Here is a 72,089-nt window from a genome sequence, read left to right as displayed (position 1 = left end):
TGATAAAAGCAAAAAATGGGTATACATAATACATTTCCTCAATGATTACCCTTCATTTTCCAATATTACAAGCAAATCTTTCAAACTTAGCTGCATTAATCCCAATACTGCAACTGCCGTTATTCTTTATAATTTTTGTTTCCTTATCTGAACTACTTTCTGAAATATCCACATCCACAAGGAACTCCTTCCGTTACTCAGAACAATTCCCATTACCTTAATAACTCTTGTACAAATAATCACAAAGTGCACATTAAAACATTGAGTGGCCAATGACTAACACATAGGGTAGACAAACGACAAAAACAGTTCATAGAGTGCAAAACTCAGAATGGAAGACCCATTTACTTCCACGGCGCAAAAAGGCACAAGTTGGAAGCTTTCAACCCAAAACGCAAAGTCATAGACACCCAATTGAACATTACCTTTAACCGCTCAATTTCGAGGTCTTTATTGGAAGGGGAATAGGGGGTTTCAGCGGTGGATCTCTGAGAGAGTTCTCGCGGAGGAGAGAAGGAAGAAGCGTGGAAGAAAGGAACGGAGACGGACGTAGGAGGATGCGATTGTTGAGGGAAGAAGGAAGAAAAAGAAGAGTTGGAGGGTGGTTTTGTGATTGATGAAAGGGTAGTCTCTTCGACTTTAAACACCTCGTCGAGCATGGCGTCATCCCATTCATCGTAGAAAATGTCTTCCTTGTTGTTCATCGTCTTCAGCCTTCGGTTATTCTCATGAGAATGGGTAACATGAATGGGCAATCAAAATGGGCAATGTATGTCAACTCCCCACTAAACTGGAAAAAGATCCCCCCTGTTACACGAGGGTTCGTGTTTTTGTATTTTCGCTTTCGCTTAAGGGAAAATATGCAAAATCATGGTAACATGAGGGGATCCCGGTTCCACTAAACTAAGCTTATTATTAGGGTTTTTTCCTCTCCTACCACGGAAACAGAGAGGCGGCTGATTGAGCCTACGGTCTTGCCTAGTTTAGGTCTAGTTTAAATTTTTTTAAAAATAAATAAGTTAAGTTTGAAGTATTTATAAAATTTATTAAATTTGACAGATTAATTTATATATATATATATATATATAATTTAAAAATAGAATGATTAAATATATTTAAATAATAAATTTATTTAATAATATATTTTTATATTTTTAATTATATTATCATTAAATTAATATATTATGTTATAATTTTTTTATAATAAATAAAAATTATATTTTATTTAAAATTAAAAATAGTTATACATAATTATACTTTTTAAATAATAAATTTATTTAATAATAAATTATCATATTTATTATACTTAAACAAGTTAAAAAATAATTAAATCTTTAAACAAAAATAAAACACAATCAATGAATTAAAATTTATAAATAAAATAATAATATTATATTAATATGCTTTTTATATTTTTAATTTTATTATTATTAATATTTAATTATTATATTAATATATTATGTTTAATTTTTTTATTTATAATAAATATAAATTGTTTAAATATGAAATATATTTTATTTAAAATTAAAATTTTATAAAAAATAATAATAAAATAAAATAAAAAATTTAATATAAAACATAGTAAATAATATAAATAATATAATTTTAAATAAATTATATATAATAATATATACTTTTTATAACTTATTACGTGTTTTATTTTTATTGATACAAATTTTTTGAGTAAAGTACTTATAAATAAATTTTAGGATATCAAATTTATAACATACAATTACACATTTCAATATAAATACATATAAATTTAAATTATTATTTTTAATGAAATGACATAAATATAGATATATTTTTCTTAAAACATATAGTTATTAATATATATTTAAAATTTAATAATTAATAAATATTTACATAAATAAAAAATTATAAATAAAAATTAAATTATTAATTAATTTATCAATTTATATATAATATATAAGTATATGTAATGTATTGTATATTATATTAATGTTATAGTATAGTGAATTTTACGAATATTTGTTAATTTTAAATAATAAATAAATAAAATTAAAAATTTTGTAATTATTTTTTAATTTAATAAGTATTATTATTATCATATTATATATATATATATATATATATATATATAAAATGCATTGAGTTTAAATTTTTATATTAAGTTTTATTATATATTTTTTATTAAGATAAAAATTTAAAAATATAAGTTATTTTAATTTAAATATAAATTCTATTAATTTTTATTATACTCATATGTTATTTTTCTACATGTATGAATTTTATAATTTAAAATAATTTAACAATAATGATATTTATATATTTTTTAAATATAATAATTTTCTTTTAACTGATTTAATAAATTTTATGAGTATTATTTTTTGTGATCAAGTTTATGTGTTTATTGTAATTTTATTTATTGAATATAAGATATTTTTAAACAACTAAATTATAATTCTTATAAAATCTTTAATACTTTAATAATTTTTTAAAATAAATAAAAAATAAAAATATAAAAATTTTATAATATGAAATATTTATAATTAATGTTCAAAAAACATTTTAAAAATTATTTATAAATTATATAAAAAGTATTACAAGTATTTAATAATTATCAATAATATAGATGAAAACTAAAAAAATATTTAAACTAATTTGATAATAAAATATTTATATTTTTATTAATATTAAAATATATTTTTTATAGCGTGCTTTGTTAACAAGCTTCAAGATAAGTCAGGCCATTTAAATAAGTAAAGTAAAGTTGAAAATAAAGACTTTAATAAGTAATAGGCCTAACTTAAGCTCAAAAATTATGTTACAAGTCAGCTTTGTTTAGAGTAAAATCTGGCTTGACCTGATTTATTTTTATGCTTTCGGCTTTCTCCCTTACTCTCTCTCAGCTTTTTTGTTTTTACTTTTTTAACTTATTTTTAGGGAATACTTTTGCTTTCTACTGATATAATAATAATAATTACATTATTTAATAAGTAAATTTAAACATATTTGTGCATCATTTTAATTACTCATGGCTTGTTCGGATAAAATGAATCAAATATACAAAAATGGAACGGAGATAAAATATAAATAAAATAATGCAGTATTTGAATTGGTAGAAATAATAAATAAAATGGATTAAAATCGAAAATATGTGAAGATTATTTTATTTTTACGTTAATTATTAGCTTTTTTTAATAAAGATAAAAGTGGTTGTAAAATTTTTGGTAAAATTGGTGTTTTTTATTTTTTATAAATTTATTAATTGTTCTTTTACCTTCTCTATATTTTCCTAATTTTTAAAACACTTTAAATGTATTATTCATGATTCTTTACATTATTTGTTTTCTTCTTCAAATTTACACTTCAACCTTTTTTTTCTTCCTCTTTTTTCTTTCTTTAAATAGTTTTTCTTCTCTTTCCTTTTTTCTTTTCTTATTTCTTTTCAAAGTTCAAATTAAGTCATTTATTTTAATTTTTATTTAATAACTAATAAATATATAATATTTTATTAATTTTAAAAAAATAAAAATACAAAATAAAATTATAAAGTATAATAAACATTTTAATTTAAAGATAAATGATTTAATTTGATTATTTTAAAAAATAAAAATAAACATGAGCAATTAAAATTTAAAAAAAAAATCAAAGTTACGCTTATATTAAAGTATGAAAACTAAAAATGTAATTAAGATTAAAATATATTATTTTTGTTCCTGCAAATGATATACTAATTCACTATAATTTTTGTCTTCGCATACTGATGTGACGTTCTCGTAAAATATTTCAAATTCTCTTTGTTTGTAAGGAAAGAGTACTTGCAATGACACTCCAATGATCAAGTAAGTATTTGGTATAAAGTAATAAATGCTATTAAATATTATTCAGTCTCTCATTACATGTCCTTCTTACTTTCCTTTTATAAACATAATATTGGATTAATGGGTTTGATGAGTCGACCCTAAAGTATCTTCTGAAGGGGTGTTAGGCATCTTTCCTCATAGGATGAGGCCGAATGGGTGTTAAACACCTTTCATTTAAGGATGAGACTAGAAAGGTGTTAGGCACCCTCCGAAAGGGTGTTAGGCGTCATTCATCCAATGATAAGGCCGAATGGATGTTAGGGGTCATTCATCAAAGGATGAGGCCGAAGAGATGTTAGGAGCTAAAATGTTCCTGTAAAAGATACATTAGTTCACTGTAACTCCTGTCATTGCGTACTGTTGTGACATTTTTGTAGAATATTCCAGAATCTCTTTGTCTGTAGGGGAGAGGGTACATACAATGACACTACGATAGTCAAGGAAGTATTCGGTATAGAACAATAAATGTTATTAAATATTCTTCAATCTTCCCTTACCTGTCTTTCTTACTTTCATTTTATAGGCATAATATTAAGCTAATGGGCTTGAAGAGTCAACCCTAAACAACCTTCTGATTAGTTGGATGATTAACATTCTTTATTTGATTAATTATCTTAACTAGCCTGTTAATCTATTTTGATGTGACTGAAGGAAGTGTGAGTACCATTCGGCTCAAGGTAAGACCAAATAGGTTAAGTACTTTTCGGCCAAAGATGAGACCATAAGGGTATTCAGTTTTCTGTTTAAGTAAAAATGACCGAATCGCGTCTTATCTAATATAATTTTTAATGTTATTTAAATAAATTAGCCTTTAGTTTTTTTTAAAAAAAAAACAGTCTCAAACTTAATTATTTTAACTAAATATACATTTTTTAAATTAACTTTATATTTTAATAAACAAACTTTACCTGAACTAACCAAGGCTATAAACTCTAGTTATTTATATATATGCTTGTGAACCAACACAATCATGAGAATTACAAGGTTTTACTCACATACATTATATAGTCAAAATTAGGTTTTGAATTGAAGTTTGTTTTGATGTCTATACCCATGTACTCATCCATTGTATCTATATATTTTATTATCTATTCAACTATCCATCTTTTTACGTATATTATTTGTTTTTTTCACAACTTTTAAGATATTATATTTAAAAATGTTAGATATGTTGACGGGTGAGGTGATTTCTTATTTCAACAAAGTCAACAACTAAAAAATGTATTAGATAAATTCTCTAGTGTCCTAAAATTTGAAGGGTAGAAGCAATCATTTCATTTCTATAGAATGATCCAACTAAGAAAGGTATTAGATACCCTTTTAAAGCATTCATAAAAAATATATTATTTTTGTGGTTTATGAACAACTTGATTTTAATAAAAAAAAAGGTGAGGGACACATAAACGAAACCCACAATGCAAGTTGTGATTATCGAGTCAAGAAAGCTGGCTTCAAAAAATAATCACATAATTTTATGGATTATGAATAAATAAAGAAATGAAAGATACGAAAATACTCAAAATAGTTTACGTGACCACACACGGCAAAGTAAGGCGCGTAAAGCATTGTAAATGGGCGGTGGATGGAGCGGAGTCATCAATCGTCAGTGGACTAAGACACCCCTCGCTCTCACCTCCTCATCTGTTTCACTCTTTTATTTTCTTAATTGAATAATGTATTTTAGAATAAAATTTAATATAAGTATAATATTAGCCTAAATTTTTTTAGATTGTTAACTATTAATGTGTATTAAAAATATATTATAATTTTTTTACATTTAATATTTTTATTTGAAAATATAAATTTTAAGAGATTAATAATATTAGATTCTATCATTTTAGTAAAAATTTAATATTTTTATTATTATTGACTATATGTTAAAACATTTCAAATTTAGTCTTATCCAAATAGAAACTAAATGTTATCAATTAAAATAGCAATAATAATAATAAATATTTTTTCTTTCTTTACGTCTCTCCTTAAAATAAAATAATTTATATAATTATTTAGTTTTATTAATATCAATCTTAAAATTACTGTTAAATAATTAAAATTAATTCTACAATATAATGAATATTTTTTCATGTATTAACTATTACTAACAAATTATTTAAGAAGCCGGTTTCTTTCTTTTATTATTTCTTTTAGTCTTTTTTATAAAAAAATAAATTTTTTATTATAAAAAATAAATAATAAATTTAAGATATATTAATTATTAAATTTTTTAATATTTTTTTATTAATATTATCAAATATATAAATTAATAATTATATTATTTAATATTATAAATATTTTTAAAATAAAATTTATATTTATAAAAAATATAACAAAATTAATTATTTTTCTTAATTTGATAATCTATTTTTTTTGTTTCTTAAAAAAGGGAATATCATTTACACTTTTATTTCTACTGCAAGTTCAGCTAATTCCAAATTCCAAAGCATTATTTATTATATAACTTCCCCTAACAAGATTACAAGAATCCCACACATAACACAACACAACAAACCAAACACCATCATCCTTCACGCCAAGTAAACGATTCCTCTCCCCTCAAACCTCATTCTCTCTCTCTCTCTCTCTCTCTCTCTCTCTCTCTCTCTCTCTGGCTTCATAATACCAACACCACCTGCTTCCGGGTCGAACTTGCCCCGGATCAGGACCCGACTCATGCGACCACTGATTTAAATGTTTGCTTTTGGCTTGTCTAAACAACAAGCATAGAGAGGTAAATCCACCCTTTGACTAAAAAACCACACCAACATCAAAAGGATCGTTTTTTTCTTCGTGGGTATTGGCTTTTGAGTTGGGGAAGAAGAAAAAACATGGTGGGTATATTTTCGAGATTCTCTGTTGGAAGGAACGTCCACCGACGGACTCAAAGCGCACTGGTACGAGTATTCTCTCCTCCTGATTTTTCTGGCAATCCAAATCCAAGGGTGTGTTGTTGTTTTTTGGACTTGGATTGACCAATGAATGCGGTTATATGATTCGTGGAAGCAAGTGTTTGTAAATATTCTGACTTCGGTTTTGCATTTTCAATTTTTTTTTGTGCTATTGAATCATCTTTGGCTAAAATAATTTGCTATTTTTATTTTATTTTTTACTTTGACCCATTCGTTTTGTATTGGGATAGGGCTCCAATATTTTTTAAGCTATAAAAAAAATCTCATGAAATTGAATGATTATGAACCTTATGTTGCCCCGCGAGTTCAATATAACTGTTCATGTGATTTGCTGTTGGATTGGAAAAATAGAGGCATTATGCTATTGGGTCTAGAAAATTATTCGTTTGGTTGGTTAGTTATGCATAGAGTTTTAATTGGTGACGTGATCTCATTGTTGTTTTATGCGTTGACTTCACATATTGCAGGATGAGAGGGAAGTAATGCCCCCAAACTCAGAGGTTGCTGCAGCAGTAGCAAGTGCTACCACTGCCACTTCTCATGGAATTGAAGTAGCAGTGGAGTTTAAGCCAGTTGAACACCCCATTGAACCCCTTGACAATGATAGGCCAATTCAGTGCCCATTGCCAGAACCATCTATTCTTAATGTAAGACCAATATTTAATTTTTCTTATGGTATATAGCAAAATTGTTTTGAATTCAGAAGTGTTAATTTTAAGTAGTTTGGACAGTAATAAATTGCATATCACCATCATCATCATTGCCATTATTATTCAGTTGACACAGAGTATGAGTTGTTTTATTCAGCATGGAATCTGATTTGTGTTGGGTTACTAAGAATGTTAGGTTTAGCTTATTAAAAAAATAGCAGCTTTTGAGAGAATTTTTGAAGAAGAAAAAACAATTCTCTTGGATTAAAGTAACACAAACATGCCATAATTTTATAAATCATATTTCAAAACCATTAGAAACTTCTTTTGTAACATCTGCATATTATTATGGTAAACTTGTTTTGCTTTAAATGCATGAGTTCCGACGGTGAGAAGCCTTATAGAATTGTGCATTTTGAATATGTTGTCAGTTTAAACATATAGAGTATGATATCTTGGTAATGCTGTGATATTCAACTCAAGTAACTTCTAGAAGGATTTCATTTCAACTGTTCGTGTAAGACTATAAGCAAATATTTAGGTAGCTTAAACATAATTGCATAAATAATTGACTCCGATATTATTGGTTGCAGTGGTTGGAATTCTTTGGTTTGTTTTCTAAAAAGCTCTTTTTTAAAGCAAATATTTAGGAAGCTCAAACATAATTGCACAAATAACTGACTTTGATATTATTGGTTGCAGTGTTGGGAATTCTTTGGTTTGTTTTCTAAAAAGCTCTTTTTAATTGTTGATATGCATCCATGTGAACTATCAGTGTCACCACAGCCAACAAGCATGACTAATTTAGTGCTACTTATGCACATTAGTATGAAAGATAATAGAGGGGATGATTGGGTTTCCACTAACATCTTGGCAAGATGAAATTGCTACTCAAGTTATCTTTCCTTTGTTTTCCGTTGGAATAGGGCATGTATGGGCAAACCCAAAAAGACTTCCTTTCACCTTTTTCTTCCTCTTAATGTGCTTGAGGCTTTCCAATGGATAACCAAACACACCCGTAGTTGTTGGAGAGCAGCCATATTTTGTAAAAAAAGGGGTGGTGTAACTAGTCACTGTATTTGCATCAAAGTTAAGTTGTTCCTCTTTCTAACTTCAAAAGCTAAAGCCTTTATTATTAAAATTCATCTCGAGTAGATGCTTGCATCAGTATTTTTTGCCTTCTTGTTCTTTACTTTCAGCTTCTCATCCCAACCTTTAGTTTGGCAGAATTGCAGTCAAGCATCTAGCATACATGTAAATCATTTAACATGAATTATTTTGTTAGCAAGATACAACCAGCAGCTTATTTTTGTGCTTCATTCAGTTGATTGCACTAATAGATGGCTGTGATAACTATTGCCCCGTGTATGACCATATACGATTAATTTGAATATGGTCAATTATGACGCAACTATTATTAGTTGCTTTGGTAAGAGGAAACCCAAATTAAAGTTAGAAACAAAAAAATTAAGAAACTACACTACGGATCCACAGAGATACATGTGATCGCCTTTCTTTCCTGTTTGTTGAATCCCCCTTGGGCGGTTGAGTTTCCTTAATTTATAATAGCTATTAGGTTTTAGGATTCTGAAATCTTGTTCCTCAATCATTAGGATGGAAGAATATGGAAAGAACGAGTATCCGCTACTGTGCGAAGAAGAGGTGACCTGCCAGTGATGAAGGAAGGGGGGGCCCTTGACTCTGAAGGTGCTGGGACAAAGCCAAGAACATCTCAGTCTAATCGAATGATTCTACCTTCTCTTAGTGCTCCAGAGCATAATCTTTTAAAACTTCTTGAAGAGTGTAATGCTTCAGGCATCTAATGTGGTATTTTGCTGCATAAAATTCCATCAACTCAAGTGTGATACCCCTTCATGTCTTTTTGTCATCCTTTACTATTTCTCTATGTTGTGCCGCTTATATATGTGTATGTATATTCAAATTATAATCATGAAAGTCAAATCTGTTACATTTTTATTAGCCACTTTATATTAAGACTAGAGTAGAATTTCTACTCTTGGTCCATTGCTATTGAGCTTATTTCTTTCTGCATTCCTTTTGTGGTGTGTACTTTTGATGAAAGTTACGATTTCCAAACAAAGGAAAACAGAATGAAGAGTGAAAATTATCACTCCGTTACTGTGTCTATGCGATGTGCCTTTATTCTAGACGTTGGAAATACGCCCTGTGCCTTGTGCTTTGTCTTGCCTTGCACGGCTAATATTCCTAAGGTTGTTTTAAAGCACCCGAAATGATTGGCCAGAAGATTAAGGCTGTGTTTGCATAGCCCAAACCTTAGTATGGAAACTGCAAGCTGAGTTTCATCCATCACTATGTTTGGCAAAATAAAAATTAAGTTGTGTCAACGCAAATTTGTCTTAAATCACGGTTTGAATAAAAAAGTTAAAAAAAAAGAAGAAGAAAAGCTTTTTACATGATTTTCAACTATAATCCAAACGTGTTTTATGGTAAAATCACAGCCTGTTAACCTTTAAAGAGAAAGAAAGAAAGAAAGAAATTGTTTCCAAAATAAATTTAGCTATTAATAGTACAAGGATGGTTGATTAATTATGGGGTCTATGTAAGTACTCGCAGAGAGGAAATCAACTTCGTTCCATGAAGGCATATTTTTGGTTGTTAGGACCGATGAATCGAATTAAGAAGAAGAAAAACAAAGAACTTCCAGACACATTAGTTGCAACGACTCTTTAATCTGATTATTGAGAAGCATTGACTTCGAACTAACTTTTCTACCGAGTGGATAACAAGCAACCCATTAAATGCAGCACATCAATTCCAGATCATAGATAATCTGATGTGTTTTGTTTCTGTTACTGTTGACTGATTCTGTTTCCACCAAATCAGTGGTTTGCCCCTAAGTCAGACATGATTTTGTATAACACCATAGCAAGAAAGCAAAACCTTGATTCTCATTTATCATTATGAGCTGCGCATAACAGCCTGTACGGATATAACAAATTATCAAATACAATAGATCAGATATACGCATGGTCTTAGAAGGTGCTACTTGATGAGTATTTTCTAGCAAGATACCGACGCAAGTCACTAGGAACTATATTTTTGGAACTATTGGGACTGAAAAGAAAATGGGCAAGAAGAAAAACACTAAAAAAGAGGAACTTTACTGATTCTTATTACAGAAAAAATATGCCCAGTGAAACAGAAGAAAACTACACAGGAAATTCACGAGCCTGAAATGGATAATCTCCTGTTGGGTTCACGAGGTGTTTCCTTGGGCCACGGTGGCTTCCATGATTCATCCATGTCTTCCTTTGCCAACTCTGTTGTTGTTCCCGAGCTTGATTCGCTTGGATCACTGTGTTACTTGAGTGAACTGATATCAAGGAAATAGCCAAGACAGAGAGGAAAAGAATAAAGCATGTGAGTGAGGCCCTCACTTGCTGCACCATTTTGCCTTTTCGGGTTGTGATATTTCTTGTCTTGTGGTAGGAGTAGTGGATGAGGGGGTTAATATAGAGTGTGTTAAGGGATAACTTTGCTTTGTTATGAAGTCACAAGGTGAATCATTAGTTGCACTCAATGTATTTGATGGCTTTGTGGAGCTGTTGTAGATTGAGTTGGTTTTGATGGTGGGTTTAGTAATTGCCACTTATTGTGCCACCCAAAGTCAGCATGGACCTATATAATAAAGACACTTTATGTTATCATTGTTAAAATGTCTTGTTTGGTTGGATAATCTCAATGATATGAAGTCTATGGACAAGGTGCCCCAATCAATTTTACTATGGTGTGGCGGATGCAAGAAAAACATTTTCTCTCTAGAATGGTGAGCAAGCAAGGAATCATGGTCTGTTTGCCGTTTAGTTTATGTTGTCATCACATGCAGGCTTATGAACAATTACACCCGGATAAATTTTTATATATGTATCACAATACTTTATTTGAATTTTACTTAAAATTATAATGGGCCTAAGTTTTAGCTCTAATATAGGTGTTGAAAAGGTTTCTTTTCTCTGCTCAAATTTTGACTAAAAATCATCATAATTTGTGAGTTTTTTTTGGAGAGTATTAGGAAATAGGAGAGTGGTCTCATTCGAAACTTAACACAGCCTTAATGTCTGCAATGATACATCCATACCTGTGCAAAGGAGTGAGGTGGATTTTCATCAGAATGAGGCATCTTCAACATGTAAGTCTATGATGCTGAGGTAAAACACACACACACACCCCTACTCCTTTTTTCATACTGGTCATACACGTACACACGCTTAGCATATTAGACTAATTTATAAGTGTAAATTAAAATTCATGTTTTAATTCCAACTTATTATAATTTATAAATCTACTACAAAAAAAAGAATTCCAACAGGTTTACTAATTTTCTCGACTTTCTTTTGAGACAAGATAGTTGATATTTTACTAAAGGGTATTGCTTAATAGGCCCCATATTAAGGATCACACCTTAATAACGGATAAAGCAATTAATATTTTTAATGGGTGCCTCGTAAAAGACCAAATAAATAAGTAAAACTTGGAAAGGTTGTTATCTGCGCATATAATAAAAACCAAATTCTTTTTTTTTTTGGAAAAATAAATTGCTTTAAAGCTTTCTAAAAAAAGTGGTTATTATATTTATATATTTTTAAAATAAATAAAAAACAAATTTACATATATTTTGAATAAATAGAAATCTAAGTATTGCGATGTTGAAAGAAAAAGACAACTCGTGCCCAAAGATCGAAAAAAGAAAGAAAGAAGGGTGCATAAGTGTGTCCTCGTCTTGTTTTGACCCAAAAAACAAAATTGCGTGTAAATTACTAATTAATTAAAAATAAAAAATAATTATATCTCATAAATTTATATTGTATCATAGTATTACTTACTATTAAGTAATCGAATTCATTACCTATATTTTAATTGAATGAATAAATGTATTTACTAAATATGGATAATTAGTAATATTAGTAACTTGATTGTGAAATAACTTGATTGCTCACGATTATTCTTTTATTATTTAATGAAAATTTATTTCATACTAAATATCGTTACTCTATCATAATATTATTTATTAAAAATTGTATATAATTTGTTTGTATTTGCTGTGATACCCATAAATTTAAGAGAGTATTATATTTTTTTTTTTCTAAATTAATATTTATAATTTCTCTAATATTTTGAAGATAGGAAAGTATTAACATTTTTAATTAAATTATTAATTTTATTATCTATTAATCCAAGATTAACAGTCAATTCCACATGAAATAGAGGATATTAAACTTTTTTAATTATAAAAAGTACAGTAGAATTTTTATTTTTTTTGTTAAATGTGACAAATTAAATTAATCAATTGTAGCCCAACGGGCCTTGCGGCCTTTTGTTCTAGCCAGTCCACGTGAAGCCCAAGATGGGAAAACTAAACTCTCATACCAATATGGCAATATCCAACAACCAACAAGCGTATCTCAAACTCCCCAAAATCCTATTTCAGCTTAGCAAACCAATTTTTATTTTTCTTTTTTCTAAGTGGCATGCCTAAATATTGTTTTATGTATTTTGAGTTTTGTTACAATCTGTTAATATTTTTTTATTTTATTAAATATATTAAATTAAATATTAATTATTTTAAAAGCATAAAATTATTTAACGTTTTCTTTATATATATTAAGTTTAATTATTATTTTCAAATTTAAATTTGATATATAATATTAATTAAATAAAAAATAGTTTTACTAATTATATGGACTTTTATATATTAAATTAGAATTTTCATTCTTAAATAAATAAAATTTATTTGTTTGTTTTTATTACGTTTCGAATTTAATATAAATTATTTATTTTTAATTAATTTTATTATTTATTAATAAGTTGAATTTTAAAACTGTTAAAAATTTAATTATTTTTTATTTAAATTTTAACACATCAAATTAATATAATTAAAAATATTATTTATTTTTATTTAATATAATAAAATATATATTATTGAATAAGTTAAGATGGAATTTTATTTAATATTTATTTATTTAAATTATTTTTAATTCAATAATTCTCACGGAAAACTTACCAGTAAACGATAGTGCGTTTCTTTGAGCGGAAGCAAAACAGAAAAATAAAGGAAAAAAAAAGGGGCGAAAAGTAAAGGTTTTCTGAAAAATGAAAAGAGGGCTATAAATCGAAAACAAACACAACGAAAGTTTCGAGTCTCTCTGTTGGGCGTGTGTTGGATTTTTCGCGTGAATCGCCATGGCTGCTCTGCAATACTTGGAATCGCTTCGCAACGCGCACCCTGAGCTATCTGATTGGTACAATTCGCTCGCCGATCTATACCAGAAGAAGCTCTGGCACCAGCTCACTCTCAAGCTCGAGCAGTTCGTAGCTCTTGCTGTTTTTCAGGTTTAACCCTTATGCTCTTCTTTCTATTTTCACTCTCAATTGTTATATAACTTTACTCTCTCTGTGCTCGTTTCGTTTCTTTGCTCCTTAGGATTAGGGTTTTTTTTTTTTTTTTGGGGGGGGGGGGTGTTGTTGCTGTGAACTTAATTTGGGGGTTGTGGCCCTGTGGCATCCGGTGAACAATTGTGCTGCTAGGTTTTGCTTTATTGTTTTTGTTTTAGTTGTTGTGATTGAAGCTGTGACTAAAGACGGAAAATTTTCACTAGGATTTTGCTCGGGATCCGAAGGTGTTAAGTCGGGTATTGGTGTGTGGCGTGGATGGAAATTCGAGATCTTTGAGTTGTGGAATTTAGAAAGTTAGGGTTGTGTTAGAACTGAAATTTTTGGGCATGATGATTCGAACTTGTTTATAATACTATTTTTGTTGACTTTTGGTGAGGCCATATTGATCCTCCGAGTAAATGTTCTTATTGTGGTTTATAGTATACCATGTTGATAATTGATTCTTACCATAAATTTTCAGGCTGGTGATGCTTTGATACAGTTATATCACAATTTCATCACTGACTTCGAGACCAAAATCAACCTTCTCAAGCTTGCACATTTTGCCGTGATAGTTTCTCGGCAGTATTCTGAGAAAGAAGCTGCTGTTGGTTATCTTGAAGGGGTCATTGAGAAACTGCAAGCTACAAGAGAGCAGCGCATAGAAGAACCTATTCTTTACATCAAGATGCAAATAGCCATATTCAAGCTTGAGCAAGGTGACCAAAAGGAATGCAAGAAACTTCTAGAAGATGGAAAGAGTACACTTGACAGCATGACAGACATTGATCCATCTGTATATGCTAGCTATTACTGGGTTTCATCTCAGTATCACAAAACACGCCAGGAATTTGCTGAGTTCTACAAAAGTGCTCTTCTCTATTTGGCATACACATCGGTGGAGTCTCTCTCAGATTCATTCAAGCTGGTATGTCATCAGAATTGTCTCAAATGTTTTGTTGATTTGTTGCCTTTTTCTTGTCTCAAATTATTGCTATTTGATCACACTTTACACTTGTTACATTTTCTTTTGACTCATTCTGTACTTTTTGAGTAAGGTTGCAAAGGTAGATTTGAATGTATCTAAAAGTTGTTCCATATTACTCGACTGTTGTACCTAATACAATGCTTTCCTAATTAGATATTTGACTTCGTGGAACAAAATGTATGTGGTATATTTACATGCTTGACTTTTGTGGGATGTCATGTAACAAAGGTTTTGAAGGTTTGACCTTTCCCATAAGTATTATTAAGATGATACCACTTCAAATAAAAAGAAATCTGTAGGAGAGGGGAGGGGAAAAAAGATGATGGTGGTGATAAGGAGCTTGCTAGATAATAAGTGATATCTTATGAAAGCATATGTCTATTACTGTTAGTTAATTTGCACTGAGGGATAGTAATGGGCATGGATTTCTATACATCCAACTGCTAGGCCTTAGGAATCATACTTTTTCTCCCAATTTGCTTTTATAGAGTTTACTTTTATAAATGACCTGGAAAAATGAGTCCCATGGCAGCTCAATTGTACTAGTTCTTTACACAAGGAAATTAAGGGGATGGTGTAGCTAAATTATACTGTAGTTTTGAATTGGAAAAGTGTCTTAGCGGTGACTGAGGCTAAGTAATTCTTCTAACTGTGCTTCTTCATCATCTAATAAAAAGGTTAATCTATTTGCTTTATCTTTTCCTGCTTCATTTTTACACTACAAAGGTTTTTATGATGTACTTTAGTAAAATTGATGTATTATGGAGTAATTTAAAGATAGGTTGATGCTTTTATTTTTGGTGAAATGGAAATTGAATCTGGAATTTTTTATTTGATGAATTCATAGTTGGCACTTCCTTCCCCTCGAAGGAGGGAGATTGAAGCAGTGTATATTGGTCTATCTCATATATATTTTTTCTATTTATCTGCTAATGCTATATTAGTTATTTACACTACTTTTTGTGATTTGTTAGGATTTGGCATTTGATTTGTCCCTTTCTGCTCTGTTGGGGGATAACATCTACAATTTTGGAGAGCTACTTGCCCATCCTATTGTGAGTGATTACATTTAAGTTTTTGGATCACCTTTTCTTTTGAAATTTCTTTCCTTCCTTCATTTGTTTATTTTACTATGTTGGTTGAAATAGTCTATAATATTTTCAACAGATTAAGAGCCTTCTGGGAACAAAGGTGGAATGGCTTTACTATATTCTGCAGGCATTCAATTCTGGTGATTTAGCTCGATATCAGGAATTATGCAGGGTGCATAATGCTGCTTTAAGAGCCCAACCAGCACTAGTTCAAAATGAACAGAGGCTGTTGGAAAAGATCAACATCCTCTGCCTGATGGAAATTATATTCAGGTGTATATACATTAATTAATTAAATTGTCGTCTGTTGAAATGAATTTAATAACAAAAATTTTATTCCAAACTCAAACTGATTGTGGTTACTTGCAGTCGGCCTTCTGAAGATCGAACTATTCCTTTGGGTGTAATTGCTGAGCGTACAAAACTTTCTATAGAGAATGTGGAGCATCTCCTTATGAAGAGTCTATCTGTAAGTTTTAAAGTTCTAGAAAGGAGTATAAATAATTTGTTTTGATTTTCTTTGGAACCATCTAAAGTAGCACACTTTCAACCTGTGGATTTGGGTAAATAAAAATATCTTTTCATTATTTTATTAGTTGTTCCTTATTTACTAATCGTTTGTCAATTAGTTATATTATTTCACTAATCATAATGTTTTAAGCTTGCATTCTGTTCAGGAATGTGATATAAACCATGTAATATATGGCTTTGTTTGAGAGTTAATTCTAGGAGGGAAAGAGAGGGAAAGAAAAAGTTTTTGATGGTAACCTTTGTTTGAGTGTTTTTTAATGTAAGGGGAGTGTCCCTCCAAAATCCTCATAAATTAATGTTTTTAAGTTTTCCCAAATTGGGAGGTTTTTTTATTAGCCCTCCTTCTCTTTTCCTTTCCTCCCTTACTCCTCTAACTCTTCCCTCTCCCTCCAAACTCCCAAACAAAGCTTAACTGATATTTCTTGAAGTTCTTGAGCGTCTGAGAATTTGACATGTCATCACTTGAAAAATTATGGTGTTGTCTTGATTAATGATTAGTGCTTTGAACAATTTAGTTGATTCTGTTTTTGGGTTGGTTGTAAAACATGACACTTGAGAAGTGTGTTTTTTTTTTTCTTAACTGAGAATGATATCTTGCATCCTGTGGCAGATTTGTCAGAGTAACTGGTATGATCTGGCGGTTTAAATGTTTCAGAATAGTTTTTATACTTGATTTTATTTAAAGCACATCTAAAAGACTTGTGTTTTTTTTCTGCTCTACCATTGGTAGTTGGTTAACATGTAAATAATCTGTTTGGACTTTAATGACTAGCAAACAGTTGTGTGGTTTTTATTGGCAATTAACTTTCTGTTTTGTCCAACACCTGGGAATCAACTGTACCCATTCACTAAGAAGTGGGAGAAAAAGGGATAAGTGGGTTAGTTGATTTGGATACTTTAGTGGAATTAAACTGAAGTGTGCTTCTAGGCTAAACTTTTATTGAGCATTTGCATTGTTTACCAAGATCTATAAATTTGAGGAATTTTGAATGGAACCTGCTATGCATCTAATGTTGGAAGTTTAAGCTGCATAATTACCAAATTAAATTGCAAGGGAAGTTGAAATATTGCTTTTGCATTTTGGAATTGATATTATATTCACTTTTTGTTTCCTTTTGATCTTGTCCTTTCAGTAACTCCTGTTTTAAATATGGAGCTTTTCATTCCAATAAATAGTTTCTACTGATATTTCTATACCTTTTTAGTGACTGACTAGAGGGTTTTAGTTGGAAATTATAAATGGCTTTGTGGTCTGGATAAAGTTAGTATGCTGCTTTACTGAGGATGTTCATTGTAAGTATAACTAGGATTCTACGAACATACAAGCCAATTTCATTCTCTTAATGTATGTGCAACATTACATACTTGTTTCAAAGAGTTGTTAGTATATTTTGTTATTGACTTTCTGCATTTGAGAAACTGATTTTATGATCATATGGAGGTTGGGCAACTATTTTTAAAATTCGAAGTTTGTAACTGAAAAAAATCTATTGCAGGTTCATCTAATTGAGGGTATAATCGATCAAGTTGAGGGTACAGTGCATGTTTCCTGGGTGCAGCCAAGAGTTCTGGGTATTCAACAGATCAAATCCTTGCGGGATAGACTGGACAGTTGGACAGGAAAAGTACACACTGCATTGTTGTCCATCGAGGCAGAAACACCTGATCTAATTGGATCATGATTTTGCTTTGTTTGTTTTCTGCCCATTGTAACCACTTCTTAAGTTAAAGGAGAACACGTCCTAAGGCGACAAAAGATGAAGAGACTTCCAAGTCGTGGGCAATATAGCCAACTTTATATGCTTCATTTGGTTTTGCATGCTGCTTTTGGCTTAGAAATTGTTGGTTCTATGGTTGCATGCCTAGAGACATGGTGAATCGGTTGGGAACAGGCTTTTTATGCATTAGAGTGATGACAAACTATGTATCTGGAATTTTTCTTAGATACGGCCATTTGAAATTCACTTTTAGAAGTTCTTTTCATCCAACTGTTCCCCTTCGTTTGCCTAAATATTTCACGTGCTTCAAAATGGGTGCTCCTGAACTTGCCATGATATGAATTTCTTTTAATTATATCTGCCTGTTTGTCTCATGACAGTGGTAAAATGACGTACCAATGGGGAAAATACGGCTTATACCTTCTAGTTAAATTCATGGTGGCTCATTCTCAAGTTTTAAAGATTAACACTGTTTCAAAACTAAAATTATGCTTTCAAGTAAATTTGTTATGTATGATTTTTACTTGTCATCTACGTATCTTTCTTGCGCTTGAAAACATAGCAATGTTCCTTCAAAACCCCGGCTTCATATGGATAAGTTTCTTAGTGATTGTTACAAATAAAGCTAACTTGAATATAATAAAGATGAGGATGCAATGGATATATACAACGTTGGCGACGATTTTAAATTGAAGAATAGCCTAATGCTGATCTCGTTTTCATGTCGATTCTCAATTGATGCATAGTTAAGGAGATTAGATATAGCGTTGTAAGACAGTTGAGTGGGTGAGCAGAATGAATATAATGTTACATGAAATGCCTCAGATTTTGTATATTATATTATGCTTTATATGATGATGGTAAGTTTAATGTCACATGGGCATCTCAGTATTTAGCTAGCCACGTCTATGAAAGAGTAATAATGCTGACACAGCAGAAGTGCACCATATGAAAAGGACAGACTCACTGGGGAATGGCACGTTACACACATGACAACCCTGTCATATATTTGACTGAATCCTGTAACGGGATGGGTTATTTTGCCATGTTTAATAGCACTAGGGTTTGTTGGAGCATTGGGTAAAGCTATGATGTTATCTATAATCTATATTTTATTTTAAGACGAAAGGAAAAACTGAAAAGAATAATGAATAGGAATTCAATTTAATTCTTAGTATTAAGAAGCATTTCATTTCTTTTTTAAATCCAGTGGTATTTAGTGCTTATATATTTTTACAGTGCAAATTACAGTTTTTTCCCCTTGTCTTTAAAATTTTAGTGTAAGAAGATGATTGTCCCAGTTTAAAAGATTATTTCAACTGAGGATTAAGATTTCATTCCCAATCCCAACCGATGGCCAAAGTCGCACACTAAGTTTCTTTTAGGCGTTAAAATTATTAGAGTGAGTTTTATCTTTTAAAATAAAGTATTTACCACAACCAGAAATTGATCCCAATAAACATTTCTAAGAAATTTAACTATCTTATTAAGTTTTAATAATTAGGCCCAATTTAGATAATATTCTTGATAAGTACAGTAAAAAAAATTAGGATATAAGATAAATCAAATCCCTTTCATAAATTAAAATCAACTTATGTTTCTTTATTGTTTTAGAAGTTTTTTTAATTCAATTTCTTTAAAATTTGAAAAAATAATTTTTTTAACTTATAAAAATTATTTATTTTCAATATTATTTTTCTTCTTTATATAAACTTATTTACAATATAAGTTGAGGGTGAGATAAATCCAGATTTACAGGAGATTCACAAACAATAACAGCGTTGTAATTTAGATAAATCCCGTAAACAGGCCTTGTGGAAAAGAAAATTAAGATTTGAGAAACTTGCAAAAAAGATAATGTAATTTGGCTCTAGGGAAAACGTTAGGAGACCTCGAAGAACCTTGTAATTTTGTACAATGGTGATCTTGCCATCTGACGTAATTTTGAGGGCAAATAATCTGCTGGGGAAATCCCCACCTTCACACAAACAACAATAATTGCTTGCAGTTTTACGTACACTTCACTTTTTCTAATTTCTTCCGCTGTGGAGCAAAGTATGGACCATGATATCACCGCGGCTCTATGTACTTTTCAAGAGAGAGAAAAAAAGGGGGAAAAATAAAAATCCATATCATCGTTTAAACTGGCCCCTCGATTAATTTGATTTATGCATGCAAGTCGAGCATCTGATTAGACTTTTCAAAGGCTTATTTATTTTTTTAATTTTTTTAAAAAATAAATTCTTAAAATAATGTTTTTTAAAAACAAATTCCCTATCTGGGGTCTTTTTTGCCATGTCAAGACCTGTTTCGCATACTATATGGACGAAATATATTTTTATTTTATTTTTTAAATGCTATTTCGTCTTTAGTAGAGACGAAACTATCAGAGTGCGCCACGTGTCAATATCTGGTGAGTTTCACCTATTGCAGAGACGAAACTCAATGAATGGTGCCATGTGTCATGATCTGGATCAATTTACGAAAGTAGTTAAAAAAAAGAAAAGTTTTATATTTTAATATTTAATTAATATTTATTAAAAATAGAAAATTATAAAATTTAAGAATAAAAAAGTTATATAATTTTTAATTAACTTAATTAATAACTACAAATATATTAAAAATATATATTAAAATTACACTATGTATAATGTATGACACAAAAAAGAATATCTGCTAATAAAATTATAAATTTATAATGGCAGCATTGGAATTTAATGGAAATGTATTGAAAAAAAATATAATATTTAATTAAAATATATTAAAATAAAAAATCATAATATTTAATTTAAGAATAAATTATTGAAATTTAGATAATTTTTAATTAAATTAATTAATAATTATAAATATATTAAAAAATATAGTGTTAAGAATTTGTTAATCTTAGTTTAAATATCTATAAAAATTATAAAAAATACATATTTATTATATAAATTATTAAGATTTTTAAATTTCACACCTAATTTATAAATTAGTTTAAATAAAACAAATTATAAATTTATTTTAAAAAAGCCGTAATAAATACAATGTTGGTCGAGGCTTCATGAGTTAAAACTTGGAAGTACATGGCACCATTCATTGAGTTTCGTCTCTGCAGTAGGCGAAACTCACCAGATATTGACACGTGGCGCACTCTGATAGTTTCGTCTCTGCTAAAGACGAAATAGCATTTAAAAAATAAAAAAAAATATATTTCGTCCATATAGTATGCGAAACAGGTCATGACGTGGCAAAAAAGACCCCAGACAAGAAATTTATTTTTAAAAAATATTATTTTAAGAATTTATTTTTTAAAAAATATTAAAAAAATAAATAAGCCATTTTCAAATCTCGTGCACCGGTAAATTTACTTACTACTATAACGATATGCATAACGATTCAATGATCTTACATTGATAGAACCATTTTGTTGCCTCATCAAATCAAACAAATACTATACCTCACATAAGGGAAAATAAAAAGTTAATACCCTTTATTTTTTTCACTTGTTTTCTTTTTCTGATTTTCTTTCTATATGCTATTGCATAATTATATTACCATTTTTTTTATACAAATTCAGTTTCACAGACAATTCAATAATCCTACGCTGAACCATGCAATTTTACTTTTTATTATCCTGGTTTTCCAGTCCTCAGATGATTCCCTACTATTTCTAGATTAAATGTTTCATAAAGTCTTACAGCACGAAAACCAATGTGAACAGAGCCTCCACATGCAAATGCAAAGCAAACATGCAGAGACAAAGGTTCAGCTTGAAAGAACTCTACCAAAATCATCAATAACTTTCAACATTTCAGAATACATAAATATTACAGAACACAAGCTGGCCAGCATGTTACATTTTCCACCCTTATCAATAGCCAAACAATATATTATTGATGGACATTTACTCTTGTCTGACATAGGGAGAGGAACTTATGTCTGTGCTGTAAAATGAATCCTCAGGTGGACCATAGAAATTCTCATCCTTCTCTTCATCCCACTTTAGGACCTCTTTTATGTATTTGAATGCCTCATCGACAGTTACTCGGTCCCTTGCCCTGGCTTGTGCCACAAAAAGTTTTCTCCCAGTGAGGGATGCATAAAGGTCCTTGAATTTCATGGCAACACAGAAGTAAGCCTGATGGGCTAATGACTGGTTGTTATGATGTGCACGCACAGGACAAAAATCACTGAACCATTCACAAGCATTTAGGGACACCCTGCTAATCTTTTCCTCGAAGATATCATATTTGTTTAGAATTAGTACCAAAGGGGTATCTTTGAAGCAAGGGTGCCTCACCATGGTCTCAAAAAGCTCCTTGCTTTGTATCATCTTGTTTTGAATAAGTGTTCCACTGCCACTACTGTCTGGTGCAAGCCATAACTGATCATAGTCACTTAGGGAAACGCAAAAGACCACTGCTCGAACATCTTCAAACATTTCAACCCACTTGCAACCCTCACTTAAGCCCTTGGCATTCACCCTTATGAGTTGGTACCTGAGAGATCAAAGAAAAGTTTAGTCTGTGTTTTATCATTTCATTGGTTGTGCGGGGAAGGAAGGGAAAGTGAGGACAACGTAAAGTTTTTTATGTCGTTCTGGACATTCCTCAACAGGAATTCAGAGAGAAATGAATATATCTTACTTGGTCAGAGGTGGTAGTTGACCATCCAGGTTATCTGTGTAAGTGTCAGACTTTGGAATACGGTCATCAAGTGAGAATTCCATGAAAGCCAAACCATTTCCCTGAGTAACCCCTTCTGCATATAGTATGTCCCTTTCGGAGGGTTCGTATTCATTGCAAGATATCTCAACAGCCTGAAAGAAAAGATAGTACATTATACAGCTATACATGTCAATACCATCAATTCTCCCAAAGTTGAAAAGGCAAACCATGCTAGCAAAATCATAACCATTTGATTTATCATACACAGCCAGTAGACTTATAATAGCATCTGTAAATATTAATAATCAGAAAGAATAATGATCCAAAAGATTTCACATATAAAAGGAGCATAATTTTAGAAGACTCTGTTGGTGGCTTGGTGAGGAAAAAGGATCAAGTTGATTGGTAAGAGTTGAATATAAGTCTAGAATACATCCCTCATTTTCCCTTCATTTTAAACTTTCCCATTTTTTCTCTTACCAACGACCCCCAAGAAGACAAGAACACATGACATAAAACCTCAACATGTTCTATATTCTATTTTCCTTTCCAATAAAGCCTAATAAAAAGAGTTGCACAAGATATATACCAGTGACAGAACTAACTGGCAAACCTGTAATATATTTGGCTAGTAGGATAAAGCATCCTAAGAATATTAACACCACAGCTTAGAAGTCAGAAGAATAAAAAATTTATGAAAATTGGCAGGAATAAAAACTGACAGCTTGAGCAAAATTTAATAAACACTAGATGCCTTACAATTTTAACCGATTGAAAGGACACAATTTCAAGGATGACGAGATAAGCAGTTACCCGGCTCAAGAAGTACTCTGCAACATCTGGAAGAAAGTGAAGCTCATCTTTTCTTTTGAAGGTTTCTTGTATAGCTGGATCCTTCCATACTTCTTCAACTAATGGTGCATATTCACGTGTGGCTGCAGGGAAGAATGCATCTAAATCCCCAGTGGCTATAATGTCCAGGAGCCAGTCAGAGAAATGTTTTAGCCTTGGGTTGAGGGAATAAATACACTCACTAGTATTACTTGCGTCACCATTGCTACCTGAATAAAGATTGAAATCAGGTTATCCACTGGAAGCATTCTGAAGTCATTACAGGATTAGCATAAAAGTTGGCCATAGGATGTACCATTGAGATAGACCTAATTTATATTCACAAACAGCACATTTGCAGCAGCTTAGCCAATTTCTTAGATAAAGGAGAAACAAACCAGAAAAGTTACATATTTTAACTCTTAGCAGTTCAATCAAGGGTAAAATGAACCACGTCAAATTTGTTCTCTGCCTTAATGAGATGAGGTACATAGCAGCTTATTAAATATTACAAGTCAGAAATTATCAGAAATTATCAATCATGCAACACAATTTTTGAAATAGCTTCTTACTTTACAGTACACTTTAAAAAAAATACAAAGATACGCAGGCTAGTATGCCACACCCACATTCTAATCAATTGGCTGTTAATATACAAAACACACTTAATGTCTTCACAAGCATTTAGCAATTGAGGCTCTTGGTAATCAGATAAACTTCATTCATCCCCTCAACATGTTGTGACACCTGATAAATTCTAATAAGAATAATAGTTGAATAATCTAATGAATTTTCTTCGTCCTGAAATGGAAATTGACGATTTGACATTGAAGCTTGGTAATTAAAATCATGAAATATAAAGATTCACAATGAATTTCAGTTGCTAGTTATACCTATATCTATCCTTTTATTTCCCTAATAGAAGGCATTATAGAAAATATAGCAAAATCAATTATGGAAATATCTAAGTTCTATAATCTAGAAAAACTGTCACCTACCAATCTAATGAACTAAGCTGTGAAGAAGATACACAAGTTTCTATGGCATCCCATGCTCAGGGCCAGGAAGCTAGAGACATGCAGAGAGATTAACTAATGCAAAAACAAAGGAAGAGCGTAACTTCTGGTCAATATAGTCAATGATAACTCAGCATTATATAAACTTGATGTATTTTTCTTAGTCTTCTGTTAGCAAAACAGTTAACACACGAAGTGGAAACTTGAATAAAAAATGACCATAGCATGAAATATTACCTGTTTCCGTAGTTTGACCAGGAGAACCTTGTCCATTCATTCTAGAAACAACCTCCTCTTCAAAGCGCTCTCTTCCATCAAGTAAAATGCTAAGATATTTGTACATGTTACTCTGGATCATTAGTTTGACATCCAGCAGCTCTTCAGCGGAAAATTTGTTCCCATACAGGAACTTGGCCTGCTCAGCAATTGCAAGAGTGCCACAGAAGAGAATCATGTTATAAGAAAATCAACATTAAACACTAGGAATAAAAAATGTTGTTATTAATACCATTAGAGTAAATAAAGAGATTACAGAAACTTCTACTTGGTTTCATATCAACTCCCACCCTTCCATCACCCAACAAAAGAATCAATGAAGGGAGGGAGAAGATAAATAGAGATGTTAAGATGACAAGCAAAACATCAGCTAAGTTCTCATACATCTTCTCCACTACTCCCAATTTGAAACAACTCAACAAACATAGAATAATTGAAATAAAAGTCATACCTGCTTAAATATAGTGCTAGTTCCAGATCCTTGAAGTCCAAGAAGAAGAAGTTTCTGAATTTTTTTTGGTTCCAGATAATTAGGAACTGTGGCATAATTACTGGTTTCATCCTTTGGCCCACGTGGCTGTCCATGGGGAAATGGTAGAGAGAATAAGGCACAAACAAATCTTGTTGAAGCCTGTCAAGAAAGAAGCAAACATCTCTTTCTCATTAATATTCTATGCCCTCATATAACTTGAAGATGTTGCCACCTAAAAATATTCTAGTGAGTACCTTCTCCCAAATGTTTCCTCTGATGTTATTTTGACCTTCCTCCTCATAACGACCATCATCATAAACCCAGAAGTGTGTATCACGTGGACACTGCACATTTGCTAGCTGAAAATTCAAAAACAAGGTTATTCCATTGACTTTAATAATACCATAATGCCATGACATTTTGGTAACAATAAGGATAATCCAAAGATTAGAAGGGATCATCAGGCCAAAACTATAGGTTGGTTGAAAAAGTTTTAATATTGTCCTCTTAGAGAGCCCATGATAATGCCATGAATCATCCAAATATTGAAATAAGTCTTCTAGCAAAGGAGTAAGAGCAACTATTAGGTGACAGATGTTTTGCTATTGTACTTTCTTAGTTATTATGTAAACTTATTTTATCATTTTCAAAATCTACCGCACACTGGGGAAACAGTTGCAGCCTGATGTTCATATCTTGAACAATCTGTGGCACACCACACTCCTTCCATTTTAACTCATACCAAACACTCCCTTAGTCTAACAGCATAATCCAACAAGTTGTAGCTAATTTAGTAAATATAAATGTTAAATTAAAGATAAAAGCTTACCTTGAGTACCCTCAATTCAAGTTTTGTAATCTCTCGACCATTCATGTAAACCTCAGTGTTTCCATTGCTAGCATCAAGGCTAAGTTTCCCAGTGAAATTCAAGTTTGAACTTATGATTCTGTCAGGTTTTTCCCCTTCCTATTAAATGAATAAGGATAGAACTCAGAAGTTAAAGCCAGTTCTCTGATTACAACTGGAAATTTAGTATTTGGATAAGTTAACCAAATGAATTTGAAGATAAAACTTTTAATATGCTAACTGCTGAGACAAATGGAATGGAAGTGTAACATTTTTGTTGACCTTATGGATTTGTAAACAAAATTAGCAATATTCCATCCTAAACCAAATGGAAAAAATATGAGTTGTTTGGTTTTAGGAAATATTTTCTTCCTTTTTTTTTTTTTTGCTTTTAATTACAATACTGTCACATTATTTTGATTTTGTTTCCTATTTTCAAATATTTATATAACAGAGAAAAAACATTATTTTCACTATTTTTTGTACAAAGTTCTGAAAACAGGAAAAAAGATGTATACAAAGTGGAAGTTTTATAATTAAAAGTGAGAACAGAAAATAAAAATAAAAAAGAAATTTTTTTTTATACCAAACAGTCCCGAATATTTTGTTCAAGGGAAAAATGAAGCAGAAATATTCTCAACAAAGCATAAATCATCACCTTTCCCCAGAGACCGGATTCTTTATCATACCAATATCTACCAGGCTTCAGTTTACGTGGAGGTAAGGGGCATCCAAGTAGTTCTGCCATATCATCAGGCTTCAAGGGCAATCCATTGACAATCAACTGCTCTGGCCGAAGCTGATTAGCAGAACATTCTTTCTCTGCTTTCATAATCTGCTTGACTTCTAGAGGACTTAACAATCTGGACAAGACCCTTGAATGTTTGCCCAACTTCAGACGCTTTGATTCATCAATTGGCTGACCGATGCATGTCACACATTTTCGCCCTTCAGGCATTGATCCCATTGCCCTAAGCACACAGTTGCTGCAATACTTGGCATTACAAACTATGCAAGACTCCTTAGTTTCCCACTTCCCTTTTCCACACCTGTAACAAACTCTTATTTTCTTTTTCTTCCTTTCTTTTAAAACCCCAACATATTCTGGATAAACTGGCTTCACAACCTCCACCTCTTTCCTCTGAGACCTATCAACAGTATTAAAAGTGACAACGGGTGCCCTCTTTGCTTCATTAACCACCGGCTTAGGAGGAATGCTTGGAGGATTATGAACTGAAGCAGGTGAAACTGAAGGAGAAGCAGAAGAAAGATCTGGGTTTTGTAAGACAGAAACCACAGAATCTGAACTTCCTGACACCCTTGGACTCTGATTAGGGGACCTTGTTACACCAGCAATTCGAGACACTGGTAGAGGGATTGGTTCAACCATCATAGGCCCCCCATGAGTATTTGATCTTTGTGATTCAGAGAGTGGTTCAGCAGTAGGAATTGATCTTGAGTTTACTTCAAGGGGCTCAACTTTAGGTACTTCATATGAAACTGGTGGACCAACGTATTCCATAGCTATAGAGTAGTCAAGATTAGAAGCATCAGCTGGGACAGAAGCACCAGGAGGAAGCATCTTCTTCATCAGTTCTCTCCAGCTCTCTCCCCTATTTTGATCCATATCTTTGTAATCACGAACACCCCTTAAACTTCAAACTGTAAGTTCTTCAATCTTCAGCATCAGTGATAACTATAAGACCTTGTTGTTCTCTCTAAACATCACATTCCAAAATCCTAGTAACTGGATAGAAATTTACATACATCTTCAGGAAAAAAAGGAGGGGAAATTATATTACAATATGAAGGGTTTTTTTGGGAGTTTTGTTTTGTATATAGAGAATCAGTCACAGACATCAAGCAGCCGCAATCAAACGTTGAAAGCCTACATAGTTGAACGGTTTCATTTATATTTAAAAAAGAAAAGTATGCCAAACAAAAATCAAATGAAATTAAACCAAATTCAACTCATGGTATCTAAGCATGACTTCACAAAAGCAGAAAAAAATCCATGAAAAAGTGAATTAACTACAGCAGAAATTGACAAAAACTAGAAACCAAACGTGAAAAGAGTTCAATTTTAGCAACCTTAGAGAGATATAGATAAAAACAGGCAAGAATGGTCATAAGTATCGGTTCTTCCAAGTGTTGAAAAACCCACAGTCAAACCACTTGATATAAATGCTACCCCAAACAAACAAACTTAGAAACAGACTCAAATGTTAGAAATTTCAACAAAAAATAAATAAAAAAGAGAACCCAAAAAAAACATCACTTTCAACTTTTTAGTGAGAGAAAGGAGGTGGGAGAAAGTTTAGAGAGAGAAAGGAGGGGACGATGAGAATGTACCTGAGAAAAGGGACATAATGAAAGCGAATCCGATCTTTAAATCTAAGGTGCTCTTGCTTTAGAGCTCGAAGAGGCAAAAGACAAAGCTTTCTCAAAAAGCAGCACCACCATTGATGAAGGAAAGGAGAAAAGAGAGAGAAAGGGAGAGAGGAGGCCCAGAAAGTAAGAAGTAGTAGTAGAAGAAGAAGAGGGTGAAAATCAATGGAGAGAGAAGGTTTTGGGCGTTGGTCCCACTAAGCCCTTCATTGCTAAATGCTAATGATCTCAGTGTGTCATGTTGTGCTTCTTTCTAGTTCTAGTGTTCTACTCTTCTCTCTCTGTCTATGTTTATGTCTGCATATATAAGACTATAACATATGCTTCTGCTTCTTGATTCAAACAAAAACTGGTCGTGATGACGAAGACAACGAAACTCGTGGGGCTACTGTCAGACTCCACATTCCCCACGCGCCTAATCCTCGTTGCTGTCGCATCACCGAGATATTTATGGTGGCCACTTATGGTAGGTAGAATTTTAGTGCGATAGGTTATCTCTGTTCTTCATCTTTAAATTTTGATTGGTCTTGTTTTCTAATCTTCACTTGTTTTAAGAAAATACATGATAATCAAAAGTTCGATTAATACCTAATCTAAATAAAACGAGGTGAAATCATTTTAAATTGAGATATCTAATAAATAAATGAATAAAAAAACTATCATCACTGATATAAATATATTTCATTATCAACCCTGTGTTTGTTTTAGATGAATTAAAGAAAAGAAAATGAAGAATAAAATAAAACAATATTATTATTTAGATGAAACTTGGGTTACCTTATATTTACTGTTAGTGATATTTATTAATTAAAGTTAAATTTTTATTTGATAAAATATTTATATTTTATTTTATCACATATTATTAAAATAAAATTTAATTTTAATTAATAAACAACATCAATAATTACCGGACACAAAAAAGTTAATTTAATTTGAATAACATAAGTCAAATCTTGAACATCCTTAACAATATAAACTCAAAAAATAGTTATCATTTCATGAAATTTCACAAGATATATATATATATATATATATATATATATATAATATTACATAACTCCAATTTCTATTTAATAAAATAGATAAAATTTATTTAATGATTAATATAACAAAATTTTGCTTTTAACTCTAACATGATCCATAAACATTTCAAATACCCATCTATGAAAAAATTATTATTACTATAAGGCTTCCTTATATTGTTTTAGTGTGTTAAGTTTGTGGAAAGTTAAAAAAAAATAAAAAAAATAAAGAAAAACTTAATTATAATTTGTTTCATAACTAATGTTTAAAAAGCATAGACGGTAAATGTTAATGTTTATAAAGATACAACTGATTTTAAAAATATAAATTGAATTCCTTTATTTAATAAAAAATATTAATATGATAACTTATTCAATGTATATTTTAGTTTGATACCTAAAGATATATTTCATTTTTTCCAAAAAAAAAATTAGAATTACACAATTTAATATTTCTTATTTTATTTACATTTGATATAAAATATAAAATTTATATATCATTATTTTTTAAAGGGCAATAGTTTACTTTTTACCATTAGCACATAACTATTGTATAATTTTTTTTTTCTATTTTATAGGATAAATCCTACGGCATTATCTAAAATGACAGATTAGGTTAATAGTTTATTTGAAAAAAAATATAAATATTTTTAATTTTTAAAATATTAAAAAAATTACATTCTTCAATTAATGAAAAGTATACAATGTTTTTTTTATAAAGTTATTGTTAATAAAATTACTTATAATGAATTTAATTATTATCATTTTATTTGTATGAAATTTTATTTTGAATTTTTTTTCAGTAATTGAATGTTTTATTTTTTTATGATTTTTTAAAAAAAATTTAACTTAATATTTTTTATTAAAATTTTGATTTGAATAACCAAAATGTACATATTTATATAATAACTTAAAAAAAATCACGAGAAGGAAAAAATATGTTAATGTCAAATCATGCTAAGTATAATTTTTAAAAAAAATAATGATTTGTTGTTTCTTATTGAAATTTAATTGGAATAGCTGCATATCTTTTGAGGTTAAACAGATTCTAGAACATTTTAAACTGTGGAATACATTTCTCTGTTTTTTTTTTTCCACAAAACATTATACGAAGAAATAAAAGCTTGATTAATTTTAAAAAAATGTAAAGAATTTGTGTGTTGAAGTAGAGATTTGTAATGAACGCGCCGTAAAATGGTGAGTATGGTTGTTTTTTCTACTTTTTTTTTTTTGTGTTGTTTCAATCTTCTAACTCGTTGACAAATTACGGCATATTCGCCACGCAACCTTACTATGAAAAATTTTATCTCAAAAATTAAAACTAATGATTATGAGTAAAAATGTTTCAAATGCCATCTAAAATAATAATAAATAATGCCAATTTTATTTCTTTAATTGATTATGTGAGATTCTTTTATAGTTGTTTTTGATCTTTAGAAATTGTATGAAGATAATTCTCAAAGAAAAAACTTTCCCATCAAATTATTTGCATCCCTCTTGGTTTGCGATTACATTATCCTATGGATTTTGACTACATTAATTTCCCCCTTTGACAAATTCATATTGACCAGAGAATTTGCTTAATAGGAACATTTGGAATTTGACTAGATGAATTACAATTTTTTTTTCTGTTCTTGATATTATTGTGATAAATACTATGTGTAATTTTCAAATACATCTTGAAAACTGTATTTTTGAACTAAAAGAACACAGAAAAATGTTGTTTACTCTATAATCTAAGTAAGATATTTGTTGTTTTTTTGTTTTACATTCTCTAAGAAAGTAATTTTAAGAGGTGTATACAAAAAAATAAAAAGTAAAAAATAGAAATGATTATATACAGTATCAATACTTAATATTTAATTATTCAAAATAATAATGATGAAATCTATAATTATTTTGTTAGGTAAAGAAAAAAGACTCACCTCAAATGGTCAAACTAGACCTATCAACCCCACCAGGGAAGGTCCATGATTGATTAGAGAAATATTGCATGCTCAAAAATTGAAGAAACATGGAGGAAAGGGCAAAACCTCATCTCTACATTAAGCTCATGCTTCGTCAGACAAACAACACTACTGTACTTCCCCTCACGGTTAAATTTAATTGTGTTGCCACTTTAACCTCCAAAGCAATGATCATCTAATGCATGATTTGCATGAACAAGGATGCACAATTATGTTCATTTCCATACCCCCTATAAAAGAACCTAATGTTTTCTATGCTAATTCTAATATTATTAAAACACTGCATTTCAAAAATAATTTAAATTGTAAAAGTAACCATGATATATTTATATTTTATTTTTACTTTACCAAGTAAAGTTTTTGTGTCCAAATACATGATTCTCCAAGTTGAAAAGTCACTTAGTTTGTGGACTTCTCGATGCTATTTTACCAAAGAAAACTACTTTTAATAATGACTTTTGAACTGTACTTATTTTTTAACTGTTTAAACTAAATACATATTTTTCAAAAGAAAAAAAAATGCAGAGGAGTGACCTTGTAAAAAAAATATTTTTTTAAAATGAAAAATTTGTGCCTAAGTAGGACCAGGGAATATTTGCAAAATTATATCAATGCAGGACATTTGACAGTTTAGCAAAAGTTATTATTTTTCATTTTTGTGTTCAAAGTGTGTAAGTATTTTAAAAGAAAGAAAAAGTTAAAAATTTGTAGTTCTGTGAGTTTTCCTACATAAAAAAAAGTGATAAACAGTTTTTGAGGGTGGAAAGGTGCCTTGGACAGGCATTGCTTAGTAAATAAAAGCCCTCCACTCAAAGAATAAAATGTGGATCTTTCCTATGAAATCACGTGGATAGCAACGTGAATTTTGTCACTTAGAATCTGCAGTACGTTTCAAGGGTTGAATTGTTTCTTCATTGAAGTGTCATGCCAAGGTGATTTCCAAACATGACAATGTTTATTTTTACATCATGTAAATGTACAAAGACATGTTACAAAACTTGTGACAATTTTTAAAAAAATAAAAGTATAGAGATAAACCTTCAAGTAAAAACATTTTATTTGGCTCCATTCCACTTTGCAACTTGAACTATTCCTCATTATTTAAAAATATTCTATGCATTAAACTTTAAATAAAACGAAAACCCAACTGACTAAAACCAGAACGAATATTAATTTAGTTGACTAAAACCACTTTCCACCTTGTGTTGCAGATAGAAATTAAGATGAACTAAGATGATTTAGGATGTGTTTTTGAAATCGTTCAAGCACAAATTTAGCATGATGACAAAAAATAAAAAAAGCGAGTACAGATATAGTATATCTAAAGAATTGAATTAGTTGATACTCTATAACTAAAGCATTTTAATTTATCCAATACGAACTTGTAAAAGAAAAGAAATAAGTTTGATTTGAAATAATACTAAAACTTAGTTGATTTTCAATCTTTAAAAAATATAATATATTTTTTATTTGTATTCCTGAAAATTTATATACTCCTAGTCTTTAATAAAGCTTTAAAAGCACATTAATATTTTAAATATTGAAACTAAATAATGAATGACTATTTATAAGAATTAAAATAAAAAACCATATTTTTAAGCACTATTAAATCCCACAAAATAATAGTGCTTTTATAAACTGTGATGACAAACTATCTAATATCTATGTATTAAATTAAATGTAACAGCTGCAACTTGCCACTTTTTCTACTGTGGTTTTGGTAGAGGGCTGGTTATTCAGCTGCTAGTAGCAGAATCTCTATGTTACTAAATTTTTATTTTTTTTTATTTTGCATTCCACTTATTGGGCCTGTTAAATGGGCTTTTACTGTTGTAGGCTTTGATTATAGGAAAAAGCAATTTGATAGACTTTACCATGACCTAAAAAAACAAAAAGACTTTTCCTCGAAAAAAAAAAAGAACTAGACAAAATAAAAAACCTTGAAACAAAAAAGACTTCACTTGTTTTCACTCTTCTGGTTTTACTGTTAGCAAACAAATAAGTAATTTTTTTACTAAAAAAAAAAACTCCACAAAAAGAGAAGAAAAGACTTGTATGTTTTATAACCTTACTATTCGAGTCATGTAAAAAAGAACTTACGGTAATAAATATTTTAAAAAGTAGGACTATTTAATATCTTTATTTTTAAAAAAAATATTAAACACTTTTTATGTAAGTAAGAGTTCTGTAATTTTTTAAACTCATGTTATAAGGGCACACAAGAACGAAACTGTGAAAATAATGTAGTGTTGAAGCTTTTATACCAACTTTGTAACTATTTTTTTATGAAATTTATAGAATTTGACTCTTAAGGCAAATAATGCCCCCCTAATAGAGTAAATCACTGTGTTCCCATTACTTATGAAAAAAATTGCAAATTTTCCAGGATTAAAAAGTAATTAAGCAGCTGAATCCAAACAGACACATGGCAAGACATGAGAGGTCTTCTAACTTGCAAGGAGAATCTGGTGAGGCCAACCCTTCCTCAAACGTTATCCTATCCAGAAATCCCATGTTCCATAATGTAAGCTCCGTTTCTTGTGGCTGCAAATGCTTCTCTCAAATTTCATGGATGAATTCAAATCGCTCAAACCAACTCCATTCTGAAAATTAACTTTTTTAAAAAAATCCCTCTAAAAAAATCTCTTTTTTTTTTTTTGCCATCAACCACCAAACTACACCAATCTTTCTGACTTTGTCACAGTTCTTCCCTTTTTAACATTTCATGAACTGGAATCTCTACAACCCATCTTCAAACATAGTTGTCAAAGACTCTGCGGCCATCTGATACAACTTTCCTTGCATCATGGATCATAAAGTTCACCTTTTTCTGGTGCATAGCTATTTCTTCCAGTATCTATCTTCAGAATTTTGAGTTGATTTTTACTTGTATTGAAATGTTTCATCACTTGTATCTCTTGGACTAAATAGTGGGTTGCATTGTGTTTCTGTTCAGCTTAGCTTTTTAGTTTAACATGGTGTGAATGATATAGCATGACTGGGACATCTGTCCTTATTAGCCAAACCCATCTTTTGTCACTTCCACATAATCCAACTCAAAGCTCTGAATTGAACACCAGATTCAATGAGCAGGGATGGTTGCCTTTGCTGAAGAGATGCAAGAGCATGGAAGAATTTAAGCAAGTTCATGCCCAAATTCTAAAATTGGGCCTTTTCTGGGATTCTTTCTGTGGGAGCAATCTTGTTGCCACTTGTGCTTTATCAAAATGGGGCAGCATGGAGTATGCTTGCTCAATCTTCAGGCAAATTGAGAAACCTGGTAGCTTTGAGTACAACACCATGATTAGAGGGAATGTCAATAATATGAATCTTGAGGAAGCTTTATGGCTCTATGTTGAGATGCTTGAAGGAGGAATTGAACCTGATAACTTCACCTACCCGTTTCTTTTCAAGTCATGTTCGCTATTAGGTGCTCTCCATGAAGGAATGCAAATTCATGGGCATGTTTTTAAGACAGGTCTTGAAGATGATATCTTTGTGCAAAATAGCTTGATCAGCATGTATGGCAAGTGTGGGGCAATAAAGCATGCTGGTGCTGTGTTTGAGCAAATGGATGAAAAGAGTGTAGCTTCATGGAGTGCTATCATTGGTGCTCATGCTATTATGGAAATGTGGCATGAGTGTTTGATGCTTCTTGGGGACATGAGTAGTGAGGGACGCTATAGGGCTGAGGAAAGCACCCTAGTTAGTGCTCTCTCTGCTTGCACTCATTTGGGGTCTTCTAATCTTGGAAAGTGCATACATGGGATCTTTTTGAGGAACATTAGTGAACTCAATGTTGTTGTGAAAACTTCATTAATTGACATGTACATCAAGTGTGGGTGCCTTGAGAAAGGTCTTTGTGTGTACCAAAATATGGCCGAGAAGAATAGATATTCTTACACTGTAATGATCTCTGGGCTAGCCATTCATGGATGGGGTATGGAAGCTTTAAGGGTTTTCTCAGAAATGCTCGAAGAAGGTTTGACACCAGATGATGTTGTCTATGTGGGTGTGTTAAGTGCTTGCAGCCATGCAGGTCTAGTTGATGAGGGCCTTCAATGTTTCAACCGCATGCAATTTGAGCATAAGATCAAATCAACAGTTCAGCACTATGGCTGCATGGTGGACCTCTTGGGGAGGGCTGGTATGCTTAGGGAAGCCTATGACCTCATAAAAAGCATGCCAATTAAGCCTAATGATGTGGTTTGGAGGAGCCTTCTTAGTGCTTGTAAGGTTCACCTTAACTTTGAATTAGGTGAGATTGCAGCTGAGAATCTTTTCAAGTTAAATCCCAACAATCCTGGGGACTATTTGGTGCTAGCAAACATGTATGCACAGGCTCAAAAGTGGGATGATATGGCCAGAATCAGAACAAAAATGGTTGAAAAACGCTTGGTACAAACACCTGGGTTTAGTTTGGTTGAAGCAAAGAAGAAGGTATACAAATTTGTTTCACAGGACAAGTCTCAACCACAATGTGGCACCATCTATGATATGATTCACCAAATGGAATGGCAATTGAAATTTGAAGGCTATACACCAGACACGTCACAGGTGTTGCTTAATGTAGATGAAGAAGAAAAGAGGCAAAGACTGAAATATCATAGTCAGAAGTTGGCAATTGCTTTTGCACTAATACATACATCTGAGGGATCTCCCATAAGAATATCAAGAAATCTTAGGATGTGTAATGACTGTCATACGTACACTAAATTCATTTCCATGATCTATGAACGAGAAATAACTGTAAGAGACCGTAATCGCTTCCACCATTTTAAAAATGGAACTTGCTCATGTAAAGATTATTGGTGAATTTCATTATATTTATGCTTAAAGGGTTCTTTTAGAAAAAGGGGTAGATTTTTTTTCCTTTCTTCATAATTCCAATATACATATTTCTTATTTCAGTAAATAGACAACCAGTTAACATAAGATTGGACATTGTGGTATCTCGAGTTCTAATGATGATATGTTGCTGTCCACAACACTCCATTTACTTGTTAGTGAAATTGTAAGCACAGCAAAATAAGCAAAGATGTTGGCCAGTGAATTGATAAATTTGATGATGTGACTTTTATTTTACTTAGGTTACAGAAGACAGTCACAGAAATTCCGGGTTTTTAGAAACACAAAGCAATTGGAGGAAAAACACATTTGTGATTGTGCTATTCTCAATTTTCTCCCCCCTCCCCCAAAACATGAATATCTTGTTGGCCTGATAAGAACCACGTTGCTTAATGCTGCTTAGGACTCTGGATGAGATTAACACACAATCAATTAGAAAATATTTTGTAAGATACACACAAAAAGAAGTATTCAAGCAGAAGTCTAAATGGAATTTAACTTGCTGCACTTGATAAACGTCTTGTGTGTATGAACAAGATTAAGATGTCTAATTTAGTAAAATGCACGCTAATTTAATAATTGATTCATATGAAATTAACATATAGGTATTAAAAAACATACATAATTTAAAAATTCATAAATAAGAACATTTTTAAGATTTTTTTTATCATGCTATATGATTTTTCATATATCAAGTATTCCATTTTTTATTTTATATTTAATTTAAATTTTAAATCTTAATACTCTACCAATTGAAGATATCTTATGTTTAGATAAATTAAATTTTAAGATCAATATAATGTTAATCAATTTTAGTTTAAATTTAATTTTTAAATTTTAACATGCCATATTATTAATAAAGATGTTCTTTAATTTAATTATTATTTAATTTTCTATTTTTCATAGTTTTTATTTTAGATAAAATGTATTTTTAAATTTTTAGAATCTTAATAATTATTTTTTTAATTTTAACATATGATATTAATAAAGATGGTTTTTTTAATTTATTTTAAAAAATAATTTTTTATAATTTTAAAAATAAAAATGATATTAATTTAATCTTATTCAATAAAATAATTCATTATTAATAATAAAAAAAATATTTTTTTAGTTTCTATAATCTATTAACCTTAAAATAATCCAACAATATATTTTAATTTAACAATATTTATACAATACACAGAAATTCCCTAGTTTTACATGCACTTTTGGGATTGTAAAATCATGGTATTTTATAAGTTATTTAAACCTTGCCAAAATTATATCAAGCTACTTAATTTAGGAACCAAATGTCCAAAACATTTAAAAAGGAAAATAAAATCTTTAATGTAATTAAATTTAAAACATACTATAAAACGCTGTCGTTTGATGGCAACACCTTGACATCTTCATCTGTGGTCTTCTTCCTCCGTGGCTATCGTGCTAGGTTTCACAGAGTTGCAGTTTTCATTCATTTCTTCACCCTCACACCAACGTCGCGATCTCGGCAGTGTCTCTTGAGACTGCAAGTAATTAGTAGAAAACTATTTAACTCTCTGAGAAGACCGTAAATCTCTGTGCAGAACATCTAATTAATCACTTCAAAGATGCAGAAATTGGGAGAGTTCAAGCTACCACATTTCTTCAATTACCCACCTTACTTCACGTAAATTCCCTTTTTTACCCTTCATCTCTGCAATTTTTTTACTAGCCATAATGCTTTGGTATCTTTTTTCTGCTAACTAATTTATTAGTTCTCAAACTTGAAAAAACTGGCTTATTTTCCTCCCTGAATAAACAATTATGATTATCCTAATAACTATTTTGTCAATTTTTCTGTCATATTGAATTTTAATTATCCTCATTTTGTGCGTATCCTATTAGATCAAAAGTTCCTGTGCCAAATTTTGGAGAAAAGTCAATCGTTTTATACTTGTTGGTACCTGTTTACTGCATGTCTTGTATTGGATATTTTATCAGGTTGTTTGTGATATTGTTGTGTGTGATTCAATTGTTTTGCCTCTTTTATTTGCAAAACTCATTGTGCAGTGCTTATTGTTAAGATTCTTAATGGAGAGGCAATAATTAACTAGTGGTTGATTATCTGTGACGTTGGCTTCTACCTTGCAGTTTGCAGCCAGTAAGAGATACTAGAGAGAAGCAGATACAGTTATGGAAAGAGCTTATTTTAGATTATTGTAGATCACAGAAGATATTTGTAATTGCACTTGAAGAAGAATTTCCTCTATTTACAAATCCTGTAATTGAAAGTATGCTAAAAAATTCTTGTTTTTATGTCATTTTCTATGGAGTTTACAGGGGCCATAAATGCTCCTTTAGTTATCTGTCTTGCTTATTTTTATCCTTTTTGTTGTATGATTGTCTTCAGATATTTTTATCCTGCAGGGTCTCTTACTCATGAAGCTAGAGAAATTTTCCTTTCAGCATTAGTTTTTGAAGGTATGCTTCATTCATGTCTATGGATTTATGATTCTTTTATCTGGCTCAGAGAAAAATACCTCAAGTGTGTTGTTCTGGTTTGACAGGACGTGCAGAATGGATGGATAAAGGACATAGGAAATGTCTTCTCCTCTGGCATCGGATTCAAGATTGGGCTGACATTTTAGTACAGTTTGTATGTTTAGATTACTGGTTTGATAACCACTGTCTGCAATTAGTTATTTATTGCCTTGTTATTTTATTTAATTTGATTTTGATTAGGCAAAAGATAATGGGCTTGAAGATGGTGTTGTGACGATAGAAGAAATACGTTCAGGGACTGAATCTCATGGAACAGGTAAGCCGTTAATGCTTATAGGTCCTATTTAGGAAGGTATAATTGTGATATGGTTAATATTTAACTTAAATAAACGGTCAGGATTACTTTACTGTTAATCATTTAATCCCGAGTTAATAGAAGGAAGGACCTATTAGAACAGTACCTATACTTCTAAGGATAAATTAGGATGAATTAAAAGTTGACAATATCTACTTGCAAAAGCGGTGCAGTTTAAGGGGTTTACAGTCTTCCTATTTCCTGCATGAAAGGGATACAGTTTAAGGGGTTTACATAGTCTTCCTATTTCCTACATGCTGGGCTTTGTAATTGTTTTTTATTGGATTTGGCTTTCATTTTTTTTAATATACTGCAGAGCTTCATGGAATAGATCGAACTATTTTGAATCGGGCATTGAAACTATTAGAACAGAAGGGAAAGCTTGTGGTCTTTAAAGGAACTTCAACTGATGACGAAGGAGTTAAATTTTCTTTATAAACTGTTGTGTATTAATTTATTGACTCTCGGGAGATTTCAAATATGTAATCAATAGGGGGCATCTTTTACTGTCTACTTGATGAGTTTGTTGTTGTGCAAGCACAAGCTGTATTGAATTGCAATCAATTTTCATTTCGGGTGGTTCCTTCTGTGAAGGGTTTAGCTCGCTGGCTATTCATGGTTAAATTACAGAAACTACACTCCATGTGTGAAATAATGAAATTCGTATATAGAAGTAGGGGTTCCAACATGCCAAAAGCTATTGTGGTTTCAAACATTTATATTATAAAAATTAATGAAGCTGTATCTGTTTCCACCAGTTTCTCATACCACTGCCAAGTTGTTCTTATATATTAATATTACAATTATTTCAACTGCCATTTAGTTTCAAGTTTGGATGAACCATCACTGGCACAGAGTTAACGTTACTTGATTTTTTGTTTCTCATGTTTTTTCTGGTTGCCTCACTGTCTTAACATTCAAAACATGCTTTGCATTGTCATGTAATATTGTGCTGTGTAACTACTAAGTTATTAGAAAAAGGTTATGATTATCAGAATGGTTGAGAAAGGAGAATCATTATCCTGTTCGTCAGAGCTTTTCGTCTGTGAATCATCTATAGATATTCGTCAATGTCAATTTAGTCAGCCTCTTTTTCTGCCAAGTGGCAAATCAAGTTGAGTTTCGTAAATAGGAGTTCTGTAAATTGAAGTCCAAAGATTTCAGAACTTTGGGATTCCAAAATAGTAAAATCATATTGGAATGCATTTACATTTTCGTAAATAGGAGTTTCGAAATTGAAGTCTAAACATTTCAAGCGTGGATATTAGACGGAGCTTGCGTGGTTGGTTACCAACTAGAAGCCATCTAAACTTTTTAGGGATCATGTGTTCTCCAAGGAAACAACTTACGAGGCATTGGAATGTAATATAATTTGTTTCTTTATTTCTAGAAATCTTTAGGAATGTTATATATCTGAGTAAAGATTCATTAAAATTAACTGTCAAATTTAGATATTCATACTCCGTAATAACTTGTTTATATATAATGTGTATGATTGATCAATTCAACTGTTAAATTATTTTATATTATATTAATCATTATGTATATCAAATTTTATTAATTCAAAAGTATATATATGACGTGCATTTGACATGAGCGATATTTATTTTAAAAATTAAATATATGATTTTTTTTCTACAATGGACAATATTTATTTATTAACATTGATGATGAAGATGGTCCCACGTCAAAGAATCTATTAAAAGAATTTTTATTTTTTAGTTCTCTTCTAAATAAAATTATAAATTATTTTATGACTTAATTTGATTTTATGTGTTCATTCACATGAGTAACTAAATTTATAAGCAAGAGCTATGGTAAAACTAATTATATGAATCAACTTATTTTTTGGAATGTAATATATGTACTTATTGTATTTGTCTCATTGTTTTTATTTTATTTTTTAAAATTGATCACATTTAATATTTTTTAGTGGATTAAATAAGAGATACTCCTGCCATTAAACTTTGAGTTAAACTTGAGATTTTGGAGGGTGAATGGCCATTTTAGGTTTCTAATTGGGCTATTAGACTTTGAGTTATTCTTAAATGCAAATAAAATCCATAATAAGCATGCTCATTTCTCATACTGGACATGAAATAAACACCAGACTACTAAGTGTTTGGCTAGGACTTAAGATTACAATTTTACCACACACAACAAACACGATGATTAGAATAAGAAGGTATAATTTTGCTTCTAAGGCAACATGAGCCAATGAGTACCTAATATTTTTCTATTTGCTATTCTTTGGCTCGTCACCCACCATAATGGAAGTGCTCTTTCTCTAGTTGATCGATTGCTCGTTCTAACATCTTCAGATACTTGCTTGTGAGATGATCAGATATCATCTTTTTTTAAAACCTGAGTTCAGCATATAGCTTTCTATTTGTTTCATATAAGTAGACAAGCTTAGCATCAGGATCATTGTGTATTGAATTAGAATTTCCAGACAAAGGTACAGGGACAATATGCAGGATCCTGCCTGGTGGATAAAGAGGGTGTCTACCAGAGCTGTCTGATTCTGTGACTTGACAAGTACTTTCTTCACCATAAACATCTTGGTTCTCTTCTTCACTAGTGTCTTTGGTTGTCATTGCTTCTCTTTCTTGAACATGAATGTTAGGGGTATTATCCTGTTTTTTCATGTCAAACTCCTCTAGTTGCTTCAACAATTCCTCATCATAGACATCACAAACAGTTAGAGAGCTGTTCATATGAACCGTTCTGAAATTTTGATATTAGAGAGCGGTTTCATTTGAACCGCTCTCAAAAGTCATGTTAGTGAGCGGTTCCATATGAACCGCTCTCAGAAGTACATATTAGAGAGCGGTCCTGCCGGAATCGCTCTCTTAGATTTAAAATGGATGGCTGGGGAGATTTTAATACACGTGGCAACATCTGAGATGATTCGCGCTGCTACTGGCGAAAGTTTATTTCGCCCTGCAGTTAGCGAAACCGTTCAGGCATTGACACGTGGCCAAATGTTCAGTAACTTTGACCGACGTCCTTCTTCCTCTTCCGTGACGGTCCTCCTTCGTTTCCATTTTGCTTTTCTCCGTCTCTGCTCCTCCATCATCGTCCTCCAGGCAGAAGTTTCAAAATTTATTTTGATTTGCTGTGAAGGATCAAATACTGTTATGAATTTAAGAGGTAGGGAACTATAATATGCATTTATATATTATTTTTAGTTTGATTTTGTTAATTGGAAAATCTGATAATAATATTGTAATTTTTTTAAACTCTACGTATGCAGGTGATTTGGTAATTAAGTGGGGGTGAGTGAAGAATTTACTAAAAGTTTATTAAAGGTTAGTAAAAAAGAATTTAAAATTTAAATAGTTTTTTATTTATTTATATATAGATTAATATGTTTTTAGAAAAAATGAAATGTGATATAATTAATTAAAATATAAAATTATAATTAATTGTTAAGAAGATAGGTTAAATTAAGATTTATAAAATTTTTTTACAGGAATTATTATAGATATTTATTAAAATACAGAATAATAAAAATTGAGTTAAATAAAATAATTATATAAAACTAAATATAATAATTTATACTTAGTTTGATTGTAAAAAATAATTTTTACACCTATAATGAAGTCAAATTTTAAAATTGTAAAATTTTAAATGCAGTAATCATAATTTATATGAAATGTATGTATAAAATTTGTATGTAAATAATAAAAAATTTTACTTTTAAAAACGTAATATTATTTATATGATTATAAACTAAATGTAATATATGTAAATTTAAATTAGAAAAATAAAAAAATAAAAATATAATTTAATTTTATGCTAGTAATTAGAGTTTTGTATTTATATAAAATTTATGTAGATTTAAATTAGAAATATAAAAAAATAAAAATGTAATTTAATTTTATGCAGTAAGTAGAGTTTTGTATTTAAATAAAATTTGTATGTAAATAATAATATTTTTTACTTTAAAAAACGTAATAGTATTTATATAATTATAAATTAAATGTAATTTATGTAGATTTAAATTAGAAATATGAAAAAATTAAAATGTAATTTAATTTTATGCTAGTAATTAGAGTTTTGTATTTATATAAAATTTGTATGTAAAATTTATGTAGATTTGTATTTAGAATAATTAAAAAATTATATATCTTTAGTTATAATATGTATAGAATATAGGTTAGTATATTTAAAAAGAATTTATTTATTTAATTTTGTTTATATACCTGATTTTTGCATTTATAATATATTGTAATGAATATAATATGATGTCATTACAATGTGATAATGATTTGTTAGAAAATTTGTTTAACCTTTATAAAATATGTATTATTAATATGTTAGTAAAATATAAATTATTATTATTATTATTATTATTATTGAATGAAATTTTTTTACTAATATTTTTTATTGTTGTATAGATGGCATCATCTTCACAACAAAGTAGGGTTATTAATCCCGGGCCAGAAGATTCATCACTTCTTCGGTTTCAGAGTATTCATGTTTCTGAGCATATTTGGGATGGACGTGATCATCCGACATTGAGAGTTAGGAAGAGTCCAAATATTTCCGGTGGATTAGAAGGTATTCCGGAAGAAATTATTCTACATCTGTAGTTAGCGGATTTTGTTGGAGTGGCTAACTTGTCTAAGCTTCCTGTAGACGTGGGATTGATTACTGCATTAGTAGAGAGGTGGAGGCCCAAGACGCACACCTTCCACATGCCCCCTGGAGAGTGTACTATTATCATTCAGGATGTTGCCATTATCTTAGGATTACGCATAGATGGGAGACCTGTTATAGCACCCACTGGAGGTGATTGGGCTCAGATTGTGGAAGACAGCCTAGGTATGAGACCAGGATCAGAGGCTTTTGTAGGGAGTTTCTTGAAGATGAGTTGGTTGGACGAACACTTCACTCATATTGCCATGCATAATTAGACTTCACTGCAGATCACTCGGTTTGCTAGGGCATATATATTGAGGCTTATTGGAGGGTTCATGCTTCCTGATCACTCTAGCAGTAGGGTATCTGTGAGGTACTTGCCTTTGCTTGAAGATTTTGAGTTGACCGGTCAATATAGTTGGGGTTCTGCAGTTCTAGGTTATTTGTACCGAGAGCTATGCATGACCACCAATATTGATCGTGTTGCTATTGGAGGACTGACTGCGTTAATTGTGATCTGGGCTTGGGATAGATTTCCCCAGATAGCACCTACCAATCCTCCCTATAGTCGTCCTTATCTTCCGTACGGTGTTAGGCAAGTTGGTATTGTTATTGCTGGCACTACGCATTTGTAGGTGTTCTATAATGTTATTTGTTTGGCTTCATGTTTGTATGGTCAATTACTTGCAGATGGTTATCCCACGGTATCAAAAAGGGAAAGAAAGATGTCCACTACTACAGATATATTTTTGATCGTCTAGCACGTGATGAGGTATTATAGCCAACTTTTGCTGAGTTACTTATTTAAATAACATGTTAATTACGTACTTTTTTGTTATTAATCTGTTTTGTATGTCATCATACAAATTGTGTGGGTGCCATACAATATGGAACTCATCAATATATTACTACCTATTTGTAGAGACGGTATGGACTTATGGAGGGCAGTGGTGCCACTTATATGTTTTCAGGTATGTGAGTGACATCAACCTGATAGAGTAATGCGTCAGTTTGGTATGGTTCAACACATACCAAGGACTCCTTACCAGCCTGACTAGCTACATGACCTTACCCTCAGAGGGAAGACTGGAGAAGATTGGTCAGCCAAGTTCAGTGCTATGTTAGAAATTTGGGAGAGTAGACGACTTTGGGTATTGACTAATGAGCCTCAGTATGGTTTACTTAGCTCAAATTCAGAGTACATACGATGGTATGTTAGTCATACTCGTCGTTGGATGACCAGAGAGGCAGCAGTATCAGCTTTGTCGGTATGTTTACAAAAATATATACTTTTTTCACTATTACTTCCTGTTTTATATACAAAATTACAGTAATGGTTACTTTTGACTATTTTTAGGGTGATGTGATGGAGAGATTGCATTACTTGAGCACTGATGGACAGGATTCTTTTACCTTTAATGAATTGAAGGACTTGTCTGAGACTCTTTTGTCACTGAAGAAGGAGCAAGATTACATATTAGAGCCTGTTTCATCCTCAGATCCACCAGTACAAAGTGGTAATCCTGTCGATCCAAACTTACACATAGATCAGCCACATCAACGAAGAGAAGGAAGAGGCTTGGCACGTCGACGGAGACAAGTGCAGGCAGCAGAGTGGGCTGTCCCGCTAATGCCAGAGCGACCTGATGGTGTCTTTCCAATACCATCAGAGTTTCCTTTTCAACCATCTAGTTTCATGACAGCCCCGACTTATTTCCATTCATCACAGGGTACACACCATCCATCAGAACACCCATAATCACCTTTTACAGGAACAGAAGATTACATCCCACGACCTGATTTCTTTTTCACACCTCCTCACGAGCACCATTCGCTTTTGACTCCAGGTGCCCCATACAGTTAAGTTGACCCTATACCATCAGACATACATCCTATAGAGTTAGGTGTTGATCTTAATGCCGAGTTTGGTGCAGTTGCTGATTTAGAATATGTTCGTCGGAACCCTCATCGAGGAGCTCGAGATAGACAGAGGCAATGCATCTTGACACCAAAGGATCATCATCATCAGGCACACAGGGGGGGACAACAATGACATGTTTTTATGTAGCAACTTATTTTAGTTAACATATATTACTGTTCGTGACTTTAATGCTTACTCTAATTATTAATTTGTTTGTGCCTTTACTTGATATACCATTAATGGTTTCATTACAATAATTAATGACAATTACGATAAATAACAATATCACAAGATAAAAAAAAATACAAACACCAACATTGTCTGATTTGCTTAACCAACATTGTTTTGTTGAGGACAATGACGTCGATTGTGACCTACTTCGTTACACTTGGAACACATTTGTCTAATTTGTGATTCAACTCAGTCCATTTCATTCCTAATGCGAGTTGATTTTGGTCGGCCTTTACCTCTTGCTCTGTCAATATCAGGCATTAACTTCCATTCGCAGTTTGTAAGGATGTTGCATTCATTTCTCAGGGGGTTCCACTATGGGGAGTATGCATTTACAACATATTGCATTGAATAAACAGGATCCACATATTGCCAAAAATCGATACTCACGGCTATACAAGCGACTATCATATGTGAACAAGGAAATCAATAAGACTGAAATCTTCCACATTCGCAGAATCTTCTATCCAATATAACTGTCCATTTGTGTCCACCCCTTTGTGTTATTGGATTAAAAGCTTCTTCAACCTCAAAACTTTTTCTTTTTATGTCATACCGACGAACTTGGTGTAATGAAGCTTCTTGTTAATTTTTTTGAATTTGTAACATAACTTTACGACAAAACATGCTTCCATTGTGAAGGTCAGACATGGCTTCTTCTCCACGCTTCACAAAATATTCAACCAATCGTCCATAGGTGGCTTTAACTAGTGCACATATGTGCAGGTTTCTAGCACCTTTCAACACTTTATTTACTGATTCTGAAAGATTTGTAGTCATGTGTCCATAACGCCGTCCTTCATCATCATAAGATAATGCCCATTTCTCTTTTGATATACTGTCAATCCACCTTTCTATATCTTCAGATTCATTGCGAAATCTAGTTAACTTTTGCTGAAAAATGACCTTCAATGGTGTATAACCTACATATACAACATTCAAAACATTAAAATATCTATCCACGGATTCGATGGATATCTAATAATTTAACCATAATCTAGATAAAAAAATTAAATATACCCAATTTGATGAGCTCTTTCTTCAATGCTATATTCTTAAACCGGTGATTAAAGTTGCTGGCAATATAACGAATGCAATATACATGATACGCATTTGGAGGTTGCCACCTAATGTGTGGATTTGACACAGCTCCTTTTATACTTTGATGTCTATCTGATATCAAAAAAATTCCTGCTCTATCGGTAACATGCAAACGAATCAATGCCAAAAACTATTCCCATGCTGACAGTGTTTCTCATTCAACAATTGCAAAAGCTACTGGAAGAACACAATTGTTTCCATCTTGAGTTGTTGCAATGAGCAACGTATGACGATACTTACCATATAAGAACGTCCCATCCACTTGTAATATAGGTTTGCAGAATTTAAAAGCCTCATGACATTGTTCGAATGACCAGAATAGTCGTTCAAATACTCTACCTGTTATTCACTTGATGACCAACCACATACTCTTTTGTTTCAAGTTTATAAACAGATCCAGGAGAATTTAATTGCATGTATTCTAACCAACGAGGCAAGGTAGCATATGATTCATCTCAATCACCAAATACTTTAACAATGGCTTTTTGCTTCGCCTTCCAAGCTTTTTTATATGAAATTTTATATCCAAACTGAGCACATATTCGCTCTTGTATCAATGAAATATGTACCGATGGTTCCTCGTTCACCATTCCTACATAAAATAAATTTTCTCAAGTTAATAACAATGTCATTGTAAAAATAAAATAAAAAACTTGATATTTTACTTACCAAGAATGCATGAACAAATTAAATCAGAATCTAACTTTTGATGATCTTGAGAAATTCTCATATTGACACATGTATGTGAACTACCCCACCTAGTAATTTTCTACTTGTTTCAATTCTTCAAAAATGAAGCCCTCACTCTCCATGGACAACCAGAGGTATGATTTAAGCATTTAACGTACAAACATGTTGGTTTAGACTCAGCCACAAAATAACTTTGATGAATCTTCATTGCGTAATATTTTAATGCATTCTTCACATCTTCTTTATAAGCCAACAAATAAAGATTCATCTTCAACCCATGAATTGACTTCTTGAAGATGTTCTTCATTCATTTCTTGATCAGGATATTCCCAATTAATATACTTATACTTTGGAGTAACATTCCAAAAAGGAATTACAGTATCTTCTGCATTATATTTATCATTAATATATAAATAAATAACCACAAAAAACAAATTCTTTATAATTATTTCACATTACCTCATACATTTTCGATTACTTGTATATGTAAGTTGGAATTAAACTCGCCTTCAACATCAGTAGAAGAAGAACTACCTAACGAAATTTCTGCTTCATCATCTCCATCAGTGTAACTCTCATAATCTGAGTGTTCATTATCTTCATCAACATCATTCTTAACTCCTTTATTGCAACAAATTTATCAGTTTTAATTCAATCAATTACATATATTACTTAAAAGACATTAGAACAAAAATAATTTTACCTTCATTATAATCACGACTCACAAGGGTCCTATCATTTTGTTGTGAAAGTGATAAATTTAAATTCATCGTCTGTAAGGACATTGATGAACTTCCACCAACAGCAATATCTACGTATAACTCAATAATATTTCTACTAGATTGTTGTTAAATGCACTTATCATGCAATCAATATCTTCATCATCACATATATCCAAAGCTGTATACTGTCTAATATTTTCATCAATCAAAAAATGAGAAATTAATCTAGAAATCACTTGATTATGATTAAGATTGAGTTTCACATGAATTTTTCTTTTCAATGTTTCATAACTTATTCCTCGTTTTATTTGAATTACTTTTTTACTTCCTTCAAAACTTACTCCTTCATTTCCTTCATAGATTCTACCATTCCAATATATAATAATAACAATCCCACTCATCCTGCATTTTATTCAAATAAACTTTATTTAATATTTAAACTTTACAATAATTAACATACATAAAATAAACAATACTCATTAATTAAATATAACTAAAATTATACATTCAAAATTAAATAATAAAATTATTAAATAAGACATACCTGAGATTTTCTTCTAATGTGCCCTTCTAGTGAAAATGAGAGGAGGGTTGGGTATATATATAGCGTTCAAATTTTGCAATTGGAGTGTGCAAGTTTGGCAAGATTGTGGGCGATTTTTTGATAATTTTGCCACTAAAATAGCGAATTTACTATTTGTTTCGCCAGTCCGGTGACAAAATTAATTTAAAAATATATTAAAAGAAAATTTTTGCCATCAAATATACGAAACTGTACTTTACTTGAAACATGTCAAATTCTTATACATTTCACAATTCGGTTGGCGAAATTCAATGCAGACTTTCCCCAATAGCAATAATAGTCTGGAGACACGTGTCAACATGTAATTAATTGCGCTTTGGCTGTATATACTTCTAAGAGAGCGGTTCCGGCAGGACCGCTCTCTAATATGTACTTATGAGAGCGGTTCATATGGAACCGCTCACTAACATGACTTTTGAGAGCGGTTCAAATGAAATCACTCTCTAATATTGAAATTTCAGAGCAGTTCATATAAACCGCTCTCTAAAATTACTACTGAGAGCGGTTCATAAGGAACCGCTCTCTAAAATAGAGTTATGAGAGCGGTTTTAAAGTAACTGCTCTAAGAAGTCATATTTCATACTTTTTGTGGTGAAATAGATATTAAAAAATTTAAAAATTAATTACTTTCACCAGTTATTATGACAAAAAATTGATTTACGTAAAAAAAAAACCTCAAATTAAGAAATTATTTCAAATTTGTTATAAAATAATAAATTATTTTTTAATTTACAATATTATAATAAATTTGACGTGAAGGCAAGACCGAACACACGCGCTATAATTGCGTTGACGTTGGATTCTTAACTCTGAAGTGCAAAGGAGAGTGTCACTTTATAGCAGCACAAGAAGCTGAAGTTTTTTTTTTCCCATTTTGACCATAATGTCCTTGCTTGTTCAGGGAATCAGGGTTTATTTTAAAATTTTTAAATATTTTTTTATAATATTTTAAATTCAGTTCTTTTAAAAAGAACGTAATTTTAGTTTTTAATTTTTTTTAATATAATACTTTTTTACTTTTAATAACAATGTGATTAATTAAAAACTATTATATATTTTTTCTTGTCACGTGTTAATATTGTATTGGGTCATACAAGTAAGAGAGATAAAATATATTGAATTTAAAAATAAAAAAATAAAAAAATATTTAATTAATATAAATACTAAAAATATATTGAAATTATTTTCAAACTATTGTTGGGATTAAGAATAGCGAGTCAAAGGAAAAAAAATATTGTGAAGAAAAAGAAACCTGGTTTATTAATAATACTATCCCTGTAAAGGCCTTGCTTGTATGGGGTTGATTTCAAAATCTTCTGTGCAAAATAAGAATAATTTTTTAACGTGTGAAAAAGTACTTACAATAAAAAATATTTTATTAAAGATAATATAATGTTATAAATTAATATATTAATAACATTAATATAATGCTAAAGAAAGAGAGTGAAGGTGGATTGTAACCACCAAAATATATATCTTGACTCGATAGTGATTTTAATAGACTCAGGATTTTAAAATTGGATACAGTGTATTTTAAAGATAAATTTAAGTTATAATTTGAATTATCTAAACTCAGTTTTAATTTTTCTAATCTATATTTTAAATAGTTATATATTAATAACAACATTTTAAGATTTAATAAATAATATTTTATATATTATGATATCATATTTATATTGATATTATTTATTTTAAATTTATATTTTATTAATAAATTTTGTTTATAAGTTGAGTTAATTCAATCTTATTTTAATATCATTAAATTTCAATTGAGGTTAGTTTAACTGTAAAAAATATCATATAAAAATTTTGAATTAAATAAAAACAAAAATAAGCTTGTCCTAAGTCGTCCCTAGCTATTTACTAGTAAGTCTGCATTATTTCTCGTAAGTTGTTCTCTACAATAATCTTGCTCGAGAAAAACAAGTAAGGTCTCGTCATCTGTAATAATTCCACATTCTTTTCTTATTGAAACGATGGCTCCTAATCAGACAACCAAAATAAATAAAAATCATAAAAATATATTATTACATAATATGAAATAATTTATTTAACAAATTATTTTAATTTGATATGTAATTTAAATTCAAATCTCATAAAATAAATTTGTATAAAATATTTAAATAACAAAATTTAATACCTTCTTGAGATAAAATAAATAAATTTTAATTTTTATAAATTTTTTAATAAAATTTTATTTTGTATATTTTTTTACTCATTCAAATATATAATTTTATTATGTGTTAAATTAATAAATTATATGTTAAATTTATTTTAAAAATAATTTTTAAGAAAAATAAAAAATAAAATTTATTTTAATAAATAATTTATTTTTTATTAAAAAATAAAATTTATTTTGAAAAGAGAAATCAAACAATATCTAAATTATTGAAGAATCTTTTCTCCGTTAGACTCAACTCCCGTTCAGCAGTTTAATAAATATTTTTATTTGTACACTTAACCCTGTACGAGCCAGCTCTACCACTGTGGTTATAAATCATTTATATCTGTGCATTATATAATTACAATATTTTACTTGATGAAGTGTGGTTTATTATTTTACTAATATAAACACTAATTTAAGCTCCAAAGTGCCTTAAAAATACACCAACTTCTCATTTCATTGTTAACTTCTACTAACTTCATGACAGTACCCTATTGGCTGCATTGGGCTGAGGGCTCATCAGAAATATACAAGATCATTACAAAAATTAAATAAACTTGAGATTTAAATATTTTAGAAAACATATTTAACATAAATATATAATTTTTTATTATTTTTGGTAGAGTCAATATTTAAATTGATAAAATTTAATATTTATAAAAATATTAAATAAAATATTTTAAAAATAACTTAATTTTTAATTTTTATATATTTATAAAAAAATATTTTTATATTAATATAAATCTAAAAATTTTTATACTTAATTAAATTTTTTATTTAATTTATATTTAATAGTGGTTAAATTTAATATAAAAATATCTTGATACTATTCATCCAAGATATCTATAATACTGGTCATAAGTTTTGTCCATATGCATGTATGTATATATTAAGTTAAGTTGCAGTGGTTTCTATAGAAATTTGTATGAATAATTTATGACCCTAAACCCTAATTTATGACCCCTCCACAGGAAAGAATTGCAGCAGCTTTATCCGACATGTGGATCCACTGTCATTGACCATTGTGAAAACTTGGATACATCCATGAATGAATGCGGGGCAGATAAACAAGTCACCTTTCAATACTATTTAGCTGATTATTTGGGAATTTGTGGAGATTAAATTCGTTAGACTTATTATTCCAACACCTCATCTTGACCTTTAAATTTAAGGCAAGATTTATTTTAATTGTATAATTTTTATTTATTTTAATCTTTCAAGTTATTCTTTAAAATAAAATGATTCTTTAATTATATTCCATCTTTTAACTCATTCATAATTTTAAAGTGACACTAACTACACTTTAAACAAGTCTTTTATTTTATTATATTTATTATTTATTTTATCATTAAATTTTACGTAAATTTATGCATAAAAAATTGAAAGCTTAAATAAAATAAAAAAATTTAAAACACTGAACTGAAATTAAATTTGAATAAAATGAAATTAGAAAATCAAGTTAAATCTTTGCGAATGAAAAATGCAATTAACCTATATATGTTAATAAAGACATCACAAACGGAAGGATCTACATAATTCGATACTTTTATAACAAAATTAACTTAATTTTAACCGATAAGTTCAAGTTATTCTAAGAATATATATTGTAAATTATTTTATTCAATTATTTTTATCAATTGTGAAATTAAATAACTTTAATTACTGAATAATAAAATATTAATGTATATTTTATATAAATCAAATATTTATAAATATATAATTTCATGTTCAATATTGATTTATATTTTAAAAATTATACAATATATTAAAATATAATTATTTTAATAAATTTTTAATTTGTATAAGTTTAATCTACTTGTAAAATATTTAATTTATGAGATATAATATTTATAAAAAAATTAAGTATAGTAATTTTGACAATAGTTCTTTTGAAAGTAAATATTTATCCTTTTATTTATTGAAAAAGAAAAACAAAAAATATAAAAAAATGAATATGATATACACGTCATAATATTTTCACATACACGTCAGGTAAATGACGTGTCTTGCTTTGTAACCTAACAAAATAATTAAGGTATTGACGGAAAACATAAATAAATAAAAACATGTTGTCAACGTCAACAACCCTCTTTCTTTATATTCATTTTTTTTTCTTTCCCTATTTTGTTTAATCACAATAACTGTTATGGTTATTATTTTCTGTGTTCCCTTCTTATTCACTTTCAAGGAAATAGTAGAAATGTTGGTGGGTGGGTACCACTGGAAATGGGGATGGATTTGGGTTTTGCATCCCCAGAAAACAGCTATCATCCACTTTAATAATCATGCGTTCTCTTTTTATATATAAAAAATTGCTAAATATTAAAAATATGAAAATTTTAAAAAATTACGAGATTTTGTATTTTAATTTTTAAAAAATTGACAATTATGATTTGGGGTGTTTTAAATTTTTTAAAATTTTCAAATGTTCTATCTATAAATTTTTTTATCTGCAAAAAAAAAATTATTATATATACAAAATTAACCTATAAATCCTATATTTCTATATAATATTTTATTAAACTCCTTATTTAAAATTAGAGCTGGCAAAATGGGTTGGCCCGATGGATTGTGTCTAAAAAACCTATTAAATAGGCGGGTTTGAGCTCTAAAAAATAAGGTCTGAAATTATCTTAGACTATTTTTGCCCGATCTGAATAAGCTCAGTACCCGATAAGGCTTTAACCGGGTTGGCCAATGCGAGTTCAGGTAGCCCGTATATATATATTGAGATTAAACTTTGAGTTTTAAGCATTTTGAAAGAAAATATATTTTAGTTTCAAAACCCTAAAATTATAAATTTAAATTATATACTTTTGCATTGCTACAAATACAATAAAAAAAAGAAACCAGTGACTTTTTACAAATTTAAAAATAAATAAATAAATAGTATAATATAAAAATTGGACCTAAAAAGTGAGTGCTTTATTAAGTTCTTATAAATATAGCTTAATATAGTATGTTACAAATACTAAAAATAGCAATAAAAATAATGATTTGTTATTATAAAAACAATAAAAAAAAATAATATGTTACAAAAACAAAAAAAAATTATTTAAATTGTCAATATCTAGAAACTCATATCCTGTATATAATAAAGCTTAGATATTAAAAATAAAAATTTATTTTTATTTTAGACTAATTAAGCTCAATTTTTTTTAGTGTGCTACCTGTATCAGACTAGGTCAAACTAACCGTTTTGACAGTTCTATTTAAAATAATTAATTTCATTTTTCGTAATTTTGTTTTTCAGGTCCTTTTTAATTCAATAAAATAACAATAATACTGAGTGGTACGAATTAACATTGATACAAAATATTGGACGAATGAGTTGGATGATGTTACTCTCACTTTTTTTTCTTTCAATAAAATTCTAACACGTGAGCTAATATTATATGTAGTTTTGTCGTTATCTTTCATGCAGGAGCTGGTATCAAACAGCGGGAGAATAATGGAGTAGATTTACTAGATTATATCACAGTTGGAGGAAAATTCAAAGGAAACCCGTTTTTATTAGGGATAGCGATGACAAGGTGTAGCTATGGCCTATGCCATAGGGTGAGGGTGAGGGTGATGGTGACTCACAGCGGCGAGGCCACGTGGCTGTGCCATAAGCGGCTGATGATGGTGGGGCACCGTGCCTGTGATGGGACAGAGACACGACGTTGTGCCTAAAGAGTGAAGATGAATCGCTTTTCTTTGTGGGTGGGATGTATCCAATTTCTCAAACCAGAGATGCTGATTTATTTAATCTTTAATAACAAGACGACTCAAATGTCTCTTCAAAGCAGTTGTTACAATGATAAAATTTCACACGTCTAATAACAAAATATAATTATAATTTAGTATTATTAATAAAAGTTGTATTTTATATTAAAATTAATATAACTTAAAAATATATGAATGGATATGCATGAATATGAGTTAACAAAAATGAAGGATAAACTTTTTATTATATTATTGTTATTGTTATAATTAAATTGTTATAGTTAAATTTAAAATTATATTTTATTGTTTGCTTGACATCTAAATTATAATAATAAAAACTATAAAATGTATTATAATTTCACACCAATATTTATATTATCTACAATGTTGTGAGAGAGATTAAAAATCAATGTGTTCTATAATATTTCTTTTAGTTTTCTCATGATTCACAATTAAGTAAAACGTTATTTACTTTCTATGACAAATAAAGTAATCTAATTTGAGTGCTTGAACTCAATTCAAGTAATGAATATTAAAATATATTTTTATCACAGAAGAGAGTATATAACCACTATATATGGTGAAGAAAAAAAAACATTAATGTCAAATATTATATTATTAAATAAATATTCAAAATAATAATATCTCTTTTGATGCCTCAGTGGTGGTGCATTTGAAATGCACTTTATGGAAAATTATATAATATCTATTTTTATGCATCCATAGCCTTTATTAATAATGCTTTTGAGACACAATTAATGGATGTGTAAATTGAAATTAAAAAGTTAGTAAATTTATATATATGTGAATTACACTTGTGTATATTTTTCTTTTAAATTATTTAATTAAAAATAATTAAAATAAATAAAATCTAAATATAAAAAATTTATAAATTTATTATTTATTAAATTATAACAAAATTTTATTGTATTAAATAATATCAAATGTAAGTATGCTTGGGAAAATTATAAAATATTTTATTATATGCAATATTATTTGTATATTTTATATATATTTTATTTTATTTAATAATAAAATTTTGTATTCATAATATTATAGATAACATATAATTGAACATGAATAAAAACAACTTTTAATAAATATAACCTAACATACTTTATTGATTATTTTTATCTTGAGTTTATTATCATTGCATACTATATTTTTACTATAAGTTAAAAAAAATACCACTTACAGTCACTTGTTATCAAAGTTATTTAAAAAACAAGTACTATAATGTAACTTAACTTACTATACTCTTTTAATTATCTATTCTTTTAAACGCATGAAAAAAAAAATATTTTATTGTAATTTCTAATCTAAAATTGATGCTTCTAAAAAATATAATTAAATTTTTTTTATTTAAGTTGGAAAAAATATGAAAAATCAATTAAAATTTCAACATTTAAATTTTTTTACACAATACATAAACTTTTGTTCAATTATTGCAATAGTTGCTTTGTCAAGCTCATAAAGTTATATGATACAATTTTTAATATAATCGATTATTTTTTTAAAAAGGAATAAATATGACTATTTTCTAAATATATTTGTATATCTCACTTAAAAAGAATAATATTTATATAAATTGAAAACAATATATATATATATATATATATATATATATATATATCATCAATGTCATAAATTTTAATAATAATAAAAAATATAATTTCAATATAAAATAATACAGAATTACGTGCCAATGTTATAAATTAAAATATATAATACTGTTTATTATTATAAAAATATAATTAATTTAGAAAAATATCATACACAAAAACTCATAATAATATAATATGTATTCTAGATTTTCAAGTTTATTTGTTGATTAATATAAAACATATTTATATAAATTATTAAATAAAATAATTTTGACAAGAGTGTTTTTTCAATGAATGATTAGAGGACTTTGAAAAATAAATCTTTACTCTCTTTAATTATTATAAGAAAAGATAAAAAATTCATAAATAGAATAAATCATAACAATTTCACATACACGTCATTCAAGTTAATGACGTGATTTGCTATTTAATCTAATGAAATAATTAAGGGTTGACCCCAAAAGCAAAACATAATGTCAATCTCAATAATACATATTTTACATCTTTCTGTTTTTACTTTATCACAAATCCGTTATGTTTATTATTTTTGGGTTCTCCCTTCTTATGTGAAGGATGCCCCTTAAATTGTAAAATGATCATCTTCTAATTGAGAATTGTTAAAAGGAAAGAGTGGAAATATGGAAATATATTGTGATCGATAAAGATTTTCCTTCATTCTCCAAATCCTGTAAAGCTGATATAGAGTGTTCGGCATACATATTTTTTGCATCTATTCTCTTAATTCATTTTTTTTAAATATTATTTTCAAAATTTAGACAGTAGCAGCTTATTCGATAGTTAATTTTTTATCTATAAATTTTAAGTTTATAAATTTCATGTTGACACCTCACACTAAATAGTTAATTCATGGAGTTTATTTATTTTTTAATGTTTGTAAACAAGAATAGCGATTTGGACCCAAAAAAAATACTACAGTGATTGTATTTACCACCAACTTGTTATTTTTATTATTATCATCGTTATTTTAAAAAATACCAACTTTTCAACTTGTTCTTTTTTTAATCCACGTTGTTATCACTATAATGCCCTTCTTATTTTGTTAGTTTTATTTTCAGGTAAGTCGCGTTGGGTTGATATCGAAATCCTCGTGATTGGGACGGATGTAAATTGGCGTGATTTGGCGTATTATAAAACAAGATAACAGCTAAAATAATCTAAGTATTGAATAAATTAAATATGAAAAGCTGCATCATTTTTAATGAGTTAAATAACTAAACTTGCAAGACAATAGATGAAAATAAGAAAAATATTTAATTGCACTTGCACGCTTGATTGGCTAAGACTTAAAATTACAGTTCTAACACACACGCAACAAACATGATCAGGAGAATCACTAGGTCCAATGTTAACAATCCTATGGCTACGTGAGCCCATGAGTACCTCATATTTTTCCATTTGCTGCTCTTTGGCTCATCATTCACAAGTGTTTTTTACTGTAGTTGCTTTATTGCTTTATCTAACATATTGAAATACTTGCTCGTGAGATGATCAGATATCATCTTTGTTGACAACCTGAGTTCACCATACAACTTTCTAGGTGTTTCATATAAATAGAGGTGTTTTGCATCTTGATCATCGGGGTTTGAATTAGGTTTTTTAGACGGAGGTCCAGGGACAATATGAATGATCCTGCCTGGAGGATAAAGAGGATGTCTACCAGAGTTGTCTGATTCTATGACTGGACTAGTACCTTCTTCATTATTAACAACCTGATTCTCTTCTTCACCTATGTCTTTCGTTGTGCAAGTTGTTTCTCTTTCCTGAACATGAATGTCAGGAGTGTTATCTTCTTTTTCCATATCAAAATCCGCTAGTTGCTTCAATATTTCCTCGTCACTGCAGACATTGCAGGCAGAGGAAGTGGTACTGTCCTCATTAGCAAATCCGGTATGTTCTTCATCTGTTTCAGATGCTTCACTTGAGTACTTAGATCCGTCCTCATCTGTAGTGGACCCTATGATTATCTCTTCAGCTTCCACGAGAGATTCACAACTTGTCTCGGATGATCGAGAAACTTCAGTCAAGTTTTCGGACTTAGAGCTTAACAACGTGCCATTATTCTCTCGTCGGGTCCAGTTTAACAATGATCGAGTTCTTTGTCTATGCTTCATCACAACCTTTAGAAGATAATTAAAAGAGATACATTGTATGAAAAATTCCTATGAAAAAGGATATATATAATTATAGAAACATCTAGAAGAGCATTTATCAACAGTGCCCTCGATCTTATTATGTGTGGTTTGATAACAGCAAGAGCATATCCTTAGAGAGTCCTATGAATCGGAATAGAAGAATATATTCATGTAGAACAAGAAATTATCGTACGGTCACATTTTTCAAATTAAGAGAAAAGGTTAATAAAATTATGATAAACTTCATTTTTTAATTGGTCGAGATCATAGACATAAAGTAGTCGTGATCATACGATAAATTTTCTTGTAGAACTGAGTACTTTCAATGTCAAATATAACAACCATTATTTGCGAACTAAAAACATTATAACTCTTATCAGTGCCTATTTTTGACATTCTGGATATCTCTTTCTCTAGATGTATACATCAAAGGAAGTGTTTACAAAATAATTTCATAAATATAAACAAGGGAGCTTGAAGCTACCTGGGAGCCTCGGCTTACTGCATGATCTGTAATGGCTTTGGCTGTAGAAGCAAATGGTACGTGAGATATTTTGTTAGTTATAGAGCTTCGAAAATCTTTTAGGACGATTTTATGCTTATTCCGACCCTGTAAATTATTCAATCAATTATGCAGTGACCTAATCAAAACCCACTTGAGGAAAGAAGGAACCAGTTTCTAACAGATAAAAGCAATTAACATAAATATTTCCCAAAACCATCTTAATTAACTAGTTTGAGAACCTGACGAATGAAATTATGAACAGAAGCAGCTGACAATGTAGGTACAATGTCAGAATCATTTATAATGGAAGTGATGAAGCTCTCCCCGAAGTCGGCCAACTTCTTTGACATAGAGGCAGCTGCAAATTAACAATAAAAAGAAGGACTTAGCAATAACGATGATCTTGGGTTGGGGAAGTATTTAAGCAAGAGCCTTTCAACAACAAGTAAGACATCACAATCAAACTCCAAAACTTTAAAAGCTAGTAGTATATGATTCATCTCTTTATGAATCTTCAACTTACATATCGTATTTTATGTGAAATTTAATTCACACTTGATTCTAACAGATGATTTAATTATAACACAAAACGTATTGAATTAGTAACTCAATTGAACAAATTAGAACTTGAGCCGTGAATTAAAGAAGATAGTAAGCTGCATGCCTGGGCCAAACGTGACACAAGTGGTTGAAGAGAACTGTTCTGTTTCTCTAAGCATATATGTCAACAGTGCAGCAGTACCCCCGCCAAGCGAGTGTCCAACAACCTGCGGGAACATTATCTCAAAATATAGGATGGGCTACAAGATTAAATCAAATAATACATAATTTTAATTTAAGAGTCTTGTTAACTAGTATCTCGGGATTGTTTCCAACGAGATTTTTATAAAGAAAGAAAGGAAGGATAATTTTTATTTTTAAATTAATAAAATTTTATATTTTTTTAATGATAAATAAATGATTAATATATTAAGTTTATACTAATATATTATTTTGTATATATTTTTAAAAAATGATAAAATTAAAAAAAATATATATAAAATAAAATATTTTTCTTTCTCTCCCTTACCCTTTAAAACCCTTCTTCTTCTTCTTCAATAATTTCTTAAAGATTTTAATTAAAAATCCATGAAAAATATAAAATGTTTATGAAAATATTAATGTTGAGAATGCATTAGAAAATAATATTTTTCAAAAAATGTTTTTATTTCTTTAACCTATCTTAAGAATCTTTATTTATTAATTATTAATCAATAAAAAATTGAAGAAAAATATAGCATTTAGGGTATGTTTAGAAGATGATGAAGAAGAGAAAAAAAAAAGAATAAAAAGATTTGTTATTTGAATGTTAAAAAAAATCCTTTTACTTATTTAAATGAATAAAAAAGGATAAAAATAAATAAAATATATTTTAAAATTATTTATAATAATTACAAATATAATTAACCTACAATTTAAAATTTTTTATAATAATATTTTAGGGTATAATAATAATAATTAAAAAAATAAAAGAAAAAGGTTAAACCTCGATCCCGTTTCTTCCCTTAATTTAAAAGGAATTTTTTGGGCTAATATCTGAAAGAAAAAAAATGAAAAATATAAAAATATAAGAGTGAATTTCCCATTTCTCTTCCCTTCAAAAACATGTATCCTAGTTAGTAAGGACTTAACGATACCTTGATTTGGAAGCCTCGATTTGTTTTAAGAGCTTTGAGTAGTTCATGAGTGCAGGTCTTGGCAATCCAACCAGCTGCAGCGACCATACCACGGTGAGCATGTCCTGAAACGGTGGTGCTCTTTAGCTCACCATCACTGGAAACCAAGTGTCTGAAGGAAACGGGAGCACCAATTGCATCTGTAAGCGTGTCTTTCACGCTCCGAGTTCCCCGGATGAACAGAAAAAAACATTTTGATTTTTTATCACGTATGAGTGTGAAAGCCGGCTTTAGAATCTGACATCAAATTTCATTTTCAGTTTAACTAACTACAAAAAAACATTACAATTAAGCCTATTTCATGTTTCGTGTTTCATGTTTCATGTTTCATTAATAAGAATCCAACGTACCCGAGCTCGTCTCTTCCTAAGGATGACATCCTCCTCGGTGAATCCCGCAGCAAATAAAAACGTACGAAACCGTTTTTTGCTAAAAAGCATGGTGTGTGACAACAATTTCTTCACCTCGTACATCTCATTTACAAATTCCGGGCCTTCCAGCCTTTTACAATCACTTCCTTCATCAAGACATTCATTTGCAATCGTTTTCTTATCCTGCAAGCGCATGTCTCAGACGCAATAATGACTCTCGAAAACCTTGCACGTATCCATAATAATAATTAAGAAGAAGAAAAAACTGAAGAACCGAAAACATGGAAATCGACGGACCTTATCGGTAATGGCGTAAAAGATGGCTCTGGGCAAGTCCAAGATGTGCCACGTGCCAAGTGTCTCTGCGTAACCGAACCTAATGGCTTCTGCTAAAGTGAGGACTAGGTCCTTTGTAGTTTTGGGTGCCGTAGCTGGTCTCTGTTCAATCTTCCTCGCAACTGTCTTAACCGGGTTCATCAGAAACCAACCACTCTTTTCATTCTTCGCAGCCATGCCAACAACAACAACCAAAATCTAGAGCTCTGGACAATGGAAGAAGGAAGAAGATAGAATTCGTTGGCGTTGGGGTCTCAAGTTTGAAAGGAGAGTGCCACTTTATAGCAGCAGATTTTTTTTCATTTTGACCATAATGTCCTTGCTTGTTTAGAGATTATTTTTAAAAATCTGAAAGTTAAGATAATTTAAAAATTACTAATTATATGTATTTAGATAATATTAAAAAATAAAATACTGCAAAATTTTAAATAGATAATTTTATGGTAAATAAAAATAATTTCAAATAATTTATGTTTTGAGAGTATTTAAAAAATTTATTTATTATGTTGAATTTTTTGTATTTATTATTTTTAAATTTTTTTGTACTTTAAAATTTAAACATAATGTTTTATTAATTTTTTTAAAATTTTAAAATTCTTCGTCTAAATATATATACATTTTTAATCCGCATATTTTTAAAAGGATGTCAATTTTGTTAGTTAATAAAATAATTTTAATTTTAAATTTTGACAATGCTCCCTAACACTTTGTAAATTAGTGCTTTTTACTATAAGCTGTATTTATTGTGTGTAATTTTTCTATTCTTAATTTTCATTTTAAGCATTGTTCGTTATTAGTTTTATTTTTCTAGAATTTGAAAATTGGGTACGCTGGAATAAAACAACTCCCTATCTGATTCACACGGTGGTTTTATAAATCAGAGATTATGAAACCCTTGCTAAATATGACAAGTCATTACAAAATTTAATATATAAAAACAAATCTTGCTACTATAGTTGCATTGCTATGGTGAACCATTGGCATTGTGCGAATTAAGAATTGCGATAAGAACGCAAGGGAAGGTAATATCTAGTACAAATTTACTTGCTCTGCTGGCATCCAACTCGTTTAATCTGTTACCCTCGAGATTCAGACCAGAGGAAGTATTAAAAATTCAATGTTGCTGTGAAAATCAAGTTTTCAATTAAGAATCTCCTTTTACTTGAACATGATTCAAGTTTCAAGTAGATAACACCTCTCTTATTGCAGTGACTTCTAGTGAGCCATCTGACAATGTTCCTTCATATGAACCCCCTCTCTCTGGTAACTAAGCCATTTTCATTGCCTTTCCTTTATATCAACCGAAGCTTCCACTTTCAACTTCACATAAGGATGAGTAGGAGATATCATATAAAGCCGTGTATACTTTATATTTGAAAGTTTATAGTTAATTGGCTGAATTAGAATATTTCAGTAAAATTAATTCTATGATTACTTGAAATATATTATTGAATGATTGAAAATAAAGTATTAATGCTATTTTATGTGAATATAAATTAATACTACAGTATATATAAATTGTAAATATTAATTACTAAACGAGAGTATTTTTAGGAAAATTTCTGAGTGAGGAAGTTTTTAGAAATTAATTCTTTTTTATTATATTAAAGTAAATTTTCTATATTATATATTTATTATTTTAATTAATAGTAGTTTAAATTTTAAAAATTTAAATTCTATTTAATATAATAAAATTTATATTATTAATTAATTTTTATAATATTTACTCCTTTTAAATTTATTATATTTTAAAAATAGTAGAATATATTTTTAATTATTTATTTAAATTTTTAAATTAATTTAGTAAAATTTTTAATATAATATATTACTATTAGTTTATAATTTATTTCAAGAATTATAAACTCTCAGGTAAATTATATTTTATGTTACTAAATGCATATTCTTGATGGGCACATTATGTACGTAATCCATATTTAAAATCTAATGAAAATTAAAGTAGATAAAATGGACGCAGTGAATTATGTGAGTTGCCTTAATGATCTAATAATATGTTTATGTTTTTGAGATTTTTAAAAAATATAATACGTCAAGTTGAGGACTTGACTCAATCTAACTTGTGAACATGATATTTTAAAACAACTATTTTTTGGTATCCAATAAGAGGTGAAAAACTTAGTCACACGATACAACAGGTGAACCACGTTAATTGTTTTTAATTATAATAAAATAAACTGACTCCAAAAATAAAAAAAATGTCGTCAACTTAATTTAATTTGATAATTACAAACGCTTTGGAATGCGAAATCGTGAGTTTGACCAAAGACGCTTAGCCCTGTTTGTTTTAGTAAAGTTATAAAACTGATAAAATTTACTTAAAAATTGTGTAACTATGACTTTATATAAAAAGTTATATTAACTTTAATGTTTAAGATTGAGTTCAAGTATTTATAAATAAAATTTTTTTATAAAAAAATACATAATTATTGTATTAAAATTATAAAAAATATAAAAAATATTTTTTAATAAAATTTTATTACTTATTCTTAATTTTAAGAACTGAAATTAACAAAACTCTTATATAAAAATTAACACTTGAAATAAAAAACGACAAAATAATTATTGTTTATTGTTATTCTTATGCTGTGTCTTTTATATATGTGAGTGTTGTTATTCGCTTAGTGTTATGTAATACTGTGTATATATATATATATGTGTGTGTTTGTCTTTTTTCATTTTAAAAATGAAATATAATATAAAATTATAAATGATGTAGCTTAATTTTTTTAATAATTCTAAGCAGTTTATAAAATAGATTTAAGTATAAAAATTAATAACTAATTTTTATTTTAATGTGTAATAAAATATATAGGGAATGATGTAACTTAAATTTTTTATAAGTTTAGACAGTTTATAAAATAAATTCAAGTATGAGTAATTTTATAATTTTTATTTTTAATATATAATAAAATAGGTATTTTAAAAAATATATATACCAACTGTTCACGTAAGTCCACTGCTTATAAAGGATAAAGTTTTTGGAATTTTTAAATCTAATCTGCGTTAACTCGTTACTTCATATGACTCATCTCAAGTTGACAATTTTATCATTAAGAACAAAGAATAATAATTTTGAAAAAAATTTAAAATTAAAATAAATTTTAAGGATAAAATCTATTTAAATTTAAATATTGTTAAATTTGAATAAAAATTTAAATATAAAAACAAACATCAATATTTTAAATTATTTATAAAATAAAAATATATTTAAACATATTATTATATTCAACAATAAAGAATAATATATTTTAATCATTAAATATAAATTAATCGGTAGAAGGTTGTTTCAGTTTAATTTATAATTTTAAATTTTGTCACCAAAAATAAAATATATTTTATTATTAATAAATAAATAAATAAATATTACAATTGTATCATATTCTTTTAAAAATAACGTGTCATTTAAGGTACTTTTTTTAATTCAATAAAATAACTTTCGTCAATGACGTGAAAACAAACGGATTGGTCTATCTCGTCAACTTCAATGGAAATATGTTTGTGCGTTGTATTGCAAGGAAATAATTATTATTTGTAAAAGTTAATTTATTTTCTTTAGTTGAAAGTATATTCGTATTCATATTTATTTATTTATTAGATAAAAAATAAAATTCAATAATCAGTCATTAGAAAACAATGATTTTCAAATATAAATTTAATAAAAGTAAAAATAATTCAACTTTCAATGAAGTATTTCGTTGACACAGAGGAAAACAAATGACGAGTGTTAGCATTTACCTTTTTTTTCATCTTATTTAAAAAGTGATACATAATTTAAAACAATACTTTCTCTTAATGTTTTTGCCTGTATATTGTTTTTAAATTGGGGCTTAAGTATTTAAAATAAATATTATAAAATAAAAAACCTATAAATTTCATGTTAGAATAATAAAATTTAACAACTAATCAAATAATATATAAACAAGAGGTTATTACTAAGATATTTTAAATAAATAAGTGATCTAAACTTATAATTTTCCCTCTCAATTTTAAATTATATTTATATTTAAAATCTTAATAACTTAAGAAAATCTTATTAAATTTCTAATTAAAGAAATGAAAATAAAAGAATAAAAATAAAAACTCATCTACTTCATGCTTTGTTTAAAAGTAAAGAAAAATATAAAAAAAAAGATTAAAGAATATTTTTTGTTTTGTAGTTTTTATCAAAAGAAAAAGAAAGACGATTAAATTTTCTCTCATTTAGTAAAACATAAAAAAATAGTAAAATTAAATGATTTAATGTAATGATTGAATTAATGAAATATTATATTTAGTTAAATTATTAAATAAAATAATTTTGATAAGAGTATTTTTTTTATGAGTGATAAGAGTTATTTGAAAGTAGATATTTACCCTTTTAATTATGATAAAAAATAAAAAATTCATAAATAGAATACGTCATAACATTTTCACATACACGTCAGGTAAATGACGTGAGTTGCTTTTTAATGTAATGAAATAATTGAAGTGTTGACCCCAAAATAAACCATTCTGTCAACTTCTCTTTATACACATTTTTCATCTTTCTGTTTTTTCTTTATCACAAACACGTTATGTTTATTATTTTTTGTTTTCCCTTCTTATCTACCTCTTTGTGAAGGATACCCCTTAAATTGTAAAATGGTCATTCTCTAATCAAGAGAGTGGAAAAGGTAGGTGGGTACCAGTGGAAATAGAGATGAAGGTGGTTGAATGTGTCGTGATTTGCGTTTTATAACCCATAAAACAGCTCATGCATCATTTCTAGTAATTTTATTTTTTGGTGCACCTCGTAAGTAGTTTTTAATTCAGTAAAATAACATTAACACGAATGAACTGGATCATGTTACTCTCCCTCGATCTTTTTTCAATAAAATTTATAACATGTGAGATAAATATTATAAGTAGATTTGTCTTTATGTTTCACGCTGTATCCTTTGGTTTTGTATTATTGCTAAGAATATTGATGGCACGATACAAAAGCTAGTATCAAACAGAGAGAGAGAAAAGTTAGGACCACTCTTTCTCTTAATTTTTCTAAACAAGAATAGTGATTTGGACCCTAAGAAAAACACGACAGTGATTGTATCTACCACCAACTTGTTCTTTTTAAAAGACCACCAACTTGTCAACTTGTTCATTTTTAATTTTAATCCATCTTCTAATCACTAGAATGCCCTTCATTATCTTGTTTTGATTTCGAAATCCTCTTGCAAATTAAGAACTACTTAAGAGGGAGTGGGGCGGAAGTGAATTGGTACCAGTATTATAAAACAAGATAACAGCTAAAATAATCCAAGTAAGTATTGAATAAAATATGAAAACCTGCATCATTTCACATTACTTATTTTAAATTTAAATGAAATAAGTATCATTCCTGACGTGAAAAAGGTTAACAATGTGTTCGAAAGACGTAAAAGTCTCGTCAACTTTAACGATCTTTAATCTTTTTTTAATTATTATTTTAAATGACAGGAGTAATTCCTGACCATTTCATATGGTACAATGCGTTCATACATGTAAATTATACTTGGTGTTCTAGTCTGCTATTATCCAATTTTGTTAGAAATATCTGTGATATCATCTTCTGCATTGTGTTAGAAAATTCTCTATTATATATTAACCCAATTGATCATCCATATTAGACCAATAAGAAAGATAAATAACAGACCTTATTATTAGATATTCATTAGAGTATAAAGTACATATCCAGATCCATTACGCTTTTACTGCAGTTAAATGACAGCGGAAGCTTTAGTCTAGGTAATGGACTCCACTATGAGTGATTACCGTTCCTGTTGCAAGTTGATTCAAGAATGATGGTGTTATGGTCTTCTTCAACCAAATCGCCGTAATCCCAATTACAGGGACTTGAGAACCAAACTCCTGATGGGAAGAAGTATAAAGGCAATATTTTTTTTTTTTGATTTGGTCTATTGGGGACCAGCACCGCTAGAGGGGCTTATTTTTATATTCACCTATTAGGGTTCCCACTATACCGAAATAGGCCAAGCTCGGTATCCACTCATATGGACCCACATTACTTCGTACGGTAATCCAAATAGGCTCACTCGATGCAGATCACTTGCAATTAGCCCAATTAGCGTAAATAGCTTAATATAAATGTATTATTATATTTAATATGTAGCCCACACATTATTTATTGGAATAAAATAATTCCAACAATCTCCCACTTGGGCTTCATATCAACCTGAGACATTTATATTACAGAAAAAAAAAAATTTAGGCGCGCAACTGTACGCTATTTACTTTTAGATTACCCTTTAACAATCTGGTCCATCTCATATATCAATTGAGAACTGCCACAGCTTTTGCCACTTTATAGTGTGACTAAACCATGACAATCACTACAGTTAATATACTTAATGACATAGATCAAATGTGGATGAGTGGTATGGAAATTACATGTTACGTGATCTAATACATGCCTATTTCCAATTGGTCCAGAATTTAAACTTTATAGAGGTCCAAAAAATGAATATATATATATATATATATATATATATATATATTGCATTATATGAGTTCAGAATAATCAAGAAAAATAATAGACATCAATATTATTTAACTGAAATAATGAAGTTTGCATAAATAATATAAATGGGACTCCCACTAAACTAAGGCACTATAAAAAATCACACCCATGTGAGCAACATGCTCAAGAAACACTTTAGGTACCAAGCCTTTAGTAAGTGGGTCAGCCAACATGAAACTAGTCCCTATATGCTCTATAGAAATCTGTTTATCCTAAACTCTCTCTTTTACAGCCAAGTACTTAATATCTATGAACTTAGACTTGGTTGTACTCATATTATTGTTAGAGTAAAGCACTGCAGACTTATTGTCACAATAAATTTTCAATGGCCTCTCTATACCATCTAATATACGTAAACTAGTGACAAAATTTCGTAGCCATATTCCATGGTTAGATGCCTCAAAACAAGCAATGAACTCTGCAGCCATAGTTGAAGTTGCTATAAGTGTCTGTTTAGTTGACTTCCATGAAATAGCTCCTCCAGCCAACATAAAAATATATCCTGATGTAGAGTGTTTGCTATCTTGACATCCAGCCCAATCAGAGTCTGAATACCCAATGACCTCTAAGCTCTCAAATCTCTGATAAGTAAGCATATATTCTCTCGTTCTCTTTAAATAACGCATAACATGTTTCACCGCTTTCCAATGCTGCATTCCAAGATTGCTCAAATATCTACCCAAAACTCCCACAACAAATGCTAGATCAGGACGAGTGCATACTTGAGCATACATTAAACTTCCCACTGCTGAGGCATACGAAATTTTTTGCATTTCATCTCTTTCAAGATGGTTTTTCGGGCATTGATTCAGACTAAATTTGTCTCCTCTAGCTATCGGGGTATCCCTTGGTTTACTATCTTTCATGCTGAATCTATCCAACACTTTATCGATATAGTTCTCTTGTGATAGCTTTAGGATACCGCGAGAACAATCTCTTAGTATCTTCATCCCTAGCACAAAAGAGGCTTCTCCAAGATCTTTCATATCAAAATGTTCATTCAGAAATTTCTTGGTTTCACCCATTAAGGCTATATCGCTGCTAGCAAGCAATATATCATCGACATATAAGACCAGGAATATATATTTACTCCCACTGAACTTATGATATACACAGTTATCCACGACATTAGCCTCAAAACCATAAGAGGTGATGATTTGATGAAACTTGTGATACCATTGACGAGATGCTTGTTTGAGACCATAGATGGATTTGTTTAGCTTACATACCATAGACTTTGGATCATCAGTCACAAAGTTTTCTGGCTGTACCATATATATTGTTTCTTCACTGTCACCATTTAGAAACACTGTCTTAACATCCATCTGATGGAGCTCTAGGTTGTAATGAGCTACAAGTGCCATAATCGTCCTAAAAGAATCCTTTGAAGATACCGGAGAAAAGGTTTCTTTATAGTCAATGCCTTTTTTTTGAGTGAAGCCTTTAGCAACTAAGCGGGCCTTATATCTCTCAATATTACCTTTTGAATCTCGCTTGGTTTTAAATATCCATTTACAACCAATGGGCTTCACACCTTCAGGTAATTTGACAAGATCCCATACATTATTGTCTTTCATAGACTTTAACTCATCATTCATAGCATCAATCCACTTTTGAGAATTAGAACTTTGCATGGCTTGGCAGAAGGTGAATGGATCATTTTCTGTTAATCCTATGCCATCCTCATGCTCTTGGAGAAACACAACATAATCATCCGGAATTGCACTTCTCCGTTCTCTATTGGATCTTCTTAATGGCAGTTCTTGAGGTTGTTGAGGTTGCTCAATGGGTATTTGAGGAGGAACCTCATTGTTGTCTTGTGCCATGACAATTTCAGGAGTAACTCCATCATTGTCATCTATTACTGGAGAATATACTGGAACAGTAATAGGCACTAGGACATGATCACTGTCAATGACAGATTCATCCTCAAAGACAACATTCCTTATGTTCTCTTCCCTCCCAAACTCAACATCCTCAAAAAATCTCGCATTACCCGTCTCAAAAATTGATTTAGTAGTGGGATTGTAAAACTTATAGCCCCGAGAGCGTTCAGGATAGCCAATAAAATAACAGCTAATAGTCCTCGATTCCAGCTTGCTTTCATGCGGCCTATAAGGACGGGCTTCTGCCGGATAACCCCAAATGTGTATTGGCCGTTTTCTGGTCCATAGCTCATAAGGAGTTTTGTTAACTGATTTACTTGGCACCCTATTGAGGATATAAACTACAGTTTTGAGTGCTTCTCCCCACAGAGACTCTGGTAATGAAGAATGACTAATCATACTTCTCACCATATCCTTAAGAGTCCTGTTTCTTCGTTCTGTGACACCGTTCATGCTGGGTTTTCCAGGCATGGTATATTGAGGAACGATGCCACATTCTTGAAGGAAAAGCGCAAAAGGCCCTGAGCGCTGTTCACCTGATCCATCATATCTGCCGTAATATTCACCTCCACGGTCAGATTTGACAACCTTAATTTTCTTTCCAATTTGAAGCTCAACTTCGGCTTGGAAAGATTTAAATGCGTCTAGGGATTGGGACTTCTCATGGATTAAAAATAGGTAGCTGTATCTTGAATAATCGTCTATGAACGTAATAAAATATTGTTGTCCATTCCAAGATGCCGTAGGAAATGGTCCACATATATCAGTGTGAATTAATTCTAAAACGTCCTTAGCTCTCTCGGCACCTAATCCTTTAGAGTTTGTTCGTTTATCCTTAATACACTCAACACAGACCTCAAGGTCTGACAAGTCTAAGGGTCCAAGAATCTCATCCGACACAAGCCTTTGAATTCTCTGTTTAGAGATATGGCCTAAACGCTTATGCCATAAGTTGGCTGAGTTTTCTTTCAATTTACGCTTCATACCACGAGACTCAATGTGAAGGATTTCTTTATTGGAACTTACTATATCTAGCATATATAAATTATCAATTAAAGAACCAGTACCAACACAATTTGAATTCTGAAAGAGACTAAAATTATTCTGAAAAGAATAATCAAAACCGTATTTGTTCAAACTGGAAACAAAAATTAAATTCCGTCTAAATGACGGTACAACAAAAGTCTCAAATAAATCCAAATAAAAACCAGTCTTTAACAGTAATCTAAAAGTTCCAATTGCCTCCACGGTGACCTTGTTGCCATCGCCCACAAAGATAAATCTTTCGTTATCATTTGGCGGTCGGCTCCAAAGACAACCCTGCATAGATACACTAATATGAGTAGTTGCACCAGAATCTACCCATCAAGTATCATGTGGTACAAAAGCTAAATTAACTTCAGAACAAACGAAAGCGAGAAAATTACCCTTATTTAGACGCCATGTGGCGTACTTGGTACATTCTTTCTTCATGTGCCCAGTCTTCTTACAGAAGAAGCAAGTAGGTATATTCTCATCTTTCTTAACTTTCTTTTGCTGAGAAGTTCCTTCTGCAGCAACCTTATTATACTTTCTCTTTTTATTCTGAGAGTTTAAGGCTAAATGAGCACTTTCAATCTTGTCTCTTTGTTGCCTTTCTTCTTCTTGCACACAGTGTGAAATGAGTTCATTCAAGGTCCACTTATCCTTTTAAGTATTGTAACTCACCTTGAACTGCCCAAAATGTGTAGGAAGAGAAATCAAAACCAGATGCACGAGCAAGTCATCAGACAACTCTAACTTTAATGCTTTCAGTTTTGATGCAATATTAGACATCTCCATAATGTACTCCCTTATGTTTCCTTTGCCTTTGTATCTCATAGAGATAAGCTTGGCAAGCAAACTGCTTGCTTCAGCCTTCTCATTACTGGAGAAATACTTTTCAACAGCTTTAAGGAAAC

General features: G+C 30.0%; 6 protein-coding genes across 12 annotated transcripts in view; 4 read left to right on the top strand and 2 right to left on the bottom strand.

The window, feature by feature from the left end:
* LOC113870469 overlaps positions 1–792 on the bottom strand; it is a 13,755-nt gene extending 12,963 nt beyond the window's left edge. Inside the window, exons 1-2 of the mRNA XM_027507059.1 lie at positions 774–792; positions 426–727 (exon numbers count right to left, since the gene is read on the bottom strand). Coding sequence (XP_027362860.1) covers positions 426–704 — 279 coding nt within the window. The 5' untranslated portion in view covers positions 705–727; positions 774–792. The remainder of the gene's footprint in view (positions 1–425; positions 728–773) is intronic.
* Positions 793–6,254: 5,462 nt separating this feature from the next.
* Positions 6,255–9,436, top strand: LOC113869290. 2 transcript variants are annotated; one of them, XM_027505544.1, is made up of 3 exons: positions 6,255–6,721; positions 7,204–7,383; positions 8,089–8,552. In XM_027505544.1, the coding sequence occupies exons 1-3, from the start codon at positions 6,656–6,658 to the stop codon at positions 8,266–8,268; spliced, it is 426 nt and encodes a 141-aa protein (XP_027361345.1). In that variant the 5' UTR covers positions 6,255–6,655; the 3' UTR covers positions 8,269–8,552. The 2 variants fall into 2 exon arrangements, with proteins under 2 accessions (XP_027361345.1, XP_027361344.1); XM_027505543.1 differs by lacking the exon at positions 8,089–8,552 and adding an exon at positions 9,000–9,436 and having other exon boundaries at positions 6,265–6,721.
* A 4,028-nt stretch (positions 9,437–13,464) lies between these two features.
* LOC113868586 (26S proteasome non-ATPase regulatory subunit 13 homolog A) lies at positions 13,465–18,500 on the top strand. 3 transcript variants are annotated; one of them, XM_027504285.1, is made up of 6 exons: positions 13,465–13,758; positions 14,282–14,728; positions 15,763–15,843; positions 15,956–16,152; positions 16,249–16,348; positions 17,907–18,500. In XM_027504285.1, exons 1-6 carry the CDS (start codon positions 13,609–13,611, stop codon positions 18,090–18,092), a joined length of 1,161 nt encoding a protein of 386 aa, XP_027360086.1. In that variant the 5' UTR covers positions 13,465–13,608; the 3' UTR covers positions 18,093–18,500. The 3 variants fall into 3 exon arrangements, 2 of the variants coding, with proteins under 2 accessions (XP_027360086.1, XP_027360085.1); XR_003505395.1 differs by having other exon boundaries at positions 13,490–13,758; positions 16,249–17,703; positions 17,907–18,454; XM_027504284.1 differs by having other exon boundaries at positions 13,490–13,758; positions 16,249–16,360; positions 17,880–18,447.
* A 3,129-nt stretch (positions 18,501–21,629) lies between these two features.
* On the bottom strand, positions 21,630–28,912 carry LOC113868406 (extra-large guanine nucleotide-binding protein 3). 4 transcript variants are annotated; one of them, XM_027503951.1, is made up of 9 exons: positions 28,572–28,885; positions 26,878–27,988; positions 26,202–26,339; positions 25,627–25,731; positions 25,352–25,531; positions 24,862–25,039; positions 23,591–23,838; positions 22,757–22,929; positions 21,630–22,609 (listed from the first exon to the last, which is right to left on the bottom strand). In XM_027503951.1, exons 2-9 carry the CDS (start codon positions 27,844–27,846, stop codon positions 22,015–22,017), a joined length of 2,586 nt encoding a protein of 861 aa, XP_027359752.1. In that variant the 5' UTR covers positions 27,847–27,988; positions 28,572–28,885; the 3' UTR covers positions 21,630–22,014. The 4 variants fall into 4 exon arrangements, with proteins under 4 accessions (XP_027359752.1, XP_027359750.1, XP_027359751.1 ...); XM_027503949.1 differs by having other exon boundaries at positions 21,719–22,609; positions 26,878–28,107; positions 28,572–28,912; XM_027503950.1 differs by having other exon boundaries at positions 21,719–22,609; positions 26,878–27,966; positions 28,572–28,896.
* Positions 28,913–34,123: 5,211 nt separating this feature from the next.
* Positions 34,124–36,750, top strand: LOC113868650 (pentatricopeptide repeat-containing protein At1g31920). Its single transcript, XM_027504435.1, has one exon. The coding sequence runs from the start codon at positions 34,591–34,593 to the stop codon at positions 36,409–36,411; it is 1,821 nt and encodes a 606-aa protein (XP_027360236.1). The 5' UTR covers positions 34,124–34,590; the 3' UTR covers positions 36,412–36,750.
* A 1,057-nt stretch (positions 36,751–37,807) lies between these two features.
* Positions 37,808–39,835, top strand: LOC113869751 (vacuolar protein sorting-associated protein 25). Its single transcript, XM_027506208.1, has 7 exons — positions 37,808–37,924; positions 37,965–38,089; positions 38,554–38,693; positions 38,830–38,883; positions 38,970–39,058; positions 39,145–39,220; positions 39,576–39,835. The coding sequence occupies exons 2-7, from the start codon at positions 38,031–38,033 to the stop codon at positions 39,695–39,697; spliced, it is 540 nt and encodes a 179-aa protein (XP_027362009.1). The 5' UTR covers positions 37,808–37,924; positions 37,965–38,030; the 3' UTR covers positions 39,698–39,835.
* Positions 39,836–72,089: the final 32,254 nt, after the last annotated feature.

The sequence above is a fragment of the Abrus precatorius genome, unplaced genomic scaffold, assembly GCF_003935025.1.
Source record: "Abrus precatorius isolate BTA unplaced genomic scaffold, Abrus_2018 Scaffold6, whole genome shotgun sequence".
Classification (NCBI taxonomy): domain Eukaryota; kingdom Viridiplantae; phylum Streptophyta; class Magnoliopsida; order Fabales; family Fabaceae; genus Abrus; species Abrus precatorius.
This window is presented reverse-complemented; position numbering and strand designations above follow the sequence as displayed.

Bases quoted from the DNA above. Each gene is read 5' to 3' on its own strand.
- LOC113869290 (XM_027505543.1), top strand. From the start codon at position 6,656: ATGGTGGGTATATTTTCGAGATTCTCTGTTGGAAGGAACGTCCACCGA. The intron at 6,722-7,203 runs GTACGAGTATTC...CACATATTGCAG, and splicing joins GACGGACTCAAAGCGCACTG to GATGAGAGGGAAGTAATGCC. The intron at 7,384-8,999 runs GTAAGACCAATA...CTCAATCATTAG, and splicing joins CAGAACCATCTATTCTTAAT to GATGGAAGAATATGGAAAGA.
- LOC113868406 (XM_027503949.1), bottom strand. From the start codon at position 27,846: ATGGATCAAAATAGGGGAGAGAGCTGGAGAGAACTGATGAAGAAGATG. The intron at 25,732-26,201 runs GTAAGCTTTTAT...TTGAATTTTCAG, and splicing joins TTGAATTGAGGGTACTCAAG to CTAGCAAATGTGCAGTGTCC. The intron at 22,610-22,756 runs GTAAGATATATT...TTGATCTCTCAG, and splicing joins CAACTACCACCTCTGACCAA to GTACCAACTCATAAGGGTGA.
- LOC113868650 (XM_027504435.1), top strand. From the start codon at position 34,591: ATGACTGGGACATCTGTCCTTATTAGCCAAACCCATCTTTTGTCACTT.
- LOC113868586 (XM_027504284.1), top strand. From the start codon at position 13,609: ATGGCTGCTCTGCAATACTTGGAATCGCTTCGCAACGCGCACCCTGAG. The intron at 13,759-14,281 runs GTTTAACCCTTA...ATAAATTTTCAG, and splicing joins TAGCTCTTGCTGTTTTTCAG to GCTGGTGATGCTTTGATACA. The intron at 16,361-17,879 runs GTTCTAGAAAGG...TAAAATTCGAAG, and splicing joins GTCTATCTGTAAGTTTTAAA to TTTGTAACTGAAAAAAATCT.
- LOC113869751 (XM_027506208.1), top strand. From the start codon at position 38,031: ATGCAGAAATTGGGAGAGTTCAAGCTACCACATTTCTTCAATTACCCA. The intron at 38,694-38,829 runs GTATGCTAAAAA...TTTATCCTGCAG, and splicing joins TACAAATCCTGTAATTGAAA to GGTCTCTTACTCATGAAGCT. The intron at 39,059-39,144 runs GTATGTTTAGAT...GATTTTGATTAG, and splicing joins CTGACATTTTAGTACAGTTT to GCAAAAGATAATGGGCTTGA.